Source organism: Astyanax mexicanus, chromosome 13, assembly GCF_023375975.1.
Source record: "Astyanax mexicanus isolate ESR-SI-001 chromosome 13, AstMex3_surface, whole genome shotgun sequence".
NCBI lineage: Eukaryota > Metazoa > Chordata > Actinopteri > Characiformes > Acestrorhamphidae > Astyanax > Astyanax mexicanus.
Genome location: NC_064420.1, coordinates 1,782,545 through 1,854,392, shown reverse-complemented (window position 1 = coordinate 1,854,392; position 71,848 = coordinate 1,782,545). Strand labels below are relative to the sequence as shown.

Sequence of the window (71,848 nt, the reverse complement as noted above, 5' to 3'; positions counted from 1 at the left end):
ACATTTTTTAAATATTAAATATATTGTCATTTCAGTCTGAGTTATATTGGTATACAAATTCAATACCCAGCTTTATTTATTCTATAGCAGGCGTGTTTAAGGTGGATCGTCTCCAATTTATTAACAGGTAATATTTGATCGCCCGAATTCCACATTTAACAAGTGGAGTGAGCTGAACCTTAACAGAATGTCAGTAACAGGATGTGAAATCGCCTCCAGGCCGGAGGTTAGTTTACTCATTAGATTTACCTCAGTAAGGATCCACTCCTGTTCAGGAGAAACTCTGGTGCCACGCCCCTTCAGCTGGCACAGCTCTATCCTCACGTGCTGCGGGTACGGGCTGGCATGCAGACACAGCTGCTTTCCTATGTTGTGCCGGAGTTCCTTGTGTGACGAGTATTCAAAATACTGAAAAAAAGAAAAAACATCATTTAAGATGATTCATGAATTTGTAAATATAGGTGCAGTTATATGGAGAAAGCCATCAGAGCTTAACCCCCCTTTTATCTTTGGGGTCAGTGTTTAAAGTCTAATGGTTGACATTAGTTTATTGATTCATATTTATTGTAATAGTATAGTAGCCAATATTTTCCTATATTTTCTCAGACATCCTTTGAGAAAATGACAGGTTGAATAATCTACTGTTTTTCTCTGAACTCTGTGCTCTGAGTTTCGTCTCCTCACGTTTAATTAAATAGCTGTTTGTCCACTGTTGCGCACCGTAATTACAGTTTGAGTGCGCCACGGTTTCCACGGAGATCCACGTTAAAAACACAACAGTGAGTGGAAATGGAGGAGCTACTGAACGCCGCAATGCAGGCTAGAGTAGAAATGTGAAATATTTTTCACAGACGTTCCCCTATCTTTTTAATTATTTGCTAAATTCTAGCATATTAGATTTATTTTTATATTATATTATATTAAATATATTATATTTGCATACATCAGAACCTTTAACTTTTATATAGTACATAATGATTCTAGTGCGAGTGTATAAAAGTACAGCAGCTTAACAAAAAAAAAAAAAATAATAAAATAATAATAATAATAATATATATATATATATATATATTTAATAATATGGAGTTAAATACCTGGTTTCCTCCCATGTTGTGGCAGGTATACATTATAACTGGTTTTCCTCCGTTGTTGTTCTCCCCCACATCCAGACAGTTCTGAGAGGCTAAATTCTTCAGCTAGATGATGAGAAAACACAAAGTGATGGAAAGATGTTAAAATAAATCTCAATATATACACACACCATTACATATTTTTAAATACAGCTTTGGAAAAAATAAGAGAGCACTTAAAAATGATGAGTTTCTTTGATTTTATCAAATTGAAAACCTCTGGAATATAATCAAGAGGAAGATGGATGATGGATCACAAACCATCAAACCACCAAACTGAACTGAACTGCTTGAAGTTATCCAAAAGCAGTGTGTAAGACTGGTGGAGGAGAAGAACATGATGCCAAGATGCATGAAAAAAAAACTGTGATTAAAAACCAACCAGGGTTATTCCACCAAATACCGGTATTAATTATTTCTGAACTCTTAAAACTTTATGAATATGAACTTGTTTTCTTTGCATTATTTGTGGTCTGAAAGCTCTATCAGTTTCTGTAAATAAATGCTCTAAATGAGAATATTTTTATTTGGAATTTGGGAGAAATGTTGTCTGTAGTTTATAGAATAAAACAACAATGTTCATTTTAATCAAACATAAACCTATAAATAGCAAAATCAGAGAAACTGAATCAGAAACTGTATAATGCAGTCTCCTTTCTTTTTCCTTCCAGTTTTAAGGGTCTCTCTTCACAATTAATCTAATCCAGTTTCACATCAGATGGTTGTCCAGCCCGTGTGGAGCTGGATCAGGTGAGCTGGATCAGGGAGTACCTGAAACCCTGCAGGTCACTCGGTCCCTCAGAACCGGATTAAGAAGCACCGGTAAGATGAAATATGAAGATGAAGTACTCACCGCTCCATACTTAGCAGGTGTAAGATCAGGAACAAAGGCTTCTGGGTAGACGTTCTCCAAATACCAGGAAAAGTTCTTGCAGTGTAAAGTTTCTCTAAGCTTCAGACGGTCAGAGATGTCACCGTAGTTGTTCTGCATGACCAAAAACGAAACGGGCTGGCTTAGAGGAAGCAGAAACTTCGCTAAAGACTATTAAAAGAATCGTAAATGTAATTCACAGCTTGTAAAGTAAAAAAAGGTTAACTTGAATAGCTTAACAGCAACATTGGCTTATTTTCAATGAATAGATATTAAAATAAATCACTATTATGGTAAACTAAAAGGTTTGATTTAAAGTACAAATATTATAAGATTGAATATTGTGAGATTCACCAATGTGAGAATTCTGGGCCGATGCAGTAATCTTATATTATCCTACACATATAGATTATATATCTGCTGATGCTAATATACTAGGGATGTCCCAATCACAAAAATCTAATTTATTTTTGCCCTCAATCCGAACTTTTTGTTGAGTAGCATCACAGCGCTAACGCTCGGAGGAAAGCGCAGCGACTCGGTTCTGATACATCAGCTCACAGATGCAGCCTTGTGCTGATCCTCATCACCCTAGGAGTGATGAGGGGAAAGAGAGAGCACCATCTACTGTACTGTACCCAACCAGAGAGAGCGCAAGGACAATTGTGCTCTTTCGGGGCTCCGGCAGCTGATGGGAAGCTGCATTACCAGGATTCGAACCAGCGATCTCCCGATCATAGTGGCAGGGCTTCAGACCACTGGACCGTTCGGCTGTTATTTGCTTTTATTATTACTAATAAAGAAAGTATAAGTTGTGAATTGTGGAGTTCCACAGGGTTCAGTTGTAGGGCTTGTGAAGTGTAATTTTATCGGATGTGGTGAAAATTAGAAGTAAAAACCTTTTAGATTTTAATCATTAATATTTTTGTGCATGCATTTCATTTTCTGAGGTATTTGACCATTAGGTACATGTACCACAGTTTGAGAACCATCGTTACATAATATTAGATTTTCAGTACAAGAGCTTAATCACTAAAAGTGATCTACCTCTTTGGCCATCTTGGCTGCGTGCTGGTTCCGCCGGTAGTAGATGAGTTTGTAGTCGTCCATCCAAACCTCAGCCAGTCGTACTTGGTTACGAGTGATGACCTCAGTTCCTTTGGGAAAGGTGTGAGGACTCTTAGTGCGGAAGACGTGACCCACCACAGAGCACGGGATGATCTCCAGCTGTCCACCACACTGCCACACCTGAGCACACCCGGTGCATTAGCATTAGCATTAGCAATACTTTGCAACATGTCTTAAAACAGACAATATGTGCAGTAAATTATGCAAAAAAGTAAAATAAAAAAAGATCTCTAACCCTGAAGGACATTTCCACGTTTTCACCTCCCCATATCTCCATCTTGTCATCATATGTTCCAATCGTCTCAAAGTAGGCTTTAGAAATAGAGAAGAGGCCGCCGGCAAATGTTGGAGTTCTGTGAAGAGAAAAAAAATATTTAAAAATGATTTTTCTACAAATAAGACAATATTTCTTATTTTTTATTTTTTACAAATCTGAGTAAAAGAAAAGTTTATTTATTTTTTTTATCCAATAATAACAGTGGGATTTGAGATAAAATTTAACACTAATATTTAGTGGGCGGAGTTTATTAAGCTTAAAAGCAGACATATGAATTTAAATCAGTATTATATATATTTCAATCAAATCTACATATGTTATGAGTAATTCATGAATTTTCATAACAGTTAAAAAAAGTAACAACTTATGATTTCTAGATTAAAAAAAAAATCAGAACAATAGAATTAATTCTATTACCTTCAAAACTAAGAAATTCAAATTGAGGTCAAAAGATAAAACATTGAGTGCATAAATTTAATGTTTTGTATCTAAAAAAATATATATATCCAAAAATTGTAAGATGGCAAAAATGACATTTAGATTCACACTAGTATGATTTTAAATTTGGTAAAAATCAAGTACATTTATTTGTAATACAAAATGAAATTATATTTACATTAGTGGTGTTGATCGCTATAAAAAAATAACAATATTCTGTGGTTAATCCCAATTAAAATAATATATATATTTTTTAATGCTGTGTATTTGGGAGTGTGTGTGTGCCTGACAAACAGACGGTAGTATATATGTATATATGCACGTCTCTGTGTCTATTTGTGTTTGTGTGACTCACTTCACAGGGTAGGTCTCGTCCTTGCGTTTGGCCTGAGCGTAGTCAGGGATGGATTCCCAGCCGAAGGTGAGGCTCCAGTCAAAGTTGCCGCGGTTGTGGGCGCGGGCGGTGGATACCGGCTTGTGAAACTGGAAGCTGTTGAGGTCGATGGTGGTGATATCAGGGCTCACAACAGCCGTGGGCTCTTCCACTATCCGTGCGAGAAGAGGCTCCAGCCAGCCGTGGAAGCACTCGCCTATAGAACAGAATAAAGCCTTATTGTCCTGAAAAACATTTAGTTTTCTTTGGTTTTATTATAAAATAAACAATTAAATAACAAACACATCAGCAGTACAGCACAACATAGAGAAAAGATCACTAAATAACAATACGATAAATAATAAACCTTTTTATTCATCTAATATTTAGGAAAAAACAGGAGGACCAGTGAGTTTTTAGACTTTCTCAGTCACATGACATCATGGCGTTCAGTAGCTCCTCCATTTCCACTCGCTGTTGTGTTTTTTTATGTGGATGTCCAAGGAAACGGAGGCGCGCCCAAAGTGTAATTACGTTGCACGGCAGTGGACAAATATCTATTTTATTAAAGGTGAGGAGATGAAACTCAGAGATGTGCGTCCGGACGGGACTAAAATTACCGGAGGAGCACGGAGTTCAGAGAAAAACATCTGAGAAAACACGTACATGGTAGTTCTGGACAGGAATAAAATATATCATAGAGGATAAAACCCCACATAAAAGAGGAAATTACCTCAAAATTACCCCCTGAGAAACTAATCCCATTCGGATTAGGCCTTACTTTTTACATTTTGCACAGATTTACAGCGGTTACACAGTAGAAGGCTATGTTCACATGGCTATAGTACCAGGCTACAGTGACTCAAATCTGATTTTTGCTCAATGTGGATCAGATTTGATTTTGATTTTCATGGCTGTGTGAACGTGCATTTAAATCACTTTCATAAGTGGTCCAAATTTGAATACGTATCCAATCCACGGACATGCAACATGCTTCTCTCTCATACCCACAAACACATCTCTTGGTGCAGCTGTGCAGCTATAGCTGCAAAAAAAAAAAAAACAAGAAAAAAACAGCAAAAGCAAACCGCCTGGTCTTTTTTCACCTCCTGGACCTGAGCATGAACTTCAGAGCAGCTGTTTACTCTTCACTCCAGCAAAAGATGCTCCACATATGAGCTGCTAACTCATCCATTTCCCTTTATAAAGCTTTATAAAGAGTCTCTCCTCTCTCTAATATGAGGGTTTTTGTTGTTGGTGAAAAAGGAGACGTTTATACAGGTATCAACTTTCAGAATCAGATTCTGTGTTCACATTACACACAGATACACAGATTCACTTACATTTACAGTGAATGTGAATCGTCAAGATACGACAAATCTGATGTGAGCAAAAAATCGGATTTAAGCAATGTTCTAATGATTTAAATGGGGAAAAAGCCACGTCAGGTTGGGTTTGGCTTGGCTGACACGGGATCATTTCTCTGATCACTCGCTCTACAGGTTTTCTTTGTGCTCTGAACTATTTGTGTTGATGATGGGAGGGTTACATTTACACAATTTCAGGACGACACACGTCACAGGGCCACTGCTTAGACAAGACGAGCAGTGTAACAATAACAACTGCACCTTTAACAAGCTGAAACCTGGAATATGTACAAACACTATATGAGAGAAAGGGCAAGTGTTCTGATCAAAGAACAAATATATCTAATAAAATTTTACTGGAGGGAAACCAGCCCATTTCTGTTCAATGTAAATCTGAGCTCTTGCACAACAATGACTGGAAATGGCAAGAGATAAAGGAGGAGGGAACAAAAAAAAAAAACACAAAACAACCAAAAAAAAGGACCCAGAGGAGCTGTTCTATTTTAAAGTGTTATGATACTGTACACGTCTCTACTCTATTCTATTCTCTGCTCTAATTTCTACTCTATTCTCTGTTCTGCCCTTTATCTCTATTTACTAAAAACAGCACAAAGAGAACCGGTTAAAGGTTATCAGTCTGGTTCATTCACAGCGCGCTAGAAGAACAGGTTCTGAAAAAATGTCCCAAATGTCTCCAATGCAAAGATCTTTTGTACTGTAAATACAATGTGAAATTTGAAAATAAGAAATTGCCTTTTAGAAAAGGCATTAAAAAAGGTGCCACATCACGGATTATTACGCAGGAACATTCAGTTTTAAGCTGTTTTATTTTTGGTGAATAAGTAGGAGGTCTGTGATTTTTTTGGGGTGAAAATCATTCAGATGTGGCTTTTTAAGCCTATTTACCACCCTGTAATTTTGCTTTATTTTGAAACAAGCCAATTTCCCCTTTTACTGGGAAATAATGAAAAATTTAATATCTAAAAAGCTTCAGTTGATTCAAAATGCCGAGAATTAATGATGTAAAGACATCACCATCAGCCTTGAATCCTTAAAATTCAGTTTATATATATATATATATATATATATATATATATATTACATATATATTTTATATATATTTATTTATTGAGGAAGTAAAAAATAGGAAAAAAACAACTGCTGCTAAATTTTTAATATTGTTACAGATGGAAGTAGTTCCTTTCCTTCTGCTTTGCATTGCATTATGGGATAATAGTGTCAAGTGTAACCAGAGTCAAAAAAGACCAGTTCTGAATATGTATCATGGATATTTAAAGCCACTCCGCTGAAGTACAGAGTTATACAGGAGTTTCAGTAGAGTATTAGCATTAGCCGCTAAGCTAATAGCTCTAAGCACTAGCTCTTTCACCATTCAGAGGTGAGTATATCAGACTGTAGTCTGTGTGTTTACCGTGTTAAAACAAGCTACGTAGGAGGAACCACTGACTGCATTTACTAGCACTAACTGCAGCTAGCGCTAGTGGTTAGCCACTAATGCTAATGCTGCTGCGCCCAGCCTTAATGTAACTCTGGAAATCTAAGCTTACTGTAAAATAAACGGAAGAGTTTTACTCCTTTACCCAAATAAATACCCAAAACTTTAAAGCTAAAACATGGCGACATCCCTGTTCCTTACTATTGCTTAAATGTGCCTTTTGTTTAAGAAAAAATAATTGGTATACTCGTAATCTTTTATCTGAGTTACAAACTAAGTTAGTATTATAAATTAATATGCAATTGGAAAGCACCGAATAGTTTATCGTATTGTTATATTATTAAAAGTTGCTATCGTATTGACAATCAACAGAAGAACTTTGCAAAAAAAGTTATAAAATTGCACTACTGAACTTTTTGCACTAAACTTTTTTCATATTACACTGCTGTAGATAATCATGTACTTACTCAATAATAATGTCGATAACACATTACTGTTATCATATATGTTATATATTTCCATCCTGGATGTAAATTAAACACGAATTTATATATATATATATATTTTTTTTTCTACTTTTTTTTTAATGTGGTAAACTTTGGCGAGGTGAAAATAAATAATTTAATTGAACAAGAAAACTTGTTTCTTACTGTGCACATGATAATAAACTCTTCTTGAATCTACATCATAATAAAAATATATATATATCGATTATCGCAGAATCACAATATTGTAATATTATCGCTATAGTGAGCAATGTATCGTGTTAATATTGTATCGTTACACGCCCTGTGACCCCTCCCCCATTCTCATCAAACACTGCACATCTACAGCAGTCCTGCTGCTTCTATTTTGGAGTAATCAGTCAGTGTGAAGTGAGACAGGATACGTACAGTGGGCGTCCAGGAAGGTGAGAATCTCGCCCTGGGCGTAGCTGGCACCCAGCAGCCTCGCTGTGATCAGCCCCTTCCTCTCCTTCTGCCGAACCACTTTCACCACCTTCAGCGTCTTCACGTACTCATCCAGCTCCGAGTGCAAATGACCTGCAGAAAAACACACAAGCACAGAAACACGGAGTTAAAAACACCTAAAACTGATCAGAACACACCCCCCAGGAGCTCCATTACACACCACTGAAACCTGCAAATTACACAGGCTTAAAACGGACAGACCATAATAAATAAAAATTTTTAATTTTTTTTGGCCGTTTTTTTTTTTAAGCCACTTAGTCTATTGTACAGCTCTGAAAAAAAAACAGTTTCTCTGATTTTGCTATTTATAGTTATAGCATAGTATTAAATATAAATATAAATATAAGTTCATATTCATAAAGTTTTAAGAGTTCAGAAATAATCAATATTTGGTGGAATAATCCTGGTGGTTTTTAATCGTAGTTTTTTTTATGCATCTTGGCATCATGTTCTCCTCCACCAGTCTTACACACTGCTTTTGGATAACTTTATGCTGCTTCACACTTCTGGTGCAAAAATGCTTTTTTTTTTTTTAACTTTATTTATTTATTTATTTTCTTTCAAGTGCAGTAGTATAAAACATATGCTTACAAAATAATACAGGTATAATATTGGTATAATGTCTTACTCGACAGTCCATGGATTACAAAACAAAACAAACAAACAAACAAAAAACAAAACCACAGTATGTGTATGCTAACAGAAAAAATGTAAAAAAAACTGGACACCATTTTGTCAAAAAAAATTCTGTTTTTAGTTGTAGGTTTGCAGTTATTTCTTCCATTAAATACAACTCCTTAACCCTTCCCTTCCATTGTTGTATTGAGGGGGGCTGTGGCTTTAGCCAGGAGATTGTAATCATTTTCTTAGTGATCAAAAGAAGAATTCTTGCTATTAATATCTGGTTTCTATCTGTTACTTCCTCTGGAATAATTCCTAAAATAAAGCATGATGGTTCTAATGGCAGTTCTATCTTTAAGCATTTGTTTATTTCATTTTGTATATTTTTCCAATATTCTGATAATTTTGGGCAATCCCAAAATATGTGTGTATGGTCTCCTACCAAACCACAGCCCCTCCAACATTTATCTGATGTATCTCCCAACCTTGATGAAATGAGGGGAGTCCTAAAATATCTCATCTTAACTTTCCATTCAAATTCCTTCCAAACTTGACTATGGGTGATTTTATGTCCCTTACTACATGATAATTTCCAGTTTTCATCTGAAATTGTAATGTTCATCTCCAATTCCCATTTTGTTTTAATATCTGTACTATTATCCATCACTGATTGGTGGAAACTTCACACTAGACCTCGAGCAGTTTGGACTGTGTGTCTCTCCACTCTTCCTCCAGACTCTGCTCCCTTAATTTACTTTAAATGAAATGTAAAATTTACTGATGATCAGTGATGGTTTGGAGAGTCATGTCTGTCATCTGCTGGTGTTGATCCACTGTGTTTTATTATCAAGTCTAAAGTCAGTGCAGTTTTGTTTTCCCACAAAATCTTACAGCACTTCATATCTTACAGCTTCCCTCTGCTGAAAACAACTTTTATGCAGATGCAGATTTCATTTTCCAGCAGGATTTGGCACACTGCCCACACTGCCTAAAGAACCAACTGGTCTTAAATAATATAATTTTTTTCTGAGAGACTTATTTTTGGGTTTTCATTCAACAATAAAAGAAATAAACACTTAAAATAGATTACTCTGTGTGCAATACATCTATATAATATATGAGTTTCACATTTTGAACTGAATCACTATATGAGGTAATATAACTGGCAGTCAGTGTAGTCAGTGCTGAGCTGTCCAATGACGATGCATGAACTGAAACTACTGTACTGTACTGAAACTAGAAATATATAAATATATATTTTTTTGATGCACTAGTAGATGTGGCTTAGCAGGATTGGTAGCAGAAGCACACTGATGTCATTTATGATCAAGTTTGCCCTCTTCCCATTTAGAAAAACTATTACTTCTAATTTAAAATAAGAATAAATCTTAAGAACTGCTGCTTTAAGTCTATGCCAGGGGTGTCCAAACTATGGCCCGCGGGCCATTTGAGGCCCTTTCCTTTTTTGGAGCAGCCCGCAAGGTTGCGGCCCGCGAGAGTGCGCATTTCTAGCGCAGAAAAACGGGCCAAAGAATCTAAAAGCAGAGAGGGTGCGCATTTCTAGCGCAGAAAAACGGGCCAAAGAATCTAAAAGCAGAGAGGGTGCGCATTTCTAGCGCAGAAAAACGGGCCAAAGAATCTAAAAGCAGAGAGGGTGCGCATTTCTAGCGCAGAAAAACGGGCCAAAGAGTCTAAAAGCCGAGAGGGTGCGCATTTCTAGCGCAGAAAAACGGGCCAAAGAGTCTAAAAGCAGAGAGGTTGCGCATTTCTAGCGCAGAAAAACGGGCCAAAGAGTCTAAAAGCGGAGAGGGTGCGCATTTCTAGCGCAGAAAAACGGGCCAAAGAGTCTAAAAGCCGAGAGGGTGCGCATTTCTAGCGCAGAAAAACGGGCCAAAGAGTCTAAAAGCAGAGAGGGTGCGCATTTCTAGCGCAGAAAAACGGGCCAAAGAGCCTAAAAGTTGCCGTAATTGAGGAGTTTAATATTAAGAGACAATTTGAAAAATCTTAGTTTACACAACACTGTCAAAGATAAAGATAGTAAGTCAAGTAAAATGGTGTGTAAATGAAATAATCAGGAAAATGTATTATTTAAAGTGGTATATTTCATTATTTGTTTTATTACAGAGTCTGTGGCCCGTGGCTTCAAATATATTTCTCCTTCTGGCCCCCAACAAAAAAAGTTTGGACACCCCTGGTCTATGCAGATGTCTAATCAGTATTCTTTAAGTGGAAGTGAACAAAAATCACTGTAAGTATTAAAATACTTACCTCATGTACCTCATACTGTATCACCTACACCTAAAATATATTATATGGTGCATGAAGAGGAACTCATTTGAGTAAGCACTTTCCACTGCATGCATAAAGCTGCGGTGGTGTGACCAAAACCTCAAACAGACTCAAACACACTCATCTCGTCTCATTCGTCTCTCGCACTTACATGCCTGCTGTGCACAAGGGTTTAGTGTGCAAGGCATTACCAGACAAGGCTTTATCAGAGATCAAACTCACAAGAGCTTAAACTGACTAGTAGTTAAAATAGGGCAATGACTTGAGAACTTATGAGATAAGACATCTTGTGAGAATGCCTCAACTGTAAGAATAAAGAAGAAGAAGAAGAAGAAAAGAAGAAGCTTTCTGTAGTTGCAAAGCACTACCCACGCTGTCGCTTGGTTTATTCACGTACAGACTTCTCTTTTCACAGAATAATATCACCACGTTTTAAATGCGTCATAAAAAAAAAACTCAGTGTTCTATCGTCTACAAATAAAGCCACAGTGTTACAAAAGCCATTTCAAGTCAGTTGCTAATACATCTTCATCTTTAATAACTGAAACATCCATTTAAAAGCTGCATTCTGCTTTTTTCTTCTAATATATATATTGTTTAAATTAGTTAAAAGTAGTTTTAAATGTCAAACATTTTGCAATTTACACCACTTGTAATTCCCACATGTGACACTGTGGATCAAGGAGCCTGCAATGTAGTTAGCTAAGAGGTGTTCTACGAGTGCCATTATCAGCCGGTAATGCACTGTAACCGAAGCTCTCCATGTATTACTCCACCCACATACAGGTAACCTAGCAACGATGCAGCACTTACAAGCCAAACAGCACAAACGCAGCTACAAACAGAGCAGCAATGGAACTATTTTAATAAACAGTATTTATAACCAAACGGATCCTATTTTCTCCTCCTCTTTAACTCAAAATCGTTCAATAAATAGTGATAACGGAACTTGCCATGAGCATGTTTGCATGCTGAGTGTTCAATCTCATTCCACAAGATACTACCTCACAACCTATATGAGTGTGGGTGTTCACAAGCCTTTACCTGATTTACAGATTTACATATTAATATTGCTATTGAAAGCTAGAGCGATTTTACCACCCATTTACCACCTGTTTTTCTGGAGCATAGAAGACATAGAAAACAGGATTTTTGTTTTGTTTGAAGAGATTCTTTGATTTTACCAAATTGATGGATGATCACAAGCAATCAAACCAAGCTGAACTGCTTGAATTGTTGCACCAGGAGTAAAGCAGCATAAGGTTATCCAAAAGCAGTGTGTAAGACTGGTGGAGGAGAACATGATGCCAAGATGCATGAAAAAAAAATGTGATTAAAAACCAACCAGGGTTATTCCACCAAATATTGATTTATGAACTTGTTTTTTTTCTGCATTATATAAGGTCTGAAAGCTCTGCATCTTTTTTTTGTTATTTTAGCCATCACCATTTACTAAATACTCATCATTTAACTACCAGTGTATCATTGAAAAATTACTTTATTTCAGTAATTTAGGTCAAAATGTGAAAATCGTGTTTTTTTGCGTTTATTTTTTTTTTTATTTAATATTTAGAATATTATATAAGACCAATTGGTACTTTTGGCAGTGTGGGCAGGGTGCCAAGTCCTGCTGGAAAATGAAATCCGCATAAGATTTTTTTGGTAAGAGGCTATTCTGAACTTGTATTTGATCTTGGTGCTTCATTTTCATGTTCATTTATTCACTAAACCAACTACAGCCACACTGTACAAACACAGGCGCCGCAGTCTCACACAGTTCTCTGTAACAGTTGTGCTTTGTTTGCGTTCGAGGGCAGAACTGCCCCCAATAAACCGAGGCTGAAGATCCACCTCTGGAGTTCAGGCTGAGCTGATAAAGCTGCACCCACCTGCCGTACTTGCGTCATCCACCAGTATGATTTCCTTCAGCATGGCGGCCGGAGACGTGTGCAGGACGCTGTAGACCGTGCGCAGCAGCGTGGACCAGGCCTCGTTATGGAACACGATGATAACGCTGGTTGTGGGAAGAGGAGGACAGCGCCGGAACTTACGCTCCACACACCTGAAATATAATAAAAACACAATCAATACAGTTAAAATGTAGCCTGGTTTATACATAACATTTCTGAGCTACTACCATGTTTGCAGTTAAAAGTAAAGCACAACCAATATATAACTTATAATATAATGTATATCTATAAAACAGTGCATGTGACAGCCACCATAAAAAAAAAAAATATATATATATATATATATAAATATATATTAAATATATACTTTTCATCCTAACCTACAATACACGTTTTTATTAATTATATATATATATATTATATATATATATATATATATATATATATATATATATATATATATATATATATATATATATATATATATATATATAAAAAATATTACTAAGCCGATCTGGCAAATATTTCAAACCCATACTAAACCGACACATTTATTGTATGCTGGAAAGGACCAAACTTTAAAATAATTTATTTTAAGATCATTATTGTTTATTTTTATCAGTTTCAATAGATCTATTGTTCTATTGTTCAATAGATCTGTTAATTTAAGAGGTGCCAAATAATACAGAGGTCACATTTGTGAATCCCTAACTATAACACTTGCCTTTTAAACATTCAGCTCAACAGACTATTACAAAAAAACGTGAGCACAAAGCTCTGTACTCAAAACTATTAATCTGTAGTAGTAATAATGGCTACTATAACAACAACAACCCTGCTCAAAGAATGCTGACCTTATATATAACCGCCTCAGGCTATTGAGGACACCTGCGAACAATGCTAATAACAGTCCGATTGTTATTTTATTTCCTTTATTTTGCATGTTGCAAGTAAAACAAACAAATGACCAGAGCGCCTTCTAGTAGAAATATATTTACCTATTTCTGAGCAGAACTGCAGTATAAATTCATCAATAAAACCAGATCTTTAAAATTACTAAAATTCAAATACCATCTCACAGTGATGTTCACTCACAATTTTCCGTCATTTATCCAACTAAACAGCACTAAAATCACACCGTTTAAAAAATTAACCCAACTGCATGTTTCATTAAACACTGACTGTATTTCAGATAGGCTTTTAAAAATATACTGCTGATATGATTAGTAAACAATTTTAAGATCCTCTATCCTCAGATTGACACAGGCTGGCAAGAGACAACTAGTTTTAAAGTCTAAAATATATATGTCTCTACTACGTTAGCGTTGGTAGTAAATTGCCCAGCTATGTTTAGCAACCTTACTGAAGCACATTGATTACCTGTTCTGCAGGTAAAAAATAGCCAGCTCTCCTGTTTCCATTGATGTAGCACACTGTTTAAATGCTGTTGTGTTCTATACCTGGCAACCTTGAGTGTGGAAATTGGTTTTAAGTTTTTTGGTGATATACCACAAAGTTAAAGTAAGAAAATACTGGCTTTAGCTCTGCTGGCTCCAGCTGCCACAGCTTAAACTCAGCATGTTTACCTTATATCTTATGATCTATATATCCTGATCATGTTATGAGTTACTACTACTAATACTATGCTCGTTTAAGTGTGGTGCTCAAAGAACACTTCAACGTCCACTACTCAAGTCAGATTTTGATAGAGCACTTGTACTTTTATTCAAGTCTGGGTCTCTAGTACTTTATATACATGTCTGCTAACACCACAGTGCACTTGTACACGTAATTATCCTCACAATCCTGGAAAACTACACCACTCCACTCCACTGATCAAACAATCTCCAAACATCTATTAAACCAGCGGCACAGAGGAGGGAAATGTGTCCCGAGCCTAAAGCAGTTCCTCCTCCTGATCCTGGAGGCCATGCCACTGCTGGAAGCCTGATTAGCAGGTCCTTCAAATCAAAAGCACATTTCAGAACAGTAAATACCGTTATCAGTAGCTGTTTATCTAGCACTCATAGAAAGCTGCTGCTCAATATGTCAATATGATCCTGCTCACCTCAGTTCATGTGTAAATACAGCACACTGGCCCAGGAAACAAATATTATACAGAAGGGTGGGCGCTAACCGGGTGCCAAAAACCACAAACCTACAATTTCTATCCAGATTTTACCAAATTAAAAACCTCTGGAATATAATCAAGAGGAAGATGGATGATCACAAGCCATCAAACCACCAAACTGAACTGCTTGAATAAATTTTTGCACCAGTAGTAAAGCAGCATAAAGTTATCCAAAAGCAGTGTGTAAAACTGGTGGAGGAGGAGAACATGATGCCAAGATGCATGATTAAAAAAACTGTGATTAAAAACGAACCAGGGTTATTCCACCAAATATTTATTTCTGATCTCTTAAATGATCTCTTTATGAATATGAACTTGGACCGCGACCCTGACACGGGTTCGAGCCCGCCTGATTTTTTTTTACTTTCTTCTTGGGTTCACCTGCTTTGAGATCAACTGTTCTGCAATTGGGTTCAACAACCCTCTGGGCTGGAGAGCTACTAGTCTGTAGCAGCACTCCATCCCATTACACTTCATTCTACAAAACAGAACACTTGTTGACCCCTGCACTACTGCAACAAAGTCTAATTTAAATTTTATTATTGCATAGGATATGATATGGCACAACCCCTAACTGAGATATTTAAAAATATAATAAGAATTTTATCAGATTTGTAAAAGAAGTCAATGATCCAGAATGTCATGATACTTATAATACTAATAATAATGCACTGCAAAAATCTATCTATCTATCTATCTATCTATCTATCTATCTATCTATCTATCTATCTATCTATATATATATATATATATATATATATATATATATATTCAGGATTAAAGTAAAATAAATGATACTGGACGGATATAATATAATCTTTAGATATAGTCTCTAGTAGATATATAATGGGGAATGAGAACAGTGTGAATTTTTCTTTCTCTAAAAAAGAGTTTATTGTCATGTGCACAGTAAGAAACAAGTTTCCTCGTACAATGAAATTCTTTCATTGCCCCTCGCCAAGTATGCCGCATAAAGATAAAAATAGAAAATATACAATAAAGAAAGAATAAAAAACAAAATATAAATATTAATTAGTGATAATATATATATATATATATATATATATATATATATATATATATATATATATATATATATAAATTATCACTCTGAGGTGATAATTAGGAGTGGGTGGTATAGCACAATATTTCAGGGTATAATATCGCTAACGATATTCAAAAATGTTGGCGATTATAAATTGCATTATTCAATATGTCAATATTTTATACCTAATTCAATGTGACCTTTGAGCTTGCCCACTAGGGCTGCAACGATTCATCGATATAATCGACAACAGATATAATCATATTTTTATATTCATAAATTAGTACCTGTTACATTAGCAATAGCTCACATTAATTCTGTTATTTGTTTGTTGTTTGTTGTTTGTTTGTACTGAGCGGGTCAACCCGAGTAGGATGGGTTCCTCTGACTGAGTCTTGGTTCCTTCCAAGGTTTTCCCTCTTAAAGGGAGTTTTTTCTTGCCACTGTGTCACCATAAAAAAATGGCATCTCTGTGGTGCTGCTCATAAAGAGGAGTGGACCTGTTTTTCCTGTAAAGCTGCTTTGTGACTACTTTTGTTGTAAAAAGCGCTATAGAAATGAAACCAAAATAATAATTTGTTGCAGCCCTAATGCCTAAAGCATTGTGATGACAACACTAAAACAGAGCATTGTGCAGCCATTGTGAAATGGTCTAATGGAATCTAATGAGCTGAAATTAAGTGAAATTGTAAAGTGTACTCACTCTGGAGGCCGTGTGTCTTCGCCGAGGCTGCGGTGCAGGGAGATCCGGTCACTGGCGAACTGGTTGAAGCAGTGTCGGGTCATGCCCTCCTCCTTCTCTTTCGTTTCATCCGGGGAGAGATTGTCTTTCTGGAAGCCTCTGCCCTCAGCCCCTTGGCTACCCGGGTCCTCCGGGGGTCTGTCTATCCAGGGTTCGAGATCAGCCTGGGTGTAGAAGCCTGGTGGACACTGCTGATTGACGGTAGGCTGCTGCTCATCCGACGGGGGCTGCGGTGCTCTGATCTGGACGGCCAAGTTGTTGACAGCCCCGCGGACCATCTCCAGCATCCGCTCCTTCCTGCTGGAGAGGTCCTGCAGCCAGGGCTCCTGAGCTCCGCTACCCACGTCCTTCTGCAGCATCACCAGCGCCAGCATGAAGAGCGCGCCACCCAGGACCACCAGCTTCAGCGGGGAGATGCGACGCCTCAGACGCATCCTCACAGACGAGCCACAGCTTCTAAAAGCTGGAAAAACAGAAGAATTTAAGTCAGGCATGAAGTGAAGTAAAGTAAAGTGAACACTCCTCCTCCAGATCACAGAAGAAGAGCAATGAAGCACCTGAGAGCAAACAGCTCGCCACACCTGATATGGCTGGCCGCCACCCAGCAGGTACGACGTGGCAACAGGTGGTTACAGGACCTGGCCAGAGCTCCCTCTGTGTCCCACTGTGTTTAATGAGCAGAGAAAAAAATAAAAAAACACCACACACTTTGCATAAGCTCACCACAAGCGGCTGCAGGCACTGTTTCACACGTGTTTAGCAGGAAGCTGGATACAACAAATAAACAATGCAGCGTTTACAGTCAACCTGAGATGAGAACAGAGAACGAGAACCAGAACCAAGAACAATACTCTTAGGGCTGGACCATTCCAACTTTAGAACTACTGATGCTGCAGCTATTTTAATCAGTTCAGTGGCTTAGTGATAATGATAGTAGTGAACATCATAGTGATGGTGATAACATCAGCACTATAAAGGAACAGATCTTTAATCTCTAATTTGAATCAGATATTGGCCCTGATATTAACAAAAATATATGGATCAGGTATCAATTAATTCCAGGCCAATCCATGAGAGAGATCAATGAATTGAAAAAGCCAAAAATCCACACTTGTTTCAGAAATTAAATCCCAGTTTTAATCTCAGCGGAGATATCTAGTGCATACTAAGGATTGGGAATCAGAGGGCATCTCACGATACAATATAAATTATGAGTTTCTTTGATTTTACCAAATTGAAAACCTCTGGAATATAACCAAGAGGAAGGTGGATGATCACAAGCCATCAAACCAAACTGAGCTTGGCTGCTTGAATTTTTGCACCAGGAGTAAAGCAGCATAAAGTTATCCAAAAGCAGTGTGTAAGACTGGTGGAGGAGGAGAACATGATGCCAAGATGCAAAACAAAGATAATAAATGACATGTCTTTTTATGGACTACTGTCAACTAAACTACTGATGCATTTTATTTATTTTAATACACTTTAAAAAGTTTCATTCTTTTTTTAATTTTGACAAAAAATATCAGTATTTCTTTAAGTAAATCCTAGCGCATTCATTCTCTCTCACATTGTGAGGTACAAGATTTATTAATTTAACAATAGTATCAAAGCTGAAGATCTCGTGAACTCAGAATAAACCTCCCAGGCTACAAGACAGGTTCACCTGCCCGTGACGCAAGGTGACGTAAAACATAACAATGAAAGGCGTAGTGAACCACATTCCAGCCTTACCATCCTCAAATAGTTCCTTCAATATCAGAGCTACAGATCTAGAACCTTATTCTGACTAGATACACGCTTCACTTAAAAAAACAGCACTTTCTTGTTCCCATTATTATTAATTATTTACAAATAATGATTTTTGAGAAATCTTATTTTATTGGGATACCATGTAATTCTTTTGAGACTCTATCTTACTTTTTTTTTTTTTAGAAATTTTATTTTTGTTGAGATGTTGAGGTGTGATTTAAGTTAACTTAAAAACATACTTTTCCCTCCATCTTGTTATTATGAGATATTTTCACATTATTTTTGGAGATGCTTTCTCATTCTTTTGAGATATTCTTTTTTTTGCGATGCTCTCTCATTATTTTAAGAAACTATCTAATTTTTTTGAATATCTTATTTTTGGGGATGCTCTCTCATTTTTTTAAATAATATCTTATTTTTTGAGATACTGTCTTATTTTTTTTAAAGGATATCTTGTTTTTGGAGATGCTCGTTTAATATGTTGAGATACTATCTTATTATTTTGAGATATTACATTTTTTGTGATGCTCTGTCATTATTCTGAGATTTGATCTTATTTTGCGTTATTTTAATTTTGGAGATGCTCTTTTTTATTATTTTGAGATTGACCTGTAGATCTGATATTATTATTAGTAAATGTTCCCGACATGTAGAAAGAAGATCTCTGTAATGATATCTGATGTTTTTTAGTGGAAACTACGCTCTACAGTGATCTGTCACTGGAACTTTTTCAAACCTTTCACCAATAAATACTGACTTAAAATGTGTTTAGCTGGTTTGATGTGAAGTTAAAACTAGTTTCTACAGCTGTGGTGAAATTATAAAACTCTGGAAGTTTAAATTGATCATGTTTTGGTGGTGAAAAGGTGGTGAAATGTTGTGAAATAATGGTGAGAATCTGAGATCAGTGTTTAATCTGCTTCTTTAACTTCCTCAACACTGAGAACAGCAGCAGCAGCAGCCTGGTAAAAACTGAGAGCCTCGAACAGGAAACTCGACTCAATAAAACGATAACGTTACAAGGAAGTTTTTAAAGGCAGTCTAGGATCGGAATAACTACGTGTTTTTTCTAAGAGACAAAACTAAGCTTGATATTTGAGTATTTTTTTAGTAATAGGCTGATTCGCTTAGAATGAGTTTAATTATATAAGTAAAAGTAAAACAACACACTAACTAAACACTAACAGGTTTCTGAGTGGAAAATAAAAACAGTGTTAGGTTGGTGGAGCTGCTGTGGGCGTTTAACGTTCAATAACTCGAAACTAAAGAGGAAAAACATGATAAAAACAGTCTAAAACGACAGATAAACACATAAACTCGAATTAAACACAGAATACAGTAGATAACTGTAGCTAAAACTGTTATAAAGTCGAAGAGAAAGTGCTGATAGAGCTCAGTCTCCTCCGGGCTGATTGCGGTACCTGTAGCGTTACCGTCGTCCCCCCGTGGCTCCTCAGACACACAGCGGCCGCGGCTCGTCGCCTCCCCGGCGGGGTGATTCCCTCAGGGCTGCGGGAGAGGAGCTGGAGGTGTATGAGGTGTATCTGTAGTTTATGGGGTGGATGAAGCTCCGCGGTGAGGGATAATCAGTAAGAGAGCCGCGGACTCGCGCCCCGCTTCCCTTTGAACGCAACAGGTGCCATTCAGCCCAGCCAACAGCCGGATTCCCCCGGGTCCTAAATCCGCCCTGTATCCACCACTACAATAACCAATATTAACCCGGAGTTTCATGGCAACTCTTAATAAAGTTAATACAATAAACTTCGAGAATAAAGTCCTAATATTACGACTTTATTCTCATAATGTAATGACTTCTCACAAATAAAAACAGCTGACTTTTAGAATAAAGTCGTAATTAATATTAAAACTTTAATATCGTAAATAAAAACAGTTAAAAAAAACTTTTAAAATAAAGACGTAATATTATGGCTTTATTCTCGTAAATAAAAACAATTAACTTTGGAAATAAAGTCGTAATATTATGGCTTTATTCTCGTAAATAAAACAAGTTGACTTTGAAAATAAAGTTGTATTACGGCTTTATTCTCGTAAATAAAACAAGTTAACTTTGAAAATAAAGAGTAATATTATGGCTTTATTCTCGTAAATAAAACAAGTTGACTTTGAAAATAAAGTCGTAATATTACGGCTTTATTCTCGTAAATAAAAACAGTTAACTTTGAAAATAAAGTCGTAATAATTTTATGACTTCATTCTTGTAGTATTAGGACTTTAATCTCGTAAATAAAAAGCAGTTGACTTCGAAAATGTCGTAATATTGTGAGATTAAATACTTTACTTTCGTAGTATTACAACTTTAATCTCACAAATAAAAACAGCTGACGTTTGAGAACAAACTTGAAATATTACAACATTAAAGACATTAAAGACATTAAAGATATTAAAGATATTACGACATTAATCTCATAAATAAAACCCGTTAACTTCGAAAATAAAGTCAAAATATTACAACTTCACTCTCGTAATATTATGACTTTAATCTCACAAATAATTTACAACAGTTAACTCTTCGAAAATAAAGTCATAATATTACAACTTCATTCTCATAAATAAAAACAGCTGACTTCAAGAATAAAGTCATAATATTACGAGATTAAAGACTTTAATCTCGTAATATTACAACTTTAATTTTGTAAATAAAAACAGCTGATTTAGGAAAAAAGTCATAATATTACGAGATTAATGACTTAAAGTCAACTGTTTTTGTTTACGAGATTGGTCATAACATTACGAGGAAATATTAAAATTATTAAAATTATTCTGAATGTAATCTCATATTTTGATTTTATTCTCGTAATACTTCATTGTGCTATCTCACTATAATGGAATACTACGTTGTTCATTTGAGATGATTTTTCATATTTTGAGATAATAAGTTATCATTTTTGGGATGCTATCTCATTATTTATTGAGAAATTGATTCCCAAAGCAAAAAAATATACATATAGCTCATCTTATAAATAGATGTTTCCAATAAGACATGAAGGCAGCACGTGCCCATGCTCTGATGTGTCTTAAATACGGCAGCTGACTTTACTACATCCTGTGTTGGTTGGTGTACTCTATTTTAATATGCCCCTAATGAAAGCCATAAGACTAATGCTAATTTCCGTTTTTATCACGCCTTCACCAACATCAACTTAATTAAAGTTCTAGAGAGGGTGCAATAAGTTTACAAGCCTTACCTCCATACATATGAATAATAGATGGAAAAGCAATTAAATACCGTCTCCAGTATCGGCGTCTTGAAACCGAATACAGATTTATTCAGAAACTGAGAAAAGCCCGCCAGACGGCAGGTCTGCGATATCAGCTTACAGCTGGATGGTGAGATTCCAGATTGCAGACCTCTGATAGGCATCAAACTGCACTGTGTGGAACAACAACTTCAGGCATGGAGTTATAAACATGGGCAGTGACAATGCTGTGCATATGTTTTGGACAATTAGGCCTCAAAATACCCAAATTAAGTGGATTTTTTGAGTGCGATCACTAAAACAAATCCATACAGTAGCATGTATGGGCCGCATAAAAAAATATAAAAACAGTTAACTTTTTTATATAGTCGTACATAGAGAATAAAGTCATAATATTACGAGAATAAAGTTGTAATATTTTGAGATTAACTCTAACTTTCTAATCAATTAAAAAGCCTGTCCCAAATAAGCTTACCTGGTTGTGATATATGACCTGGCAAAAGTAGAAAAGTAGGAAAGTAGCAGCTCTGCATCTGTCTTGTAGTCCTTCTGGGGTCGAAGCCTTCTCTATCTGTCCAACTAAGTACTGCTAACATATACTCCTGTTTTATTCTTTTAGTTTTTTTAGTCTTTGGTCATTGAGCTTTCTTTAACTTTACATGTTCCTCTCATATCTGATGACACATCCTGATCAGTTTTTCAATTACTGTTAAAAAATATATATAATCCTGAATGGTTCTTTAACGGTCTTTCCAACAGCGTAAGATTTATTGCCAATAAGTATTGTTACAAGAAAGAAGTGCCAAATCTATCAAACACAAATTTGCTTAATTTCTGTGCTTTGTTGTACAAAATAAAAACAGTTAACTTTGAGTCATGTATAGAAAATAAAGTCGCAATATTACGAGAATGTAGTCATAGTATTTTGAGATTAAAGTCGTAATATTATAAGCATTAAGTTTTACTAATATTGCAAGAATAAAGTGTTAATATTATGAGAAATGTTTTCTATTGAGTTGCAGATAAACAGGTCACCAAAACGACAGACGAAAAGTTTAACCACACAAACACCAGACCCACAGAGCTGTTTGAGAATCAGCAAAAGATGAACTCTCTCAGCTGATTACACGTTTCCACTTTTCAAATTGTTAAAGGTGTGGAATATGGAGCTAGACTAGTGTTTATTTCTCCATTAAAACTCTCAGGTAAACTTGGGAACTCAAAACATTACAATTTTCTAGTTTAAAAAGCATCAAATCTACCCTGAGATATAATAATACAGTATAAATTATTATTGTAACCCTCCCAAAAAACTTTATCCATGATTTAGTCACAGAATATTGTTGTGATTATTACAGGTTTTTTTTAATGGATCAGCACCAATAATACAAATCTAACACTGATTCTTTCATTAACTTTTAATTACTATTATCAAAAGCTCAGTCTTAAGAAAAAAAATGTGTGATTAATTGATTGTCACCAATTAATTCAAAAGTAAAAGTAAAAATTAAAAGTAAAAATCCTGGAATCCTGCAGTGCATTTTCTGATGCTTGGCACCTTTTCCTGCATGCTCACACACAATAGGCAGCACATTCAGATGAATTCTAATCCCTGTAGTATCCAAAAAAAAGAGATAAGAATTAAAATATGAAAGACAAGCATGAAGACAAAAAGCCAGACTTTTGAGACGGCCTTGAGTGGGTCCTCTTCCATCTCCAGGCAACTGTATGATAGACACAACAACCACTCAACCACTATATATAAGATATTCTCCAGTGGAGAGAAACTCAGACTGTATGTTTCTGAATCAGTTTCTCTGATTTTGCTATTTATAGGTTTATGTTTGAGTAAAATGAACATTGTTGTTTTATTCTATAAACTACAGACAACATTAGACGTGATTTTTCTCAGTTTTTAAAGAAAGTTAATGAAGATGTTTCTCGTGTGACAGTGACACAGAGGCAGCTTAGCTTGAATAGCCCCGAGTGGCGCCTTAAGAAGCTCGAGGGATGGGTTACACCTGTGATAATCAGTTATTATCAGTTATTATTAGTGTTATAATGACTTTCTCAAGGCAACGCTGTTCTCTGATGACGAAAGAAAAAGAGTTTAAACAGACCTAAACAGACTTTCAGAGGTTCAGAAAGCATTATAGAGTATTTTAAAGCCTAATTTAAAGGATCATTTAATCATCAGTGAAAGGGTTCATCTAAAATGATTCTTAATTATATGAAATTATGTAGATAAAACATATCGTCGCTGTCCTATGAAAAACATTTATCTCCATTTTTGTCGATTTTTAGTTTACTACATAATTTGAACAGACAAACACTCCCTTACATTGTGCCAAAATTTCTTGAAGAACGGACCAATAGAAACTCTTCAAAATGACCTGAAATAAATTCTTTTTACATTGACTTCCATTAAAAGTTTACAAAGTTTTTTCTCTCTCCTGTAAAGTTGCTGTTTTGGAGATAAGTGATTTTTTATTGGACAGCGACGATATGATCATCCATTATTAGTGCATCTTACACAATTTAAATATTGTTAAATTTTGTTTTTTTGTTTAATAATTTAATTCACAAAGCTAAACTGTCATGTTTTAATATTTTTAATAAATAAAAAAAAATTGAATATCAAGTTACTTTATTTCAGTAATTCATATCAAAATGTTATATATTATATAGATGTATTAAACACAGAGTGATCTATTTTAAGTGTTTATTTCTTTCATTGTTGATGATTATGAAGCTTACAGCCAATGAAAACCCAGAAAATTAGAATATTATAGTATGTCATCTGCTGGTGTTGGTCCACTGTGTTATCTTACAGCACTTCATATCTTACAGCTTCCCTCTGCTGACTTTTAACTTTTATGGAGATGCGGATTTCATTTTCCAGCAGGACTTGGCACACTGTCCACACTGATAAATAAAGTACCAATTGGTCTTAAATAATATTAACATTTTCTGAGACACTTATTTATTTGAGGTTTTTCATTGGCTGTAAGCTTCATAATCATCAACAATAAATAAAGAAATAAATGCTTATGTGTGTTTAATAAATCTATATAATATATGAGTTTCACATTTTTTTCAACTGAATTACTGAAATAAAGCAACTTTTCAATGATAAAAAAACTTTTTTGAGATGCTTTAGTACACATGTCCAGTGTTTCAGCTCTACAGCCAATGCTTTGCTGTGGAAACACGTCTAATTAAGGTGTTAAATTCTTATGCTGATGATGTTTACTGAGGCAGTTCTGTATTGGGTAATCCAGCAGAGGATAAAAAGCTGGTAAACCTGCTCTTTAAGTTTTGGACGGAGCTGTTTTTGATCCTAAATGCCTCAAGTTCACAATAATAGAGTTGACTAGAGGCCTGGGTGTTCACTAAGTGACGTGGCAGAAATTATGTTTAGTGACAATGTCACGTTAAATACTATTAACTATCAATATATTGTGCATTTAGTGTTTACAGCATAATTTAATACAAATTTCATACAAACACTGTGTAACAATATACATTGCAGAAAATATAGCACAGTAATTGATTGTGGTGACGGACAGTTCTGGTGGAAACAGGAGAGTTGAGGTGCACATTGAATTCTGCGTGATTTGATCAGCCGTGGTTTTATGTTTTTTATTGGATACAATCCGGGTTAGCACTCGAACATCCCTTTCAGACAGCTTCCTCTTACAGCGTCCACAGTTAATCCTGTTGGATGTGTTTGGTCCTTCTTGGTGGTATGCTGGCTGACATTACCCTGGATACCGTGGCTCTTGATGCATCACAAAGACTTGCTGTCTTGGTCACAGATGCTCCAGCAAGACGTGCACCAACAATTTGTCCTCTTTTGTCTTTTGAACTCTGGTATGTGTCCCATAATGTTGTGTTAATATTTGGAGTAAAACTGTGCTCTTACTCTGCTAATTAAAGCTTCACACTCTGCTCTTACTGCTGCAATAATGTGCAATTAATGAAGATTGAACACCAGGCTGCTCCAATTTAGCCATGAAACCTAAAATCCCACACTAAAGTGATTTCAGGTGTTTCAGTTTCATTGTTCAACTTCTGTATATTGTGATCAAACAAATCAGCATTCATTAACGACTTCATAACACAAGCCTCAAGTCTGCGTAGGAATAATGGATGCCAATGTATGACTTGGAAGCAAGTTACCTGTCTGCTTTTAATGTTTTATGAAGTCCTTATGTAGGGACCTTAAACTGAAGTATTAAGTTTTAATGAGAGGCTAAGATTGCAGTGAGTCGCTCGCGTACACTTTCCAATAACTGTTAGCGTACAGGAGAAGTCCTGACAGACTCAAATCCACCTTAACACACCTTAACACAGTCAGAAAAACTAATAAATAGGAAAAAAACTTGTATATATACATCTATACTTTAAAATGATCTGATTTTGCTATTTATAGGTTTATGTTTGAGTAAAATTAACATTTTGGTTTTATTCCATAAACTACAGACAACATTTCTCCCAAATTCCAAAAAAAAAAAAATTCATTAATTAGCAGAAAATTAGAAATAGCAAAAATAACAAAGAAAGATGCAGAGCTTTCAGACCTCAAATAGTGCAAAGAAAAAACAACAACGGTTCTGCTCTGAACAGTTTAGTGGCAGGAAGCTGTACTGATAATCTAACAGAAGCTACAGAAGAGTCTCAAGAAGCAAAATACCTGTTGTTCTGTACATTCAACGGCAGCCGTTGCCTTTTTATTTAAGATATAAAACAAATACAGGGGTACAAACATGACCGAACTGAAAGCGCAGTCCGAACACAGAGCTTAGTTCTTCATTTTAGCATTTTCATAACCGGGTCTCTTTAGTCCTTTAAAAACGTGGAGCTTTCCTGCGCCGGGGATGTCGAAGCTGTAGTCTGTTGTGACGTATGGAAGCTCCGTTTCAACTCCAGGCTAAAAGAAAGAGGATGCAAAAAAAAGAAATGCAAAGAGGTTACGAATATGTACATTATTAAAAAATAAAATCCACTTATTCTTTTTATTTGTAAAATACAATGTCTCTCTCCTGGGGTGGACTTTTTACTTTCTGGGCCTGGACTACTCACCTCTGTGTGTAACTAAAGAGTTAAAAAAGGATCTCCGGTGGATTTTGCATTTTAAAAATTAATTTGATTAATCGAGTTATCAGATAAAACATGCACGATGCTGCCACCACCATGTTTCACAGTGAGGATTTTTTTAAAACCATGTATCATTTTTCATTCCACTTCATTTTTGTGTGCTGGTTTGTGTTGTTCTATTACTTAAACTTAAAATCTAACAATAAAATACATTTAAGATAAGTTTAAATGGCAGTAAGGAAAAAAAAACAACAACAACAACTGTAATGTACATAATAATGATAAACCATGCATTAAGAGTAACATAACTAAAACAGGGTCATGGAATTGCACCCAATTCCCAAAAACCTGCTGTATGAACTGGTTATACTGGTTTTTACCTGCACAGTAAGGAGCATTTTCGGCAGCGTGACCTCGCCGAGCAGCAGGCAGTTCACCTGTCTCAGGGCTGCTGGGGATACCGGGGTAACCAGGAAGTAAAGCCCTCTGGCCATGTCGATCCCTCTGATCACACCTTTAAAAGGGGAAAGAAATCAGAATTCATGGTTCTATCAATGGAGGCAAGCCTTCCTGGCCTAGATGCAGCAAAACAGGCCCAAACCTTGATACTACCACCACCATGTTTCACAGATTGCGTAAGGTTCTTATGCTATAATGCAGCGTTTTCCTTTCTCCTAACATAATGCTTCTTATTTAAACTGAAAAGTAATTTAGAGCTCATATCACTGTTCTTTTTGGATCCTTTCATGTTACACTTCCACAAACGTGTGTTGTGAAGAGCAGACTTTGATAAATCCCTCTTTTTTTTAACAAAACATGCTCTGCCCACTCACACCTGAAAGTCATTCCATTAATAGAAAACACCTGACTTTAATTTCCCCTTCGAATTAATTGCTAATCCTAGAGGTTAACACATTTTATGCAATATTGGATCATTTTACAATAACCAAGTATAATATTTTTGTATCATTTGCTTTACTGGGTTCTCTTTATCTACTTTCAGAAAACTTAAAGAAAAATGGACAATTCTATAGAAAACTGTAAATTCAGTTTAATAATCGAATGAATAATGAATCCAATGCCGTTTTTATGATGCTGATATTAACCTACCAAATCCTACACACTGGCAGATGGGTATTTGAGAGAGCAGCACAGGTCCTGCTCTTCCTGAAACCTTTTCTCCCAGGCAGCAGAGAGCCACTAGACTGGCGTTGGCTGCGTATAAGATGTGGTTTGGCGCGACCTCACAGTGCGTGACTCCTAGAGCTACAGCAGAGTGAGGAACCTGCAGGAAACACAGAACAAATGAAGCACAGAGTGAAGAGGAAGATAATAAAGCATGGTACACGCTGGGGCAAAAGAGAAGAGCTGGAAGAGAGCTTATTATATTTTACACAACTTTTCAACTATTTATTAACGAAAGACTGTATTTCAGCTCAGACTGGGATTAAGCTTAGTCTTGGGACTGAACAGCAGTCTGAATGAAGATTTCTTAGAGATGAAACAATTTTTTTTTGGTCTAGAACTAGGCTTAATCCGTGTCTGGAAATCCCAACCAGTGTTATGCATCTTCTCCTGGACTTTGAGAACCAAACTGTTCAAAACTAGGGATGTCCCGATCACGTTTTTGCCCACAAGTCTGCCGATAACCAATCCGATACAGCAATGCAATAAAATAATAATAAAAAAATAATTATTATTTTCTTATACATCAGACATTCAGATCCTTTGAAAATAACATAATTGTCCCTGATTTCCAATCACATGATCAGAGATATACCTATTCCAAACAAAACAAACATCACTGTACATTTGCACTGTAAGGCAACTTAAAATCCTTTAATTTTCCCAAAAATCCACAATGTGCCTTTATTCTATGTATTAATTCTATCAGTCAGGTATTCAGGAGCAGTAAAGCCACTCTGCTGAAGTACAGAGTTATACAGGAGTTTCATTGAAAAGAAACTCTGCTGGAGCAGTATTAGCATTAGCCGCTAACCTCAGCACTAAGCGCTAGCTCTTTTACCATTCAGAAACGAGTATACTGGACTGTAAGTGGGATGAACCGCTAGCTGATAGCATCCTGGCTTACTGGACCACCCATGGTTCCTCAGTGTAGCGTTGTCGGGCAGCGTTTAGTAGAGCTATACACTGCTAACCACAGCTAGCGCCGGTGCTAACTGTGCTGTTATAAATAATATGCTAACTGTGCTAAAATATTGGAAATCTGAGCTTACTGTAAATAAATGGAAGTTCTTTACTCACCAATAAACGGTTTTCTGCTGAATTAGAAGAGAAACATGGTTCCTTACTATTGTTGCTTAAAATGCACTTTATTACGGTACGCCTTATAGTCAGTAAAATATGGTACTATGAACATTAACAGACAAATTATGCTGTTAATACCAACTAGAGCATAATAAACAGAGCTAAGCCTCTCTGCACATTAAACCCCTCTATAAAAACACACATGCAAACTACTCTGAAACACCAGCTATGCTCAAATCCAGGTACAGTAGAATGTACCTGATAAGGGGTGAAGCAGTGAAGAGGGCGAATGGGACCTGGTTCTGGAGACTGCAGCTGACTGAAATACCCCAGCAGTGCCAGGTCTCGAAGCTCGTTGCTACGCTGGTGACGCCTGCAGGAAACATATGGCAAGGGGTTATGATGTGTCTGTAGCCATATATATTATATAAATGTATTACACACAGATTGATGTATTTTAAACGTTTATTTCTTTTATTGTTGTTGTCATCCAATCTCCAAACCATCACTAAAATTTACTGATGATCAGTGATGGTTTGGAGAGTCATGTCTGTCATCTGCTGGTGTTGATCCACTGTGTTTTATTATCAAGTCTAAAGTCAGTGCAGTGTTTTGTTTTTCCACAAAATCTTACAGCACTTCACATCTTACAGCTTCCCTCTGCTGAAAACAACTTTAATGGAGATGAGGATTTCATTTTCCAGCAGGATTTGGCACACTGCCCACACTGCTAAAAGTACCAATTGGTCTTATATAATAATCAAATTTTCTGAGACACTGATTTTTGGGTTTTCATTGTCTGTAAGCCATAAAAAAAAAGAAAAAAAAAAGAAAAAAAATGAAATAAAGTAACTTTTCAATGATATTTACATTTTTTGAGATGCACCTGTAACTATATTACAGTTTATATAAATATATATATCACAGCTTACATGTTACCAGCAGTACCGGCTTCTTCGAATTCTGAATGGATGCTGAGAAGCACGTGACTCCTGGAAGTGAGGTGATTGGCTGGCTCCATTGCAAGTGTTGGTTGGGCCGGGGGATGCGTCTGCCAGCCCTGGGCGGATCGGAGGAACTCGGGGGTGAGACTGTGGCACTGCAGTGTGTCCCCATAGCTCAACTGCACGATATGAGTGACGGAGAAGAAGCGGATGAGGTCCACCAACACCTGGAAGCCAAGACCTACGAAAAAATACACTGTGTTACAGTGCAGCTGAGCTTTATAATTAAAAAAAAAAATAAAATAAATAAAATCTCTCCTGTTTTGGCACGTGGTTTAGAAATAATAATACATTTAAAATAATAATTGCTGGAACTTAGTATTAAGCACTTTTTTAGTATTCTACATCTATTTAAATTAAAATATTACATAATAATAATTACATGCTTATGGACTTCATGTTTCAAATCTGTGTTGGAGATGATAAATTCTTCATATCTGACTGTCTTTGCCTGTGTGTAGTATCTTCCTGGAAAAGTATTACTGAATATTTATCTAAAATTACAAATGCTAATAGACCTTTTTTTCCAAGACTCATGATTTTAGGTGACACCTTTTAATGTAAACTTAAAAGCTAAAATGATTTTATCTTCTGCATTAAAAGGCAAGAAAACGGTTTTACTTTCATGGAAAGAGCCATAGTTGCCTTTTTTAACTGTATGAAGAAAATATTTACTATATTTTCTGGACTATAAGGAGCACCTTAAATCCTTTACTTTTCCAAAAATCATCAGTGTGCCTTATAATCTGAAAAATACGGTAATAGAAAAACTCGTGTCCTTTAATTTTTTTACCCCAAAATATAAATTCTACTATATAATTTGGGACAATGCAGTAGAATATTTAAAGCTCACCTTCCGCGAAAATCCGATTTTTCTTGTTTTTTGTGGAATACAGTAGGTCTCTCCGAGTTGAATGTGTACACCTGCACATTAAACTGTTTTGCAGCCCCCATTGTCTGCAGGAGCTAAGCAAAGAAATCCCCCCTCCCCCCCTCCGAAAAACGGGTGAATTTTGAATCATCTTTCTGCCTACGTAGGCAGAAACTCACAGACCAGCCCACCTTGGCTCGAGAAACTCCCAGAGGCGGAGCTGAAGCGACGCAACATCACCGCTCATCAGTTAGGAGGTGGGAGGCAGTGAGCGGCAGAGCGGCGGAGGGGCGTCGCAGTGCTCCTAGCCAATCAGAGGAGAGATATTTGCATGCTGTTTGCATGTATGAATATTCATGAGCAAAGCTGGAATCCGGTCATTTTGGACACACCCCTAAAACAGTCCATTAAAAAAGAGCTATACAGAGACACCTGAGCACTTTTTTTTTTTACAAAAACGGCTCACATGTCATTCATTCATACTAGAGACCACAACTAGACATTTTAAAATGAAAGAAAAAACGACGGAAGGTGAGCTTTAAATTTGACTGACTTGTAGCTATGTAATATTTCATATAGTTCTGGACTGATTGTTTAATTTAATGTATATAATCTATTAGTGCTTATAACACTGGTGCTTATTCTCTTTAGTGCTCTACCAACAAATGTTTGTTTGTTTGTAGAGATTAATTAATGTGCTATTTTTCAGTACATTGCAATTACTTTGAAACAAACAAACAAAAAAGCTGCTGATGATGATGATCTTCTACGGGATTACGTTCTAACAGCATCATGATTTTTAGTGAAACAAAGTTCATACTGGGTTTGCACCGTGCAAATCAGAATTAAGCATGTGCACTATTACTGATTATAGTTAAATAAGAGAAAGGAGTCAAGAAGAAACACAAACTTTGAAAATGGAAAGTCCCATTCACCTGACACCCACTATTTTCTACAAATAGGACTGCTCTAACACAGTGCCTGACCTTTCACCCAGCCCATGGTGTTGATGACGATGGGGTTTTCTCCACCGTAGTGCCTCCACAGGGTTTTAAGGGAGTCCAGGTATCGGTCCAGGTCGACTTGGCAATCAGTCTGTCCGTAGAACACCATGTGATCCGGCTCTCGCTGGTGTGTGAAGGGAGGGCCTGAGACAAAACAAAGCAAAGCAGTATTAGTATTAATACTAGTGGATTTAGCATTTTTTTAAACAGAATTAACAGGACTTTTAGGTGAGAAATGATGGTACAAACCGAGCAGTGGCTCCGTCACTGTGCTTAAAGACAGACATCCGGGAGGAGTGAACTCAGTCTGGCCAAGATCACACTCCAAATACTCCACACTCGCAGTGCTGCACAAACACATAACAACATTTATTGAGTTAATATGATTTAACAAACTTTTTTTTAAGCTTTTAGATTACATTATTACATTAGACAACAAATTATTTAAATGGACTGCATTAGTAGCATGTATTTATTAACATTCTGTGCTGAACCATGCTTAAAAGAGGAGCTCAGCTTATTTAAAACTCTATATAACTTTATACTTAAGCTTAAAACTAAGCACCTAAAATTGTTTTTATACAAACTACTTAAATAGTACATTCACCTGTAAAATATAAAGATATCTATCAATGTCTTTACATGTTTAAAAGGGTAGAACAGAACCAAACAGAGACCTTTTGGTTTTGTAAATCGCTAAATTGTGCACATATTTATATATTATATATAGATTTGGACCAAAGTAGTGTTAGGAGTCTTGCCCAAGGACTCTTATTGGTGTAGCAAAGCATTTAGTCACCCAGAATAGGAATTGAACCCCAGCCTCCCACATTGTAGCTCACTAATAGGCAGCAGTGTTATCCGCTGCACCACACCAATCAACCACAATCACAGAATACGATTTTTTTATGTATTAGAGTTGCTCTAGCCAGGTATCCACTAAAAAATAATACACAAATTATAATAGGATAATCATTTTGCCACTATATTACCAAGTTTTCTAATGATAATGCTGAAAGGCCAAAATCAACTAAAATTGTGCTGAAAAGGAGGAGTTCATCTCATTTTAAACTTTATAAGTACTTGTTTAGCGAATTCTAGGCCCCTATTCAAACTTTTACAAGTTTACATTTACACGGACATTAAATTAATACATGAATTAATATAGTTATCACAGGATATCCAGGTTTTGCATCATATATTCTAATAATAACGCTGCATTCACAAGGTGTGTACCAAACAGTCAAAAAGATGCTAATAAAACAGACACTGGTTCTTATTTCAATTTGGGGCAAATAAAAGTGCCAACAACAATTTGAACTCATTTTCATTCAGTCTGTAAGGCTGAAATCACAAAGGAGGTGATTCAGACTATAATTATTGCGAATTGAATCATGTCTGAATGTAATGTTGGGTAAACTCCTGAGTATATTTTGTAAATCAGGCTGTATAAAATAGTGTTACTCACTGGTTGAGCAAGCTGTTGATGAGATGTCGGTTGAAGGTTGATTTTCCAGAGTTTTTGGCGCCACAAACAAGAATAATGGGACATCGGTCAAAGTCTCCTGAAAACAAGTAACAAGATTACTTTAATGAATTACGAGTAGCATCACATCGCTAAAGCTTGGAGGAAAGCGCAGCAGCGACTCAGTTTCGATACATCAGCTCAGTTACAGCTCAGATACAATTATGCTCTCTCAGGGCTCTGGCAGCTGATGGCAAGCTGCATGACCGGGATTCGAACCAGCGAACTCCCAATCATAGTGGCAGCGCTTTAAACTGCTGGACCACTCAATGCCCAGACTCAATCACTTTTAACAAGAATGGAAATTAATAATAAATGTCATCCTGCACAGTAACTTTTAGAGAAAAATAAAAATGAAGTGTAAGGCATATTTAGGTCTTTACCTTCCCAGGCACTGATCAGGCTGCTGAGAGCCTCTCTGTAGCTGGGTGATGCGACCAGGCCTCGGCTGCAGGGGCCGTGCAGAGGCGTGACGCCAACGGCCGAGAGAGCAGGGTCTTGAACCGCGGCCTGAGAGCGCAACTCTTTCTGCAGGATATATGCAGAGAGACACACAGTTTCATAGACAAGCAGCAAAGACATGAGCTTTTTAATTGTTGATTCATAAATAGTCTATATCAGGGTTTCTTAACCTAAGGGTCGAGACCTCCCAGGGGATCGTGACATACCTCCAGAGGGGTCACATTTTCTCAGGTAAAGTTGCAACGAATCAGATTTGGGCACCAAACTGTGTTTTTATTTAATGATTCAAACTAAATAATTCTCAGGATTGATTCTGGGTACTGCACGTTTTCACTAGTTGCCTTTTTACTGATTTAAACTGACTCATTCGCTTTTCTACTCAACTCTTCGATTTCAATCTCGATTGAGTAATATGGAGTGTTTAAAAATAAAAAATAAAAAAGCAAGAAAATATGATAAAATGTACTTGGAATATGGATTCACGCAGACAAGCAAAGGAGAGGATGCACGACCACAGTGTGCGGTTTATGGTAAAAAAACGCTCTCAGTCCAAGTTCAATTGGCTTGAAAAAAAATCCTCCCTTTTGGATTAACATTTCACTGTGAATCTGGATTTTTTTGCACAAAACAAACACAAATACAAAGCTTATCTCAACGTAGAAGATGATTTGTGTCTTTTTCTGAGCCCTACCACAGGGTTCATACACTTTTTTTAACCAATCTATTATTTTTAGTACTTTTCCATGCCTTTAAGGCACATTTTACCATACAATTTTTAAAACAGTGCACACAAAAAAGCAGAAATCAAGGCTGATGTGTGAGATAATGTAGTTCCTTCTCTGCAGTCTCAGAATTAAATAACTTTAATGAAGTGTTTTTCAACATATGGACTTATGGCCCTCTGGTGGACCATGATGGCACTGCTATGGAGCAAAAGTAAAAAGTAAATTTAAATTCTATTTCAATTTCCATATTTTTAAAGCCGTAATGATGAATGGAACAATATAAAATGGTACAAAATGACGAAGCATTTTCTCTTAGGAAATTGTTTTTTCTACATTATGGTCAGACAGCTCACTAACCGAGTTGATATCAAAGAGCTGGTCGAGTTCACTGAAGCTGGTGAGGAATCGTGTGAGGGGCGTGTCCAGCGGCTGCAGCAGAACTACACACGAGCCGCAGTCCACAGCACCCAGGAGCCTCTTCCGTGGTTCTGTAACACGATAGGATATACCAACATCACACACCGACCTGCAGTCTGCAGCATTGTTTTACTATAATTTTGATCCTGGTGGCCTAGAGCCACTCTCAGTAAGCACTCACCTGAGGACAGGTACTTGCGAATGATGGCCTTGGCCTCCAGGCGGCCCTCTTTCTTGTTCTTGGTGGACACTGAGCAGTCCTCTAAGGCCGTGATGGTGAGAGGGCAGTGAGACGGGGGCGAGAACAGCGGGTAGGGCTGCTGGCCTTGCTCTATAGTGAAGCCCAGAACCTCCACTCGACCACTGAGACACGTGAGCAAACACCTCCCTCGAAAACACAGCGACTGCAGAATCACAGAGAGGAAGACTGAGGACACGGACAGCAGGACAAGCAATATTTATATAGGTTTAAAAAAATAAATAAATAAAAAATAAATAAATAAAAAATATATAATATATATGGCAGAGTAGCCCATTGCAGGTCTTGAAGATCTACCAATCTGGAGAATAGGCCAATCATTACAATTAATGATGATGTTTTTAATATATTATACAATTTACTGACATCACCCTAAACTTTACAGGCCTCAGTATTGCCCATCGTTAGGTCTGTCACACTGAATATTCAATTATTGCTTGATATAATCAGCCCAGAAATAATGTGTGTGTGTGATACACCATAGTCATTTTACAATAATTTTATACATTGATGTAATGATTAATTAATAAAGCAAAATAACCAATATACATACCAAAATACATACAAATATTAATATTCTGACTTAATAATTAGATAATTTTGTTTTTGAGCATAACAACATTGTTTTTGCACTTAGTGTGAGCATATGGTTAAACATCAGTGCAACAGTAAAATTTAGGATGTCCATTTGGAATACATGAAGTATATAGATGTGCCATTTTAATGTAATTTTATACACTTTTGTAATGATAGTATAACAACATAACAATGCAATTACACCCCTTAATAAAAGCAAAATAAGCAATATTAATACATACAGAGATTAATATTCAGACAATGGTAAATTAATTCTTTTAAATAGCCTAAATAAATAAAATATAAATAAAATGTATTGATTTTTTTATTTTAGATATAATGTGCAACGTTGAGGTCAGCAATAATAATTACTGAGGTCACGTCCATATATTAAACAGTTAAGCGACACTGCAATTATCATGATAATCCGACCCTTTATTTATTAATTGTTTATTAATCATTTTTAATTCTCTATTATATTTCAAAGCCTGAATATTCCTAATGATCACTCTTTAACAGGGTGTAGTTGAATAATTGGTCTCAAATTGGTCGCAAAAATTGCAAATATGTCTGGGAGAGTATATTATTTATATATTATAATTAATGTGGTGTCCAATAAAATAATAGCAACAATAAATAAATAAAAAAAAAAAACATTTATCGTGATGGACCTAATGAATATAGGTCCTTATGGTAAAACACTTTAATCTTACCTGGCCTTGCTGTAGGGCTAAGACTGTGTGGTTCTGGACGTGGTCGTGTTGGGCGTGGTACTTGGGTACCTCCTCATTCTCCACTGGCTCTGGAGCTGCTGATGTTGAATTCTTCCGACCTCCTCTTCCTCCTTTCTCCGTACCGTTCTGAAGAACACTCTTGGCGTATGATCTCCACTCCTGAGAGTCCTCTGATTCGCTGCAGTTCTCCACCTCCATCCCACCGTTAGTGTGTCCGTGAGGGACGGTCGCAGGAGCGGAGACCTTTTCCTTTTTTCTGACCTGTTCCTCAGCGGTCATAGAGACAGTCTTGGGAAACGCTTTCTGTAACCGTTTCAGCTTAAACTTCTGCTTGTTGCCCAGCAGATGCTCCAGCTTGGCTGTTGCAGGGCTTTGGCTGAGGTGAGAGGGGTCGTAATTACGCATCTTTTTGTTGTGAACACGCCATTTGTTCCTCGGAAGGTGTTTACTGGCGCTTTGCTGCTCATTTTTGGTACGAGTTTTTTTATGAACCTTCATTGCTGCTGCTGATGCACTGAATTACCTGGAGAGAAAAAAAGAAAATATTAACATAATATAGACAAGACATTGGGTTAGAATGGCAATAGCAGCAGTGAACTGTAACTAAGTAAACAGAACTGGTTACTATACTTAATTATTGTTTTGTGTTGATTTAAATTGAGCTATTTCTGGTTTGTGATCATAAAAACATGATGTTTTTTGCACCCAGTATGAGCATATGGTTAAACATCAGTGTAACAGTGGAAAATTATGGACGTTAAGGTGTCTATGCCTACATGAAAATATAGAATTTATACATTATATAAAGAAAAACGCATTAGTGAATTCGTGTTTGAAGTAACTTTTATTTAACGTTAAACTTAAACTTGTCAACCTACCGATTTACCTAACAGACGTTGTTTTATTTAGTAGTAGTTATATAGAATAAAACAACAATGTTTATTTTAATCAAACATTTTTCTATAAATAGCAAAATCTGTGAAACTGATTCAGAAACTGAAGTGCTCTCAATTTTTATCCACAGCTGTAACTGTTAGCTAAGCTAGCTAGCTATCTGACTATTTGACAGTGTAAGCTAGCTAACCTACCCTAGCTAGGTAACGTTAACTAGCTAAATAACTAGTATTTCAACTGTTTTAGCTCATTTTATGCGAATTAACACTTATAAAACAGAAGTTTTAGTTAAGTCCAGCTTAGACTGACAACATAACCCAATTTAACACACAGTAAATAACTGCTTAATATTAGCAGCTCCTTAACATTAGCATTAGCCGCCTGGAGCACAGCATGCTATCTAGCTAGGTTAGCTAACTAGCCGTGCTGTTTTCTCGCCTTTTTATATAAAGCCTCCTCCTCCGCTTACTAAATAACTATTTAATGTACCTATAAAACCTCAAATAAACATTATATATAAATATTAATTTAATTCAGCCCGGCTGTGATCAGAATTAAAAGCTAGCTAGCAAACTCGGTTAGCTTACCTACAAATAAACGGCTTCACTCCATGTGAGGAGCACAATCTCGAGTTACCGACTCACCGAGTTAACTGTTATCGCTCATAACGGACCTTCATGCTTCTCTCTGTTGGAGAATTTCTATAAATAAGCTGCTCTAATGCTGCACTTTAAACCACAGCCTGGATCAACACACTGTTACAGAACCAACATAATAAAACAATGCAGCTAGCGGCTAGCTAACGCTAACAGCGGTATCCGACTCAGCAACGAATCGAATCTCTGGAATCGGTTCCTTCAAATCAATCAGTCGAATCAGAGTCGGAAATGAATCGATGTGAGGTAAAGAATACTGAAGAAAATAATCATACTAATCATACACAATTTTATGGCGCTTTAAATCAATATTATTGTATTAAAATGAAATCAAATCGTTCCCTCAATTTAATAATTGTATTAATTAATAATTTTCTTTCTAAATTATGTATGTAACATCCTGTTTTCCTTAGTGGTTTAACTATGCGACATTAATGGATAGTTAAAATTGAAATAAATTTAATAAATCGTGTATTTAAGTGTTTTCGAGAGAATGATAATAAAGCTGACCTGAATTGTGTGAATCAAAGAATCACTGAATCTAACGTTTGATTCATTGAAACGGACCGCTCAAAGGAACCGATTCGGCTGAAGCTGAATCACAGAACGTGATGGACAACTAGAAGGTAACACGCAACAAAGTCTATTTTATTAGACTACAATAAACTAATTAAACAACTTACTTCGTAGTGCTCCTTCTAAATCAGTTTATTTGTTTAAATAAAACGTTTATTTTAAAATTTGATGTAAAAACATGCGTGTTTGTATAATTTCTTAACGATACAGTAAAATAAAACCCAGCGCACAGCTTTGCTCGGCCAACCGTGTTGTAGTTCCAGCGGTAGAGGAGCGCGTCATTTCCTGCTTCTTTCCGACATGGCCTGTTGTTGATGAGAAGGTAATATAAAGCATTTGGGGAGGATGAGATTAATATAAATGTTCTATAGGCTGCAGTTTAATGTGGTGAGGCTGGGCTGTGTGGAGACTCAGTGAGGGATCAGTGGAGGCCGGCGGGAGAAGGTGAGTTCAGCGCTGTGTTACAGAAGCCGCTTTAGGGAGCGTCACTAAAATACACACACTGCGGTGAACGTCGAGCCTTTACAGCAGATTCAGTTCATGATTCAAAACATGATGAAGATGAAGATGATGATGATGAAGCTGAGAGTGACTGAGCTGTTAGATTCAGAAACCAGTGTGTGTTAAAAGTAGAGTTGGTACATTTTTAGAGAATAGGACATAATGTGACCGTTTTACATTTTAATATATATATATATATATATATATATATATATATATATATATATATATTAAGCATGGTGTTAGAAATAAGCCCCTAAACACAACGACCTCCCTCACTATCCCTTCCTTCCTCTCTATCAGATCACAGCGTGGGTTTGTGTTGATCTGCGGTAATGCTCGCCGATATAGAGCATGTACAGTATACCGATATTGACGATATATAAAAAAATTAAATAATGCTGTTTTCGGCCTGTAATGCACAGAACAGACGACTCTAATATTCTATTATAAAATCTATATATTATATTGATCTATATATCTATAGAATGTATATATTTAAACATAAAATCGAAATGTATTTAATAGTTTTCTTTATTTCCACAATATTTCACATTGACCTTATCAATCAGATTAAATTAATAAAAATTAACTGCTACTTTGCCTCAATGGCTACTACTGTACTACAGTCCAAATATATATATACAGTTCACATAGTACTTTAACAGTAAAAATCTGCCAATACTTACCTTAAAATATCTTTAAATGAAATCAACTTATATACAGTATTATAATTGCAACAAATATTGTGCACCTGAAATGGTTTGGCATAACTAACTTTCCAAATTTGACAGATTCCGTGAAATTCATAATTTATAACAAATGTACGTTTGCAAAAAAACAAAAAAAAAAACAAAAACAAATAATTCAGTATTTAGCTTTTAACCAAATGTTTAATTTTGATCTTTTTTTTTTTTTTGTTTGATTTTTTTTTTTTTTGTGTGTACGCCTAATAAACTTTTATCAATATCACCCATCCCTCATGTGAAGAGTTTTCTTACTTTCTTTCTTCCTTCCTTTCAGTTCAGATGGAGTTAACTGTTAATGGGAGCACCCACACCCAGTGGGTTCTGTCCCAACTCAACCAGCAGAGGCAACTGGGTAAGTTCTGTGATGTGATGCTCAGCACCCCGAATGGTCAAGTGTTCCTGGCCCACAGGAACGTCCTGGCGTGTTTTAGCCAGCTGTTCCATGACTCTATCTCAATCACCTCCACCACCACAACCACCAACACCTCCGCAGCTACACCATGCATGGAGGTCAGCCTTCCTCCAGAGTGCACGGAGGACGGCCTGGAGCTGCTGCTGAGCTTCTTCTACACTGGAGATCTGCAGCTGAACGCTGAGAATGAGGAAAAGGTTCGAGGAGCCGCCAGCGGACTGTCTGTACCTGATTCCCTCATTCCTGGAGGAGGGGCTCCTGGTGTTAAGGCCCCTGAGGGTCCCTGGAGGGTCTGTTCTGGGGACGCTGATGCTGAAGATACCAAGCTGGATCTGAGCTCCAGTGGACACTCCAAGTCTCGACAGAGGGTGAAGAACAAAGTTGAAACCCCAGGAATATCAGAACCTGATGATTTCCCGAGCATCATTTCCACCACGACCACTCGATCTGGCAGGAAGGTGAAGGGCCCGAGCAGACTGGTGGGGCAGAGCCTGACGCCCGGGCTTCAGAAGACCGTGCACAGGAGGAGGGTACCTGCTCCTGAGGAAAAGGCAGAGGATGCTGTATCTGTTACTACTGAAGAAAACCAGAGCAGTTCTCAAATCTCAAATGAAGTTGAGGTAATTCATTCATAAATGATGTTTGGTAACTTTTTATCATGTAATATAACGACAATTGATTTTTTCTTTTGTTCTAAAAGAATTTGAATGTTTTCCAGGTTCAGGTAAAAATGTAGCACACGGTAGTGGTGGGCAATATGGCCCTAAAATAATATTAGAATATTCCAGAGTATTTTTGCAATAATAATAATCTAATACAATAGAGCGTCCTCTGTTGTATTATGTAAAGTTAGTTTTTGCTTAATTTTAACTAATTTTTGTTGTACTAATCTTATCTTATTTTGATACTTAATTTCTTATCAACTAAACCAAGTTTTATTCTAATTATTATTATATTATATTTTTTATTTACTGTTATTTTAAAGTAATAATTATTATTTTCTTTTTCATGTCAATCCCTATTTTTATGAAAATAAGGGTTGCTCTCAATGTACTTTTGAGTCAAAATAAAGGTTGATTAATTGATTGATTGATTGATTGATTGGCAATATGACAAAACTTTGAATAAAAAAAAAATCAAGAATACACTACTGAATTTGATTTGGCGATATTATTGCACATGAAATGATATAGCACACACCTAATTGAGATTTTTACCAGATTGTAACAGAAATCAATGATCCAAAATAATTCTCATGATACTAAAAAAGGCACTCCACATATGCAGGACTGAAATAAAACAAATTATACTTTTTTTTGCAACTGTTTCCATGGCTGAGTTTGCTAAAAGCATCCTGAAAGAAGCTTCTAAAAATATATCATTGATAAAGTGCCTCAAGTGAATTCAATGCAGTAGATGTGGTTAATGCATTATGAAAATGTTTATTAATAACTTCATAAGATCTTCAGAAGAGTATATTGTTTTTTCCTGTGAGTGCAGGAGGCTCCTGGTGTCCGTCAGAATGACGACCCTGAGGAAGACGCTGATGACGGTCTGGACATTTTCCCCGAGGACACAGATGAAGAGTATGTGCCTCACGATTCGCCCGACACGCCTGTAAACACTCAGAGAGTAAAAACTCCACGTAAAGGCAGAGCCACTAATAAAGAGAACGGAGAGGAGCAGTGGAAGGGGGTGAAGAAGGGCTCGGTGCAGTGCCCGACCTGCCACAAAACATTCCTCAGCAAATACTACCTAAAGGTGCACAACAGACGACACACCGGAGAGAAGCCCTTCAGCTGCTCTAAATGCGGGAAATGCTACTACAGAAAAGAGAACTTACAGGAGCACGAGGCCAGAAACTGCCTGAGCAGAATAGATACGGTAATTTATTATTAATTTTAATCATAACTTCATCTGTAACATATATAATATGTACAGACTTTTACACTAAAGGAGAAAAAGCACTTATGTTTCTGTATATCAGGCCAAAACAGCTCATTTATGTTGAGTTAGGATTGGCACAGGCAGGGGGCGCTCTCTGAATTTGAGTCATACTCTAAAAACAGGTGAAAGCTGTTGGTCTATTAGCTTGTTAGCAGTTAGCTTTCTAGCGGTTAGTCTTTTAGCGGTTAGCTTCTTAGTGGTTGGCTTGTGGCAGTTTGTTCTCTCTTGGTTAGCTTGTTAGCAGTTAGTCTTCTAGCGGTTAGCATGTTAAAAGTTAGTTGTTTATCTTTTAGTGGTTAGCTTGTTAGTGGTTGGTTTGTGGCGGCTTGTTTTCTCTTGGTTAGCTTGTTAGCAGTTAGTCTTTTATCGGTTAGCTTGTTAACAGTTAGCGGTCAGTCTTCTAGCAGTTAGGCTGTCAGCAGTTAGCCTTTTAGCAGTTAGCTTTCTAGCAGTTAGTCTTCTAGTGGTAAGTTTGTATTTGTTAGCCTGATAGCAGTTAGCTTGTATCAGTTAGTTTATTATTGTTAGCCTTCTAGTGGTTAAATTGTATTGGTTAGCCTGTTAGCGGTGAGCTTTTTAATGATTAGCCTGTTAGCAGTTAGTCATTAGTCTGTTGGCTGTTAGCTGGTGAGTGGTTATCTTGTTAGCTGTTAACTTGTTAGTGTTTAGCCTGTTAGCAGTTAGCTGGTGAGTGGTTATGTTGTTAGCTGTTAAGCCTGTTAAAGATTAGCTTGTGAGTGTTTATCTTGTTAGCAGTTAGTTTGTAAGTGGTTATTTTGTTATATTGGTTAGCCTGTTAGCAGTTAGCCTTCTCGCTAACATTAACTAACTAAAGTGAACTGACTGTAACTGTGTGTTTTTGTGTGATGTAGGTGTTTTCCTGTACAGTGTGCTCTATGACCTTTAAGAAGAGACAGGAGCTGCGTCTGCACATGGTCTCACATACTGGAGAAATGCCAAATAAGGTAATTTTTTGACTCGTAGAAGATCCATAGTACATAGTACAGCATTTCCAACAGAATATGATCCTCTGGAGCAGCTACACATTTAGAGCTTTTATTTGCAGAAAATGAGAAATGGCTGAAATAACAAAAAAGACACAGAGCTTTCAGAAATCAATATTTGGTGGAATAACCCTGTTTTTTAATCATTGTTTTCATGCATATTGGCATCATGTTCTCCTCCACCAGTCTTACACACTGCTTTTGGATAACTTTATGCCAATCCCAGTATGTGTATAATACTAGTACATTATTCCAGTAGTTTGTGTTATGTGCTAATGTTACAGTACCCCTTTATCCCCGATTGTAGTGCACTTCATGCCCTGAGCAGTTCATGCAGAAGAAAGATCTCCGGACCCACATGATCAAAATCCACGGAGCTCCTAAACCCCATGCGGTAAGAACAGAGATCTGAACTAAATGTTGAAATGTGAATCTGGAACAGATCTGCGATTTTCCTTATTCTGTTAATATAACAGTAGTTATGAAGGATCGCTTGCGTATCGGTATTGAAATTTTAAAAAGTCTATTTTTTTTTGTTCCAGCAGCAGCAGTAGTAGCTATATTCTGTAATTTATTTAAAGACATATTTGAAGATGAACAGATGAACTGTCTGAACTAATTAACTAATTGTTAAATGATCTGCGTCTCCTCCAGTGTCCTCTCTGCCCCAAGTGCTTCCTGTCGCGCACAGAGCTGCGTCTCCACGAGGCGAGCAAACACCGCGGCGAGAAGCTGTTCGTGTGTGAGGAGTGCGGTCACCGAGCGTCCAGCCGAAACGGCCTGCAGATGCACATTAAAGCCATTCACAGGTCAGCAGCAGTTCATTATAATGACTTACAGGGATCTGTATTTTGTAAGAGGACTGGGGGTCACCCCAGTTTAATTGTATAATAATTATACAAATAATAATCACTAGTTTTTAGTTTCTTGTTTTTACGCCTATTATCCATTTTTCAGCTTTTCATAACTGCTGAAGTTTCATATTTTGTCGGCTGCAGGAATGACGAACCTGTCTGTCTGGCTTCTGACAGTAACTAGTCGTAGGCAGTGCCCTCTTGAGGGGGATTCTGATAACAGTGTTTCTGTACTTTCCTGAACTGAATTTAAAGACTGTGTTTCTCTCTGTTCTCTCTGTTCAGGAATGAGCGTCCGTTCGTGTGTGAGTTCTGCAACCACGCCTTTAGCCAGAAAGCTAATCTCAACATGCACCTCCGCACACACACAGGAGAGAAACCCTTCCAGTGTCACCTCTGTGGAAAGACCTTCCGTACTCAAGGTAACGACCACTTTAACCCGCATGCTGTGCCTCAACAGCGTAAATATATATTAAATATAAATTAAATAGATTTAAAACAATTTGTTATGGCTGTATGCACGCAATGTAGGAATGTACCTGATCATGTGATCAGAAATTCGGGCAGATGACATCAAAGGATTCTAATCAGGTGGAAAAGATTCAGATCACTGACTTATCCAGACTTCATGAGTTATATAAAAATAGGAAATCTAAAATCTATAATCTAGGCAGGGAGAATCGATAGGATTTTGGCTCTTGCTCATAATTATTCATACATGCGAACATATCGCCTCTGATTGGCTAAAAGCATTGCGATGCCAGGAGGCAGAGAGATGGACAACAGTTAGAAACATTTTAAAATAAATAATTTTTTACACTAATAACAGTATTTGTAATGCTAAGTGCAGTTCAGCCACCTTCAGATCTAGTCTTAGAGTCTCTGTTAAAAAAAAAACGGCAAATCCACCGGAGATCCTATTTAAACCTATAGATACTCATACACAGAGGTGGGTAGTCCAGGTCCTGAAAATAAAAATCCACCCCGTTGAACAAGAAAAAGTGTATTTTAGTGGAAGGACACCTTTAACCACTCCCAAATCTTTTGTGTGTGTGTGTGTGTGAGCAGCGAGTCTAGATAAACACCACCGTACACACACAGGCGAGCGGCCGTACAGCTGTGAGTTCTGTGAGCAGCGCTTCACTGAGAAAGGGCCTCTGCTGCGTCACATCGCCAGCAAACACCAGGAGGGACGACCACACGTCTGCCAGATCTGCAACAAGTCCTTCAAAGGTGAGAAAACACATTGATACACACACACACACACACACACTGCAGAGAGCCTGGATGAGCGAGGGTCTCATCATACGACAAACACACCTGGTTTGGGATATTCAGGGATGAAGAAACCCTTGTAAAAGAAAAGTATATTTTTAAAAGTATACCCAACATGTAAAAGTACTTAATTTTAGCAATAAAATTATTACATACTTAAATACAAAGTAAATTTACTATTTTAAAACAACTTACAGCAACTTTTTTATTTATTTATTTCAATTGTAATTAAGCTATATTATTTAAACACAACATAAAAGCATAAATACCATAGATTATGAAATATCATCGTTCTGATCTTTTCTTCTTTTTCTCTTTGGTATGTGGTTTAATTTTTAGCCGTCGAGCAGCTACGAGTTCACGTACGGAGACATGAAGGCATGAGGAAGTTCGAGTGCAGAGAATGTGGCTACAAGTTCACCAGACAGGTACGGTGTCGGCAGAGACATGTTTGGGCGGGGCACTTGGTGATGTATGGGTTTAGGGGCGGAGAGTCATGTCTGTCATCTGCTGGTGTTGATCCACTGTGTTTTATTATCAAGTCTAAAGTCAGTGCAGTTTTGTTACAGCACTGACAAAATCTTACAGCACTTCATATCTTACAGCTTCCCTCTGCTGCTGACAACTTTTATAGAGATGCAGATTTCATTTTCCAGCAGGACTTGGCACACTGCCCACACTGCTTACCAAAAGTACTAATTGTGTTATATAATATTCTAATTTTCTGAAACACTGATTTTTGGGTTTTCATTGGCTGTAATCCATAATCATCAACAATAAAATAAATAAACGCTTTAAATAGATCACTCTGTTTAATACATCTATATAATATATGAGTTTCACCTTATGAACGGACTCAAAGAAATAAAGTAACTTTTCAATGATATCCAATTTTATTAGATGCACTAGTAGCTGTTTTTATTAGTTCCACTTACCTTTCCGGCCTTTTTTGAAATTCACTGCTGCCAACAAGTTTTAACTGAGTTTTGAATTTAAGTTTTTAAATTTTTTTGCACAAACAAATAAAAAAACATCAAATAAAGCCTCTACCTTAATTATATATTTAAAAAATCTATTATAATGAAAATAACATCAACAAACGAATTACATTACAGGAAATCCAACTAGAAACACACAAAAAAAAACAGTAAATACATGTTATACATGAAGTCAGTGCAGTTATATGTTAAACATGAAATGTTTAACATGCATTCTATGATCTTATATGCTTTATGTGAATGAAATATGGGTCTAGGAAATTTACAAATCATTGCATTCTGTTTTTAATTTACATTTATTTAGATTTCACACAGATCCCGTATATTTCTGTTCTGTCCTCTTCTGTAGGCTCACCTGCGGCGACACATGCAGATCCACAACCGCGTGGAGAACTATAACCCCCGCCAGCGACGGCTCCGTAACCTGGTTATAAACGACGAGACGACGCCCGTCGAGCCCATTGACTTTACCGAGTCCACAGAGTCCAAGAAAGAGGCTGTAGCTGCTGTGCAGGACGGAGCAGCAGCTGGAGACACGGAGCTCCAGCCAGAGGCTCTGGTTCTAACACAGGGAGAAGCATCTCTCCAGGAGCCTACAGGACCTGAGGGAGACCAGGGCGTGGTTACAGACACAGAGACTGCAGAGTCAAGTGCAGAGCAGCCAGACTTCAGGGAGATGAAGCACGAGGAGACTGTGGACGAGCAGGACAGGTTCACGGTGGAGGACGTGATCGAGCACACGGTGCTGGTGAGCGACGCTTTCCCCATCCAATCAGATCTGGAGGTGGAGCTTCAGGGAACTGGGAGTGATGGGAAGACCTGAGGAAGAGGAGAATGAGCTAATAATGGGATGGTGTAACGCTTAAATATACTAGTGCATCTCAAAAAATATATATTAATTTCAGTAATTCAGTTCAAAAATGTCAAATGTTATATATTATATAGATGTGTTAAACACAGAGTTATCTATTTTAGTGTTTATTTCTTTTATTTATGATGATTATGGATTACAGCCAATGAAAAAAAAAAAAAAAATCAGTGTCTCAGAAAATTATAATATGATTATAATTTTTATATAATTCCTGCTGGAAAATGAAATCCGCATTTCTATAAAAGTTGTTCTCAGCAGAGGGAAGCTGTAAGATATGAAGTTCTGTAAGATTTTGTGGGAAACAAAACACTGCACTGACTTTAGACTTGATAAAAAAAAACACAGTGGATCAACACCAGCAGATGACAGACATGACTCTCCAAACCATCATGTGATGTGGATTTCATTTTCCAGCAGGACTTGGCACACTGCCCACACTGCCAAAAGTACCAATTGGTCTTATAATATTCTAATTTTCTGAGACACTGACTTCTGGGTTTTCATTGGCTGTAAGTCATAATTTAAACATTTAAAATACATACTCCATGTGTGATACATCTATATAATATACTGTATAATTTCACATTTTGTACTGAATTACTGAAAAAAAGTAACTTTTCAATGATATTCTAATTTTTTGAGATGCACTAGTATAACCTTTTAATCCAATGATTACCAACTTGGATGAACTTCCTTTCAACTATGGCTGAAGAACATTTCTATGCTATATGTATTTAATTATTTGCTGTAAATACTGGCATTAGAGAAATGAAGAAAAACAGCATGTCTTTACATGAATATATGCATTAATATGTATAAAGTGAGCTGATTATCACTTATCAGCAATGGAAAAAATGCAACAGAAAAAAAATGGCTGCCTTTAGAGGCGTACATGTGTATCGATCGGGTGTAGGGCTGCACAACATATCACTGTTATGTTTTTCTGCATATTTAATATTATTTATATGTTTTATTGGACCATTTGAACCAGCCTTGATTCCAAATGTAAATAAACACCTCAAAGAACATGAACAAAAAATGTTTAAATATGGTCTTTTTTTTATATTATTTATATTATTTTATATTAATTGATCAGCTGTCTTGTTAAATTTGGTGTTTTGGGTTAAATTCTCAATTCTCTCATATTGGCTACCGAATATTAAACATGGCACCTCATAGCAAAGAACTCTCTGAGGATGTGAGAAACAGAAAGATGGCCTAGGCTATATAAAAATTGTTAACGCTCTAAAACTAAGCTAAAAGCACGATGGACAAGGTCATAAAACACTTTTCCAGGACGGATTTCACTCAGAACAGGCCTTTCTAAGATTAAGTCCATGTCTTCAGCATAATATTCAGAAATTTGCTTTAAAAAATATAGATATAATAAGTGCTGCCAGTATTGCTGCAGAGGTTGAACTAAGAAGAAGTGGGAGGTCAGCCTGCATTAAGCTACACATTGTACTGTAATTCTGTGTGCATTTATTTATGCAATTTCTTAAACATTTATTGTAGGTTTATGGCATTTTGCTGAGTTAAACAGGTATGAATCTTGATAAACAGAATTGTTTATAAACATCAAATTTTTAGGTTTTTAGACAGCCGTAGAATAAGGGTACATTAATTATTAGACATTAATTATTACTATTTAAAACTAATGTCTCAATTTATTAGTATTTATAACATTCTTAAGCATTAAAATAAAGTAATGTTTATTAATATATTAACTAGTGTTCATTAATAATTTTATTACTGCCTTAACTGATGTTACAACAGGTAATATTCAGTAAATAACAGTAAAAATAACAAATAAAAACACATTCCTGCCTGCAGTTTATTGTTTGATCACACATCACTACACAAACCAAATCACAAGGCCCAAATAATAAAAATGATTTTCGGCCACAAAAAGCATGAAAACATGAAAACATTCCGTATGAAAAAAAAAAAGAGTAACAAAAACTACATCAAGTACCGTTTGAGTATAATTAATATAGATAATTATAAAAATCAGCCAAACAAAAAAAAAACACGCTACTCGAGGAGATAATGCATTACTACTTCCAGTTATTAAACAGCTTAAAATATACATAAAAATAAAATACAACAGCTTTTAAAGTTTTTGTTTGACTTAAAAAAAGTGAAGAAAAAAAAAGAAAAGAAAAAGAACACAGGCTGGTCTTAATCTAGAGTTTCACACTTTTACTAAAATAAACATTCTCTACACATTCATAAATAATCTTAACTTACTATCAAAATAGGAAAAAGATTATGATTCAATGATTTAATGAGTTCACAGAACAATGTGGATACTTCATGCATAAGAAACCAGTCTGATTGCTTGATTGCTGATTGATTTGTTTTGTAAATGACAACTAATCCACAGAAATCAAGAATATTTACCATATTTTTTTGGACAATAAGGTGCACTTAAAATCTTTAATTTTCTCAAAAATCATCAGAGCTCCTTATAATCCGCTGCTCCTTATGTATGAATTCTACCAGTCAGGTATTAAGGAGCAGTAAAGACACTCTGCTGAATTATACAGGAGTTTTAGTGAAGTTTCTCCAGCACTAAGGCTAGGTGCAGCAGCATTAACATAAGCCGCTAACTGTGTTAGGCACTAGCTCTTTCAGAGCCATTCAGAGGTGAGTATGTAAGACTCACCTCTCTGTGTCTGTGTGTTTGCTGTGTTAAAACAAGCTACACGGGTTGAACTGCTAGCTGATAGCACCCTGGGTTACCATAACACTAAGGGTTCCTCACTGTAGCGCTGCGGTTAGCGGCTAATGCTAATGCTGCTGCACCCAGCCTTAATGCTGGAGACACTTAACTTAAAACTCCCCCTTAGACTAAATATTGGAAATCTAAGCTTACTGTAAATAAAAGGAAACATTTTACTTATCCAAATAAACAGTTTTCAGGAGAGAAATCTGTGTAGATCAACATCCAGCACTCGTTTAACTTAAAAATATATATATTTTTAAAGAAATACATTTTTTGTTCACTTAGGTGCTTCCCCATTAGAAGGGAATCATGGGGACACTCTTCCTTTACTTTATTGTTGGCATCTTTAGTAGTTTTGCTTAATGTGCCTTATAATTCGGTGCACCTTATATTCTGAGAAATACGGTATCTGTCTTTTGATACGTAGAGACAGTTTCCTTCTGAACTGTTTAAACATATAAATCCCAGCACTTTCCCTCAGCAGTGATGATATCTGAACCCGGCTAAACATCTGAACTGAGCAGGAGCATCCCTTCACTTTCTGGAATGTACAGGGTGATGTATGGGGGCGGTCCTAAATGTGTGAATTAAGAAATTAATTACTATAAATGTATTGGTTAATTAGCCAGACAATTGATTAAATAGGAAATTTGCCATATTTGGCATGAAGCACATCTATGAAATGATCAAATAGAAAAATATTCAAAATATTACTAATTAAATTCCACGTTTGAAGGTTTATCTAAATGTGTAAAATTCAGAACAAAAACAGTAAATGTGTATTAAAATGTATATTAAACATTACAAGGGCCTCCAAACCTTGGCATAAAATTGCATTCAATGCAATTTTTATACTTTCTTTTGATAATTAGCACTGCTTTTAGCTCACAAACAGCTTATTTTTCAAATTTAGGACTGAGATATCATTTACTTATAATCCAATACCAAACTGTGTTTGTGCCCCTTTTCCATTAGATTACTCCTTTTTCTTTCTATTTGTTTCCCTGCAATCGTTACTTAATTAAATATAATTATAGGGGAAAAGAAGAATTATATTTAGAAAAGGAAAATTTCTATGAACTTCTATAGTGTTTATCTTAAGAATCTTTGTAAGAGTCCACAAGGGGGAGCTATTAGTATGACTGATGCTAACTGTTAGCAGACCACTGTCTGCCAGTATAAACTAAAGTATAAACTTTACTTTATTATCCTTCACCTCCATTCAGGTCATCAGTGTCCAAAGCATGGATCGTCTGTAGGCACTATTTAATATAACCAGTCTCTCCTTATCTTCTTCAGAGTTCCTCACAGCCAGCGTCAGTCACAACTGCATGCAAACACACACATTTACAAACACACACACTGGGCTGTGATAGCGCAAGTTTACAGAAGCAAACAAAATGATCTGTTCACCTGTCTGCAGGTAATCTCTCTCTCTCTCTCTCTGTCTCTTCGTTCCTCTTCTCCACTCGCACTCCAGCTGAGGTGAATTAAGGTGTGTTAAAGTGCCTAAAGTACCTAACGTTACACATCACTGTCACATTGAGGGACACGCCCCCTTGGCGGGAGCAGCGTGAGCGGGCAGGGTCAGCGCGCCGGGTTCACCTGCTGGTTGTGGTTGAGCTGGTTGTTGCGGTTGTTGTGAAGGGCCTGGTTGCGGTGGTGCCGGTGGTGCAGGTGGATGTCGTTGGCCTCCGGCAGGTCGATGGGCTCGAAGCTGCTGGAGACGAGGGGCATGAACTGCCGGAAGATGCTGACGCTGCCGTGCCAGAAGGTGGGCTGGGGGAGGCGGCCGGCCGGGCTCCACGTGCGGGTGGAGGGGTCGTACGCCTCCACCACGTCCGAGAGCTCGAAGGTGTTGTCGTAGCCTCCAGACACGTAGAGACGTCCACCGAGGGCGGACACGCTGCCTCCCACGTGCACCTAAAAAAAAAACACATTCATATTTTACAATAAAACACTAAATATTTAAAGTGGCAGTCTGTATTATTGAGTTTAGAAAGTATTGAAAGTAGAAGCATTTCTGAGTGGAGAAGAATATGGATAAAATATTGTGCTTAATTGGTACCAATTTTCTGAAACCACCATCCCTGCTAAGCCTAAATAATATATTAATTCTAAAAACTGCGGTGTCTGATCGCTTTACGCGGGAGTTCTTCTGTCCATGTCACACGTACAGCCTCTAAAAGAGGATCTGGCTCAGTTTTACTGAACTTGAGCGACTGTGGGGACAATGGGGACTTCAGAAGAGGAAACTCAGAGCTCAGTAGATCATTCACTCATAGTAAAACCAAAGAAACGAAGGAGTGAAGTTACTGAGGTTTCATAAACACTAAAATAAACATGAAAAAAAATATCTAAATTACATACAATTAGTGAAAATTAGGTCTTTTAATTTGCCTCTTTCTTATAAACTTTTTCTATGGCTCGTTTATTATAGTCTATTCTGATTAAAAACAGGTCTCAATTAAAAGTTTTGTGCATTATAATGGACACAGGGTCTGAAAGGGTTAATAAATAAAACAGGTTTTTGTATTTACTCATCTTCGTCTGATTCTATAGTGTGTTTGATAATCTGAAAAATGAAAGCATGACAAAAAATCTTAATTGTTTAAATTAATGATTAATTAATAGAGAAATCTAAGTCATTCCAAAAGCCTTCAAAAGTATCAGCAGAACACTTATATATTTGTAAATATTCCCCATGTAAAACATTTATGCAACCTTAGTCTTAGCTGTGAGTGAATGTGTTGGTGGTGGAGAGAAGTCCAATCTCTTACTTGGTTCATTGGATTAATTTTATCCCATTCGTTCTTCTGTGGATTGTAGACGTCAACTTCTGCTGAGTCGTCCCTGAAACACATTCCCAAATCCACGATAAGCGACGATAAGCACACTGATGCTTAACACAAAGATAAATGAATATGTTTTTATATGAATTTTCTACACCACACCCCCTCCCTTTACCTCACGAAGTAGATGAACCCGTTGAGAGTGATGGATTTGGGGGCGAAGGACCAGGGGGGCAGCTGTCCGCAGTTGACGAGGCTCCAGCGGTTGGACTCGCTGTCGTAGCACTGGATGGCCATGGTGTCCTCGTCGGTCAGGGAGCCGATGGCGTAGAGCCGTCCGCCGCAGGCCGTGGTGGAGCAGTTGTCCATGGAGTGCAGCATCGGTGGCAGAGCCTCCCAGCAGTCCAGAGTGTGGTCGTACCGCTCTGTGCTGTCCGACGCCACAACGTACAGCTGACCCTTCAGCACGCAGGAGCTGTGGTACTCACGTGGCTTCAGCATGGGCGACGCCTCCGTCCACTCGTTAACACTGGAGTTATAGCGCCAAACGCCGTCGTAGAGCCGGGAGCCGTCAGAACCGCCTGCAGCGAGGAGGCAGGAGGAGGTCAGAGGGGAAAATAAGTACATGTATATTTCATATATTGAATATACTAGTGCATCTAAAAAAATATAATATAATTTACTATAAGTTACTTTATTTCAGTGATATATAAGTTTCACATTTAGTGAAACTCATATATTAAATAGATGTATTAAACACAGAGTGAGTATTTGAAGCGTTTAAGGCTTACAGCCAATGAAAACCCAAATATTTGTGTCTTAAAAAATTAAAATATTATATTTTAGACCAATTGGCAGTGTGGCCAGTGTGCCATATCCTGCTGGAAAATGAAATCCTTGCTGACTTCAATTATTTCTGACTGACGGCAGTATGATCAAAAATGTACATCACGGTATCTTTTAAGATTCTGACAACTTCACAGTATTTTTTATTATTACTCTTTTTTTCTGCATGACTGAGCTTTAATATAGGTTTGTAACTTACTGTACGGTTAGGAGTACATACTATATCAAACATTAAGGCTTTAAATTAAGGCTTTGTATTACTATATTTAAGTAGGGCTATAGTTACTGCTTTTGAAGCTTTTTTTGCACCTCGTATCCTGAGTTTTGGGGATTTTTGTCACTTGTGCTGAATAAAAGATTCTATACTCAGAACTGATTCTGGGCTCATCTTGGGGGGGGGGGGGGGGAATTGAAACTTTACTCTGAGCTGTGGATTGATTGTGCAATTCCATACATCTCTTTCTGAGTAAATAATTGTTGTTTGCTGTTGTTTTTCCACTTTAATTGAATAAAAACACTTATATTGCAAGAAACAGCAACAGGAGCTCCTCAGATAAAGTTCTTCCATTTATTTACAGTGCTGTTCTCTTTTTTTTTCTCCACGTAGGACACAGCAAGATGAGCGTTTGACTTCACAGAGCTGAGCTTACGTCATTCCAGTATGTTAGCCATGCAAAAGTTTGGGCACCCCTGGTCAAATATGATTTAACCTACAGAGACCTTTATATATTGTAGTCTTTCTCCCCTCAGTACAGAGGTAATTTTACCTCCCTGAGTAAAAGAGTAAAAGTCAACTATTAAATCACCCCGTCACACTGATTTGCATTTATAGAACAGCATGCGAACACTGCTAGTGCTATCTCTCTGCTAATGATCTGTTCCTACCGCCGATGTCTCCTGACACACAGGCGTGACGTGTGAAGGCGTGGGATGTTTGTCCGGTGGAAACACTGTCCGGTCCTGAGGACCATCATTAATTGTGTTTCTCTGGCAGAACACAGCGTCCTCATCACCTCTCTCCCGTTCAGCCACAGAGCCTGGGGTTTATTTATACTCACGCTGGCTGCCATTTCATTAAACACAGCCTGGAGAGCAGAGGAGCTCTACAGCCAAGATACCAGATAATCCAGGAAGGGTCACAGCATTCAGAGAGCCTTATTTCCCCATTAGATATGAGGTCAGAGGGACAATCAGAACACATGGATATGCCACAGGTCATGAAACTGTGAATAGTGCCTTGTTCCATCACTTTTGGCATGTCCTAATGGGAGCTAGAGAACACTGCACCAACCTGCTAGATCAAAATCTCTTTCTTGCTCTTGCTCGCTTGCTCTGTGTCTTTGTCTCTCTCTCTCTCTTTCATTTGCTCACTCTCTCTTTCTGTCTGTCCCCCTCTCTTGCTCTGTCTGTCCATCTCCATGTCTTTCTCTTTGTCTTCCTGTCGTGCTCTCTTTTTCTCTTGCGCTATCTGTCTTTCTCTTGCTCTGTCACACTCGGTCTCTCGCTCTCCCTCTCTTACTCATTCTCTTTCTGTCTGTCTCTCACTCATGCTCTATAGCTCTTTCTCTTGCTTTGTCTCTTTCTCACTCTGAATCTCAATTTGTTTGTCTGTCTGTCCGCTGTCTGTCTGTCTGTATGTATCTTGCTCTCTCTCCCTCGTAAACACAGTGATCTCTCTGGGAGCTGAATTTACCTGTGACGTAAATATCGTTGCCCAGCGCCGCGATGCTGTATCCTCCTCCAAGGTGGTCGGGGAACTCGGCCAGGTACCTCCACTGGCCGGTCTGAGGGTTAAAACAGTCCACAGTGACGAGCTCATCACAGTCCTGATCACAGCCGCCAATCACCACCAGGATCTCCGCCAGGCCGGTGGACGGTCGCGGGCGCATGCGGTGGCAGGGCCGGTCGTGCCGGTCGTATTCGCAGGACTGGAAGCTTCGGGCTTCGCTGACCAGCCGCAAACACGCCGGCGACAGGTAGACCAGCGGGTCACTCTCGACGTGAGCCAGGAGGAAGAAGCGGCGCATGAAGGGCAGGCGGACCTGCTGCAGCAGCTCGGGCCAGTAGTGCAGCCTCCTCTGCAAATCGGCTTTAACCCAGCGCACTGCGATCTGATACGCCGTCTCCTCCTTATCCACACACAGCCCGTCGTCAGAGACGAACTCCAGCAACCGCTTCCACGGCAGCCTCTCGAAATCCATGCCCTTCGCCAATTCCACAATGTTCTTCAGCACGAAGCGCCGGGCGCTCGCCGCCAGTTCCCGGCAGGCGTACGCCTCGGCGAAGTCCTGGATCTCCAGGCAGTTGGAGACGTCCAGCCTCTGCTCCAGGAAGGCGCAGCAGGCCTCTTTAACGGAGGGGAACTGGAAGAGGTCGGCGGTTTTCAGCAGAAGGTCCACGTTGTCGTGCGTGACCGTGACGCGCCCCGTGTAGCAGAAGTCCACCAACAGTCCGAGCAGCTCGGCTGACACCTCGTGCAGCACCACGCGGTCCATGGCGCTCTCCCGCAGCGTCCCCGCGAACATGGCGCGGAAGTAGGTGCTGGCAGCGGCGAGCACGGTGCGGTGGCAGTGGAACTCCTTGCCCTCGGCACAGAGAGTCACGTCGAAGAACTTGCGCTCAGCACGCAGCTCGTGGATCCCTCGCAGGAGGTTGATGGCGTGCGCCGTGTCAAAGAACGGCAGCATGGAGGACTGCGTCTGCAGGGCCGGCTTCTCCATGACAAAGCCTTTACTGATCAATATCTGTCTCTTTACGCTGCTGTGATCAAAACACTCGATTCATCTGTAACAAGAAGTAAAACAATGCACAAATATTAGCAATGCTAATCCATTAGCTACAATTTAAATCAAAACTGTGTGTCAAAATTTTATAATACATAATAAAAGACAACAAAGAATTGACAAATATATATTTTAAAGATAATCTGACAGAAAAATAAGAAAATGGAACCAAAATATAAATAAATAACAATAACATGATTGTATATGATTATGGTTGTATATGATTATTTCTTGTTACAGAATTTTTCCATCTTATTTTAAATTAGAGACACACCAAGTAGAAGAAATAAATAAAAAAAGGAAAAAACAGAATCAATTTATAATACATATAATAAAAAAGTCAATAAAGAATAAACAATAATTCTTAAAGATAATCTGTCAGAAATTTTGATATTAGAAAGACAGCAAGTAGAAGCAGTATAGAATAAAAAAAAGAATGGGAACAGAAAAATAAGAAAGACATTTAAATTCATATTACTATTATAAAGAAAGTAATGCTCTAGTTTACTCTGTTACTGGTTCTAATCATCTGGAAAGCTTATAAAAACCTGAGCCCCCAAACTAAATACTAGTATTTCTAATACTTAGAAATAAATCTCTATTGTCAAAATATTCAAATTTAGAATTATTGTCACCAAAAAACTATCACAAGTCAATCAATATATACATAAAGAAAAGAGATAATAAAGAATAGACAAATAGTATTTTTTAAATATAACAATATAAATAAATGTATTATGGTTGAGAATAAGTAGAACATTTCCATCTAATTTTATATTAGAAAGACACCAAGTAGAAGAAATAAAATGAAAAAAGAAAAGAAAGAAAGAAATTGAAATACTATTAATATTATGAAGAAAGTAATGCTTTTGGTTACTCTGTTACTGGTCCTAATCTTCTGGAAAGCAGTCATTACCCAAAACTAAACAGACTAAAACTACTAGAAAACTAGTAAATTACACAGCAAAACTGGCAATAAAATGAGAAAAATAAAAGAATAGAAATTATAACAACAGTTTATGTATAATAGTTTCATATATGTAAAATTTGATATATATTAGAACAAGCACTAAAACAAAAAATAAATAAAGTAAAGAAAGAGCAGTAGAAGAAACGAAATAGAAAGTTAGATTTGCTCTGCTCTATTATATAAAAGAAAGAAATACTCTGTGTTACTCTGATACTGGAACCAAATAATCTGTACTAATCATCCATTACCAAAAAAACAATAAACATTTAATCAGGAAACTCACTGAAACTGTTTATTTTAACAGCAAATGATCAGAAAAACAGCAAACCTACCCGAGCTGCCTTTCCAGGCGTCTCTATCTACTGAAACCACAGAGCTGAGGAGTCTGAGTCAGAAGCTTCTAGACTGAGATTTCACACTGTTATGATGAAGCCATGTGTCCGTTACTCTCTACAGAAACGCTGCCCGACTCGTCTCCTGATCTATAAATACATCTACAGTGTCCATTTCTACAGGAGGGGGTGGGGAAGTACTCCTCACACTGCAGCCGCTTCACTGGGGATTACTGAAAATCCCCTTCACCCCCCCAAACACCACCTCCTCCTCCTGTACACCATCACACCCCCGGAGTAACGCCTCAAACTCCACCAGAGACTCAAACGCTGAGTAAACAATTACAACTACCCCCAAATCAGAGCAAGAACAGCACCACAGAGACTGCAGAAACTTCTACCAGGCCCAGGAAGCGTCCACAGGATCCACAGACTGTTGGAACTCTGAGAGACTTCAGGCAAAAAAGTCTGATTAGCATGTACAGAAAACCTAATGATGTAATAAACCAGGTCTGATTACTGTCAAACTTATAGAATCAAGAAATCACTTAGACAGAACCTTTCTGACAACATGTAGATTACAAAGTCATTTCTAAAGCTTTGGGACTCTTTAAACCATAGAGAAAATATGTAATAGTGATGAAACTTCCCAGGAGTGACTGGACTAACAAACTTGCTCCAAAAGGGCATGGACAACTTATCCAGGAGGTCACAAAGGAACCCAAAACAACATTTAAAGAACTGCAGGATCTCACTCGCCTCAGTTAAAGTCAGTTTTCACTGTTTACCAACAAATATCTTTATGATCTCCAGGACTCCAGGGAAAATATTCAATATAAACATCAGTTTGTGAGCTTAAGTGAAGGTGTACATGGGTTCTGCAGCAGGACAATGACCCAAGTGGTCAAAGTCTGATTGAGATGCTTAAACAGACCAATCTTGCTTGAACGTCCTCCAATCTGTCTAAATTAAAATGATTCTGTTAAGAAGAATGGACCAAAATTCCTCCACAGAGATGAGAAAGTTTTTATTTTTTAATTTAAAAAATGTAATTATTATAAAAAAGCGAAATCTTGGATGTGTTCTTTTTCTACTGCATTTCTAAAGTAGCAGATTGGGATATGATATCGGAAGATACTCAAAAGACAAAGAGAGAAACAGAAAACAAAACAAGAAAGTTATCCTATCTGATCAGCAGAGCTGGAAAAATGGATACTGGTTGTTGGATAACTGTTGGATCAGTGTATTTATACATGTACATGTGAGTTTATAGTCAAAACTAGCTGCAAAACAAGCTAAAAATCGTCTGTGACCAAAACAAACCCCAAATCCAACAACTAGATGCCAGTGAGCCTCGTCCACATTCCACACAGAGGTCCAACTATGTGGCCAGTAGAGCTCTGAAAGATAGATCACCAGCAGGGAGAGAGAGAGAGATGGAGAAACGGAGAGAGAGAGCGAGGGAAACAGGGGCCCCTCTGGGTCAGAACTCAGCACAGCCGAGGTTCTGCAGGTTTCTGAGAAAAAACAGCTCAGTGTCCTGCATTATGCAGTGCAGCAGGATGTGGGGATAATGACATTTCCGTGAACAGGGATATACGGCCTCGGAAAACTGGACCCTTTTACAGCTTCTGATCCGCTGACAGACATTCTCCATATTGCAGTGCCTTTAATACACTTTAATATACTGCTCACTTGTGGTTCTGTTCTGGATGGCACTGCTAAAAACTGGACTTTTGTTATAAGTCTTCATTCTGACATGTTTTAACCAGCAATTAATATCAATAAGTATCTATTTTCTGGTCTAGTTTCATACATAAGACGCACCGAATTATAAGGTACATTATGTGATACTAGTAAGGAACAGTGTTGCCGCCATGTTTCCCTTCTATTTCAGCAGGTCTTGCCACTGTAAGTTAAGTGAACAAAACTTTTAAAGTGGGTGTTAATCTACACAGATTTCAACCCTGAAAATCTACCGTTTATTTGGGCGAATAAAGCGCTTCTGTTCATTTACAGTAAGCTTACATTTCAGGTTAGCGATTAATGCCGTACGACAGCGCTACACTGAGGAATCCTGTCTCTGCAGCTCCTCCAGAGTGACCATGGGCCTCCTCCCTGCTTCTATTTAATGCTCTGCTAGCCTGGGATATAAGTTCAAGGGGTATTAAAATTATATTGTATTAAATTATTGTATTATTGTATTTTATTGTATTAAAAGGCACTATCATTTTTACTGACTCCACCCAAAGGCTTAGTCAAATTTGATAAAGCCTAAAAAATGTGAGGGGTAGTTTGGGAGAGGCTCTGGGTGATGTATGGGTTTAGAGAGGGTGGGGCGGGAGGGAGAGCTGATTGGCTAAGCTGCAGCAGCAGCATGTCTGCGATAGCGGTGAGATGGTTTCTAATATTATTATTAATATTATGCAGTGCTTTTTCAAGAAAAGGTAAAAATCAGATAATGATACAGCCAAAAAGCCTCTGAAAGCCCCTTTTATTTTTTGGTAGCCCCTTCAAAAAACTCCATTGTGGACCCTCAGTTTGAGAGCAGCCCCTATAAAAAGACAATCTGCAGCTCAGTGCCTGCATGCCTGATGAAGCAACCCTCGTGTTCCCTTTATACCTGAGGGTCATTAGAAAGGCTAAATGCCAATGTGCTCACTGCCAGTCTGTTTACCACCTTATTATAGCAGCCAGAATGCGATCCCTTCACTGGCACAGAGGGCCGGAGAGAATAAGAGCTGGTTGCCACTTCATTAGTTCCAGTATAAGCAGTGAGTAATACTTATCTTATAACAAAATGACAAATAATTACATCTTCAGTACTGAATACTGAATCCTGTAGGATTCAGCCTAAATTAAGATGCTACAAACCACAGGAAACACCTCTGTGTTACATACCTGAGTGCCTGTGTCAGAAGTCTGATCCGTAGCTGAGCTGTTTACATGACTACTCCTCTATAAATGATTATTACCAGGCTAAATACGTCGCTTTAATTGCTGGGGTTACTGAAAGTGTATTTTTATGCTGAGGTTGAGTCATATGAGGGGAAGAAGGGATTTGAGTTACTCTGTTAAAACCCAAGATGAGTTTTCATGTGACATGATTTTATATTTTATCATGCTTTATTTCCATAATATTAAGCTTAAAACATCAGACAGGTGAAGCTTACCTATTTGGAATGCCATTTAGAATCGTACGCAATGATATCATCAAACGATTAACATAATAAAAGCCTAGTTAATGAGCACACAGATTTGTCAGCATAATGATTCATTTTTATTCTGTATTTTATGTAATTTAAATATTGTGTGTATGTTTCCTGTAGAACATCAACCTGCCCAGGAATAGCAGCTTTATAGCCATTTAAGCTAAATCTGGCATATTTACATTATAAAATAATGATGTTGATTAATGTGTATTTGTCTCTGTTATTTAAATAAATAAATATCAAATATCAAAAGTAGGGCAAACTAATGAAACTAAACTAAAGTGAGCTGAGCTACAGTGATGCTAAAGCTCAGTGTATTTATCCAGGAACAGATTATGGATATTTGGTTGTTAAAGGACCAATAAGGATGATATTTTCAGTAGTAAATGATGAGTTAATCAGGATGTATTATCAAATCAAGAAAACATGCTGAGTTAAAGCACTGGTAGCTTTTGTCAGCAGTGCCATTTCTAGCAATTGCTAGCAACTAGCTAGCTATTTAGCTGTTTGTTTATTTATTTATTTATTTATCTGTCGTGTAACATACAGTCAATATAACGCTAGATACAGGTTTTAGAACTTCAAGGTTTGTATTTTATAAAAGCAGGCTTGGCTTAGACTAACGCAGCTAGAAGTGCATAAAGCTAGGTTAGCTAAGTATGGATAAAGTTCACATAAAGCTGGTTTATAATGTGCAAACAATAAAAAAAACACTCTTAACGTATACATTAGCTGATTAACTTAGAGTATGACTCTTCGTTGCTTGCCATGGTAGAAGTTACTGAACTCGTATTTTAGCCTCCTCAACTTGGCAACCAGAGTGAGCTTCATGTCTGTGGTGTTTTTTAAAATTGGACTGCCGTAGCTATTTTGCACATTTGCTCTCATTCTCAATCCTACTAAATGCTCCTTTAACTCCAGACAGCTCAGAAAAACAGGACATTTGGCTTCAGCTTCTCCACAAACGTCTGAGATGTTTAATCTTTCCCTCATACTACAGTAACTAAACATGATCAACAACTACAAACTCTCTGACCAAGCCCGGCCGAGACGCTGCCAGCAGTCCTCCGCTGCACCTGGCTGGGAAACATCACATCACAGCAGCTCCGGCCGTTAGCCTGCATACCAGCTGCTCAGGGCCTGGAGCAAACCTTCAGCGTCCTCAAATCCAGGACTCTCCACAGCCGAGCGCTGGTTTGCCATAAAAAGGCAGCCAGCGGAAGCCCACATTCCCCATGCAGGGTCCAGCAGGAGCTCTCCACGGTGAGAACAGTAATCAAGACGAGAGGATTAGATCAGACTTTCTGTGGAACATGGCAGGGTCACACACTTTTAAAAGGTGGCATATGCAATAAAGGAGCTATAGGATGATTTCCAACTTAAAAATGATGATTTTCTTTGATTTTTTCAAATTGAAAAGCTCTAGAAAAATAATCAAGAGGAAGATGGATGATCACAAGCCACCAAACCACCAAACTGAACTGCTTAAATAATTTTTGCACCCGGAGTAAAGCAGCATAAAAAAGTTATCCAAAAGCAGTGTGTAAGACTGGTGGTGGAGAACATTATGCCACGATGCATTAAAAAAAACTGTCATTAAAAAACAGGGTTTTTCCACCAAATATTTATTTCTGAACTCTTAAAACTTTATGAATATAAACTTTCAAGTTTATTTGCATTTTTTGAGGTCTGAAAGCTCTGCATCGTTTTTGTTATTTCAGCCATTTCTAATTTACTGTAAATAAATGCTCTAAATGACAATATTTTTATTTGGAATTTGGGAGGAATGTTGTCTGTAGTTTATAGAATAAAACAACAATGTTAATTTTACTCAAACATAAACCTATAAATATAGAATCAGAAAAACTGATTCAGAAACTGAAGTGGTCCCTTACTTTTTTCCAGAGCTGTATATTTTAATTATACTAAAAAATTGTTTAACAAACAAATACTTAAATCTACTAGTTTGGAAAAAGTTATGTAAAAAAAGCTTAATTTAATGCGTTTATGTTGTATGTAAATATAACTAACTTTAACTTAATTACCTACTATAAAATATATATATATATATATATATATATATATATATATATATATATATATATATATATATATATATATATATATATAATAAATTAAATATACTCAAGTTGCCATAAGTTATTCCAAAATAGTAAAGTTACATTCAGTATGTATTTAGGTATGCGATAATTTAAAATGCTTTAAGTATTTACTTTTTAATGTTAAGTATACTTAAGTATACCTTCATGTTAAAATATATACATACATGCCGTAAACAGGGCTTTATTAGCCAGCTAACTTTAGATATTTTATCATATTAATCCCAGAGAAGACCCGGGCGGTCCGGGTGAGCCCGCCGGTGTGTGTGAGGGCAGTGGCGGACACGGGGGGACCGGAGGGCGGCCGCTGGGCAGCGCAGGGTCCGCTAACGGTGTAGCTGCTCCTCCGCCTCAAGGAGAAAAACAACACGCAGGAGGAAAAGAGACCCTAAACCCGAGTTTAAACCCCGCTCACATACCTGCTAAACCCCCGCCCGGATCCTCAGCTCAGCCCGCGGCGCTGTTCCAGGCTCTATTCCCCCGCAGATCCCCCGGTTCCTCCGTTTCTGTGGGTAAAATAAACTTCAGCTCCGGCCTCCTCCTCCTTCACCTCAGCGCCATGACTCCTCTCAGCCGCTGCGCTCTGATTGGCTGCTGCGCTTTACGGCGTGACGTGAGGACAGCTCGTGATATCGCGAGAACAAAAGTTTTGCAGTTATTTATTATATAGTTTTACATTTGTTTTTATATATTTAGAATATACAGATCTGGAAAAAAATAAGAGACCATATTTTTTTCCATTTCTGAATCAGTTTCTCTGATTGTGCTATGTAAAGGTTTATGTTTGAGTAAAATGTGGTTAACATTGTTGTTTTATTCTATAAACTACAGACAACAATTTCTCCCAAAGTCCAAATAAAAATATTGTCATTTATTTGCAGAAAATGAGAAATGGCTGAAATAACAAAAACTATGCAGAGCTTCATATTCATAAAGTTTTAAGAGTTCAGAAATCAATATTTGGTGGAATTGTTTTTTAATCACAGTTTTAATCATGCATCTTGGCATCATGTTCTCCTCCACCAGTCTTACACACTGCTTTTGGATATCTTTATGCTGATTTACTCCTGGTGAAAAAATTCAAGCAGTTCATTTTGGTGGTTTGATGGTTTGTGATCATCCATCTTCCTCTTGATTATATTCCAGAGGTTTTCAATTTGGTAAAATCAAGGAAAAACATCGTCATTAAGTAGTCTCTTAATTTTGTTCCAGAGCTTGTTACACACACATACCACCACACACAAATATATATATAAATGTAAATTTTTTCTGCATATATAGTATATATAAAATCCTCTTAAAGGCCAATATGTTTTATATATATTTATGTGTATTTCTATGACCCCATTATTTAAACCAGAGGATTGCTTTATAATAAACCATAGTTTTATATTAATTAAATAATATATTTATAAATACATTTCCAACAGCAAAAACATTACAGATATGTGTACTATTTTTATTACATATATACAAATTTGATCTTTATCCTAAAGAATAATATAATTTTTAAGCTGCTTGCAATATTATGCACTGAAACGCATTTATAACGTTATAAAATATATAGTATTGTATTGTGTCTCCCTCTAGAGGTTATTTAATGCAATGCAGTCTGTGGTGATAAATACAAATACAGGAGTAGGAACATGAAAGATGATAATCAGATGATAAATCTCTCATACTGTACATGTTTACACACAATTTATTTTAATACATTTAAGTTATGCTTTGGGTGTACAAGTAGTTTACTAATATGGGCAATATGGGCAAAAAAAACTTAGATGTAAACCAGTGATTTACTCTAAATTTACTACTTGTACACTTTTAAGTTATATAAGTAGTTTACATTTAAAGAGACATTTAAAGAGATTTTTAATCACAGTCTTACACACTGCTTTTGGATAACTTTATGCTGCTTTACTCCTGGTGCAAAAAATTCAAGCAGTTCAGTTTGGTGGTTTGAGGGTTTGTGATCATCCTCCTTCCTCTTGATTATATTCCAGAGGTTTCCAGATTTTTTCCCAGAGCTGTATATGTTGCTGTAAAATCAGATTTCCACATGGAACCAGTGAACTGGGAGAAAACCAGTGTGTGCTTCTGCACAGGCAACATATTTTGCTCAGATGGTTCTGGACTCATGATCCATGATGACCTCTTCAACCCCCTGCAGGACTAAAGCGGTTGTGTCCAGTCAGACTCAGATTATAAAAGGACAGAAGCTAACGTGTGTGCTGACTGAGGCAGCGCTGATTATTCCACTCGGGCTGCTCTGGCTTCGGAAACGGCTGCATACATCTTCGACTTCATTCAACTCGACACGGGAACATTTGGCTGAGAATTACCAATCAGTGTGTCTGAGCCCTGAAACCATGCAGAAATGTGAATTTCCTTACCAGTGGTGTTCGCCCGGGTGTGATTTTATCACGCAGAGAGCTTATTACAACAGATGCTTCCTGAATCTGTTGTGGATGTGTCTGGAATAGACAGAGAATATGTGGGAGGTGGACCAGCGTGCATCACCAAGCTCCAATGGAAGGCTTTGTGTTATTCCTTCTTCCTACAGTTCGTATTATAAAACATTTTCGGCCAATTTTGGCGTATCCCAGACCAGCCTTCACGATCAAGTGAATAATGCATTTTATTTTGTAATGTGTTCTATAGTGTTAGCCTGGCACTAACATAGTAGTAGAAATCCCATAGTGTTCATGTATCAATAGCCTGAAGATGCTAGGAATGCAACGGCACCTTCTTCAACATGTTTGCTGTGTTTTTACAATGGCACTTCTCACTTCTTTCTTTTAACAATGGTTTCCTCTTGTCGCTCTTCCGTAAAGGCCAGATTTGTGGAGATCGTGACTTTTAGTCGTCCTGTGGACAGATTCTCCTGATCCACCTGAGCTGTGGATCTCTGCAGCTCCTCCAGAGTGACCATGGGCCTCTTGCCTGCTTCTCTGACCAGTGCTCTCCTTGCTCAATCTGTCAGTTTGGATGGACCATGAGGCCTTCACAGAACAGCTGTATTAATACTGACACTAAATTACAGTGATTTTGAAGGCTGTTGATTGCAATGGATTTTATATAGGGGTTTCAAAGTGAATACTGGCTGAATACTTTTGCACGTCATACTTATATATAATTTACGGGCATCAGGCACCCCTTATTAAAATGCAGGTGACTCCCGGAACTTTCATGACAGGTGGGCTCTCTATGAATATCCTTATCTGGGGGATAGAAATTATTATTATTATTCATTTTGGCCTCTTTTACAGATCATTAAGTTCAGTAAAAGGACAAGGAGCCCTATGGTACACCCTGTGCAAGACACGTCACAATGCTCATTGCTATCTTATACCCTGTCAACAGTCTATTTTCACGCCTTGCACCCGTGCCATTAAAATACGGTCTTAGCGAGTTTAGGAATAAATCTACACTGATAGGCGGGGTGGGACGGAAAAATTACAGGTGCGCAACTGACTGCAAAAAACCCTGACAGCAATCAACAGTCAGCCGCCCAATCCTATCGTAGCTATGCAGGTTCTTACACACATTATACACACATTATAAACAGAATAAAGAATAAAATAACATTGCTGTTCCCTTAAATGAGCTGCTGGTGTATCTTCACAGCTGAAGATAAAGTCAGAGCTCAATTGCCTTCTAAAGAGAATGACAACTGATTGACACACTGATTGACACACTGATGGTTTATTTCACGCTATGTTTAACCAAAATTAACCACACAAATGATTAATTAAGAGAATTAGTAAACTCCTTTTGCGCATTTCGAGCTGCAAAAGACATATATTTGGTGATCTCAAGATACGAAGGACACACCAACACACCCTAAATCCAGCAGCTGGATGCGTAATTGACCTGTACGCTATAGATCACTAAAATAGGGCCCAAAGTGGTTCACTATTCATCAAAATCTCTGAAGCATCTGCCGTGCCTTTTCCTCACAGCAGCAGCAGGAAGATGATGATGGCTGGACCCCTGGATCTCACCGCATCACCGTGCATTTCTCCCCTGCTGCTCAACAAACAAAACAATCCAGGCTAATATTTGTCCGGCTGAAATCTCAGCCCGGAGGTAAACTCCGTATCGGGATTGGGTCAGAACATTTTTGCATGTGTTTATGAAGCACGTTCTCTGTTCTTCCCTTCGTTCCCCCTCCTCTCTCTATTTATATCCGTCTCTGGAGCAGAACTACAGGGTTTCATGCTTTGCTGCTTTCTGATTTGTTGTGAGATTTGCTCGGTTCCCTGGTGTTGGAAAATAATCTTTTCTCTTATGATGGAACCAGAGAACCGGAAATAACTTCCACAATGACTAATTACATGGGTTTGTGGAGGAGTTAACAGAAAAAAGGGCTGCTGTAGAAGCTGAGAAACTGTTTTAACAAGATCACAAACCGATATCTCACAGATAAGAGTGTGTATAACCTACTTCAACCTTTTTAATAACAATTTAACCCTTTCAGACCTGAAAAATCGAATACAGTACCATTCTAAATGTTATCATTTAATATTTTACTTTTTTATGTCCATTGCATTGAAAGCCTGTGTTTAACATTGTAACTTACATAACTGATATTGACCTTTTTCCTTCACAAATCATGATTAAACCATAAAATTAAGCGGATAAAAAAAGTGTTCTTAGATAAAATGATTTTAAAAAAGCCCTTACATTTTCTTCTTGGCTAGAGTGCTGCCTACATTGGTTTGTAAATGTCTTAATCCATGTTAATCAGTGTTAATCAGGGTTTGAAAGGGTTAAAAAGCAAGATGTTGTGTATTTCTCCCCAAAATAATCACAGGGCAATGACCAGATCACATGCACTGCTCTGTAAATGAATGAAAACACACATGCACATGAATTAACAAAAAATATATATTTTTAAATTAGTATCAGTATAATAAATATATGAGATCTTGAGAGGGGTAAGACAATTAACAATTGAAAAGAATTAAAGAAAAGTAGTATTCAAAATAATAATAATAATAATAAAAAACTAACTGGCATGTAACAAGACAGTAAAAAAATACAAATGAACACTAATGAAATTATAATAATAATAATAATTATAAAATAATAATAATAAATGCTATTTTTTGAAAGTATATCAATAGTACTGATCAATAAGGTAATCATCATACATATGTGTATGTATTAACTCAACAACAAATGCAATTTTCTCAACATAAAATATACAAATCAGCTAATTGTCCAAATATGTCCAAATGTATGTTTGATATATGTTTGTATGAGATACTAAAATACAATTTGATCTAGCTTGAAAAGCAAACGAATATAGTGAAATGATTTGGACCAATTTAATGACAGTTAAATAACATTAATCTGTATTAAAATAATATATTAAAGCACACATTTGTTGTTGCAATAAAATATATAGTAGCTGGTTACCAATTCAAACTAAATGTTAAATACTGTTATAGTTCATCTTTCAGGTGTAGAGAGGACTAAATAAAATACATAAAATAACCCCTTTCTGACACTTTGTAAAATATGACTGAAAAAGAGCAGCTGACGGCAAGCTGCATGACCGGGATTCGAACCAGCTTATTCATTTCCCTAGGTTATGTAAACTTTAAAATTATATATACAATTCTGACTGATTTAAAACAATACTGTAGGCATATAGAGATAATTTATTTAATTTATGTTTATTTGAAATGAAAAATCAGCCTGTAAACTTACTATTGTTTTTGCTTTTTGCCATTTTTTATTGTGAAGATGGGTTTAATAAAAACGAATCTGTGTTTTATTAAAAAGCCTTTCTTAACTTTTTTGAATTTTAAATTAAATTTTAAGTTACCCAGCAAAAGTTTAAATGAAATAATAATAATAAAAAAAAATCCAACACGGATACTCCCACATCCAAAAAGAAAAAAGCCTGAAAATAAAATCTAAAGACAGGGGAATAAATAGACAATAAGAAAAGGGATCAATAACAGCAGGAAAACATGAACACAAGCCAAACCTTACAAAGACCAAAACAAACCCAGCAGCACACCTGAGGCCGAGCTGAGACTGAGGAACACCTGGGGAAAAAAACTAAAGAAAAGGACGAAAAAAAGACAAAGAAACACAGATCAACACTAACAGGAGGCAGATGGACCCTCAGTAATCCAATCACAACAGGATTTCTGCAGATATCTGATTATTTGTGTAGTCATGTAAACAGCGTACTCCAATTTCTTAGGTTAGATTTCTTAGATTACGGCCTAAAAATCTGATTAAGAAATCTGATAAATTCTGGGCTGGATTACATTTAATCTGATTACTCTTGGTTTATTGCACTTACTTTTTATTTTATTACACTGCAAACAGTCTAAAGGGTCAGAAAAACAGGTCTGGAACATGTGTTTCAGGTGTTAATTAATCTCATCATTTCTGCAAACACGTGTTCAGGTGAAAGAGGGACAGAGTTCAGGTAGTGAGAATAGATGAGTTTCTCTGTGGGATCTGAGTCACTGATTCAGTAAAAGAGAGAAACTGAATAAGAGCTGCTGCAGTAACACACAGCTCTCAGCAGGTGGAAGTGTTATTCATTCTTCATTTATATAAAAATGAGAAAAACAAGAGAAATAGAGCCTGAGAGAGAGAGAGAGAGAGAGAAACAAAGATACAAAGAAAAACATAGAAAGAGAAACTATGAAAGAGAAATGGAGAGAAAAAGAAACAGAAAAAGAGAAACAGCGAGAAACAGTGAGAGACAGAAACAGAGATAAAGAAATGAAAAGAGAGAGATAGACAGAAACAGAAAGTGAAACATAGTGCAAACAGAGAGAGAGAGAGAGAGATACACAGAAAGAAACAGAGATACAAAGAAAAACATAGAGAGAGAAACCATGAAGGACAAATAGAGAGAGAAAAAGAAACAGAGAAAGAGAAACAGTGAGAGATAGACAGAAACAGAGAGAAACACAGTGAGAGATAGACAGAAATAAAAATAGAAAAAGAAACAGAGAGAGAGAAACAGCGTGAAACAGTGAGAGATAGACAGAACAGAAAGACATACAGAGAGAAACAGTGAGAGATAGAAACAAAGAGAGAGAAACAAAAAGAGAGATAGACAGAAACAGACATGGACAGATACACAGAGAGAGAAACAGTATAAGAGATAGACAGAAACAGAGATAGACAGATACACAGAGAGAGAAACAGAAAGAAACAGTGAGAGAAACATAGTGAGAGATAGACAAATAAAAATAGAGAAATAAAATGAGAGAGAGACAGACAGAAACAGAGATAGACAGATACACAGAGAGAGAAACAGAAAGAAACAGTGAGAGATAGACAGAACAGAAAGACATACAGAGAGAAACAGTGAGAGATAGAAACAAAGAGAGAGAAACAAAAAGAGAGATAGACAGAAACAGACATGGACAGATACAGAGAGAGAAACAGTAAGAGATAGACAGAAACAGAGATAGACAGATACACAGAGAGAGAAACAGAAAGAAACAGTGAGAGAAACATAGTGAGAGATAGACAAATAAAAATAGAGAAATAAAATGAGAGAGAGACAGACAGAAACAGAGATAGAGAAATGAAAAGAGAGATAGACAGAAACAGAAAGACCAACAAGTGAAACAGTGAGAAATAGACAGAAACAGAGAGAGAATCAGTGAGATATGGTTGATATTGTTATTGCTTTGTAATAATTTGTTTTTTATATTGGTAATATTGTTGACTGTCATGTTGTGGGAACACATTACTCACCGTAATGTTCGCGTCCGTCAGGCCGCTATTATTGCTTCATATCTGTAGTTGAAATTGACGAGCACTACATCATCAGAGCGGAGCTGTCGCCCGGCGCAGATGAACGGCGCAGGTAGACAGGTTTCATTTCTGAAATGCTTTTGCTGTGTTTTCTCAGGGTCTGATGGCGTGCGCCGCCACCGCCGCTGCGTAAAATGAGTGTTGATTATATTTTCATTTCCAGCGTGCGCCCGCGTGAGTCCTGATTCACGCTGCACGTCCTGCAGGGCGTGACTGTTAATCACGCAGATTAATGAAAGCAGTGGGAAGGCGTGAGGACCTGTCGTGTTTACTGGGGGGTGATGGAGACGGGGGAAAGGGCTGTAACTGACGGGGTCGACACACCAGACCACCGGACCACCGGGTCTCCAGACCCTCCACTGAACACACTCCCACAAACCCAGCGGCGCAGACGGAGTGTCAATTATTGATACAGCTGTTAAAGCAGCGTGTGGATGGGAATGTCAATACAGGCCTCATCAAACTGGGTGCAGTGTGTGTGTGTGTGTGTGTGTGAGTGTGTGAAGAGACATTCAATAGAATCCAGGGTCTCAGAATGTTGAGCTGTATCATTATCTGTGTATGGCTGAACAATGAGAGTTGAGTTCAGGCCACTGACACTAAATGAACCTCAAACACTGTTGAGTCACTGCTGAAAATTGGCTGCGTTTCCTCTGCAGGTTTAGGGAAGCTGCAACATCTGATGACTCAAAGCCACTTTGCTCAAATACGATTTTTTGTTCAGATCAGATTTGTCTATCTTGACGGTTCACATTCACAAATGTAAGTGATCTGTATCTATGTGTGATGCGTGTGAGAGAGAGAGAGAAACAGAGAGACAGACAGAAAGAGATTTGAGATTTAAAAATTATCTTTATTTAA

General features: G+C 37.3%; 4 protein-coding genes across 15 annotated transcripts in view; 1 reads left to right on the top strand and 3 right to left on the bottom strand.

The window, feature by feature from the left end:
* The window catches only part of galnt6 (UDP-N-acetyl-alpha-D-galactosamine:polypeptide N-acetylgalactosaminyltransferase 6 (GalNAc-T6)), a 21,957-nt gene extending 1,815 nt beyond the window's left edge, over positions 1-20,142 (bottom strand). The window contains exons 1-11 of one of the 4 annotated variants that reach the window (XM_022677107.2): positions 19,920-20,142; positions 17,307-17,413; positions 16,711-17,212; positions 12,811-12,983; positions 7,934-8,083; positions 4,200-4,434; positions 3,365-3,482; positions 3,049-3,249; positions 1,984-2,115; positions 1,095-1,196; positions 250-408 (exon numbers count right to left, since the gene is read on the bottom strand). In XM_022677107.2, the coding sequence (XP_022532828.2) occupies positions 250-408; positions 1,095-1,196; positions 1,984-2,115; positions 3,049-3,249; positions 3,365-3,482; positions 4,200-4,434; positions 7,934-8,083; positions 12,811-12,983; positions 16,711-17,183 (1,743 nt within the window). In that variant the 5' untranslated portion in view covers positions 17,184-17,212; positions 17,307-17,413; positions 19,920-20,142. The other 3 variants (XM_022677105.2, XM_022677104.2, XM_022677103.2) reach the window with 3 other exon arrangements.
* A 6,273-nt stretch (positions 20,143-26,415) lies between these two features.
* nol9 (nucleolar protein 9) lies at positions 26,416-38,401 on the bottom strand. Of its 5 annotated transcripts, none has more exons than XM_049462694.1 (13): positions 38,143-38,401; positions 36,641-37,184; positions 35,274-35,496; positions 35,033-35,163; positions 33,872-34,016; positions 33,432-33,525; positions 32,213-32,310; positions 31,946-32,107; positions 30,017-30,269; positions 29,343-29,457; positions 27,927-28,101; positions 27,197-27,330; positions 26,416-26,649 (listed from the first exon to the last, which is right to left on the bottom strand). In XM_049462694.1, exons 2-13 carry the CDS (start codon positions 37,157-37,159, stop codon positions 26,521-26,523), a joined length of 2,178 nt encoding a protein of 725 aa, XP_049318651.1. In that variant the 5' UTR covers positions 37,160-37,184; positions 38,143-38,401; the 3' UTR covers positions 26,416-26,520. The 5 variants fall into 5 exon arrangements, with proteins under 5 accessions (XP_049318651.1, XP_022532819.2, XP_049318650.1 ...); XM_022677098.2 differs by having other exon boundaries at positions 33,432-33,528; positions 38,147-38,401; XM_049462693.1 differs by having other exon boundaries at positions 33,432-33,528; positions 38,192-38,401.
* A 358-nt stretch (positions 38,402-38,759) lies between these two features.
* On the top strand, positions 38,760-48,228 carry zbtb48 (zinc finger and BTB domain containing 48). 3 transcript variants are annotated; one of them, XM_022677096.2, is made up of 10 exons: positions 38,760-38,837; positions 40,312-41,069; positions 41,950-42,333; positions 43,269-43,361; positions 43,708-43,794; positions 44,055-44,209; positions 44,540-44,676; positions 45,323-45,487; positions 45,869-45,957; positions 46,877-48,228. In XM_022677096.2, the coding sequence occupies exons 2-10, from the start codon at positions 40,317-40,319 to the stop codon at positions 47,348-47,350; spliced, it is 2,337 nt and encodes a 778-aa protein (XP_022532817.2). In that variant the 5' UTR covers positions 38,760-38,837; positions 40,312-40,316; the 3' UTR covers positions 47,351-48,228. The 3 variants fall into 3 exon arrangements, with proteins under 3 accessions (XP_022532817.2, XP_049318649.1, XP_022532816.2); XM_049462692.1 differs by lacking the exon at positions 38,760-38,837 and adding an exon at positions 39,003-39,109; XM_022677095.2 differs by lacking the exon at positions 38,760-38,837 and adding an exon at positions 39,098-39,231.
* klhl21 (kelch-like family member 21) lies at positions 46,851-63,777 on the bottom strand. 3 transcript variants are annotated; one of them, XM_022677101.2, is made up of 6 exons: positions 63,601-63,777; positions 55,458-56,548; positions 53,094-53,499; positions 52,907-52,979; positions 51,732-52,049; positions 46,851-47,346 (listed from the first exon to the last, which is right to left on the bottom strand). In XM_022677101.2, exons 2-6 carry the CDS (start codon positions 56,482-56,484, stop codon positions 47,320-47,322), a joined length of 1,851 nt encoding a protein of 616 aa, XP_022532822.2. In that variant the 5' UTR covers positions 56,485-56,548; positions 63,601-63,777; the 3' UTR covers positions 46,851-47,319. The 3 variants fall into 3 exon arrangements, with proteins under 3 accessions (XP_022532822.2, XP_022532823.2, XP_049318652.1); XM_022677102.2 differs by lacking the exon at positions 63,601-63,777 and adding an exon at positions 57,850-58,104; XM_049462695.1 differs by lacking the exon at positions 46,851-47,346 and having other exon boundaries at positions 49,215-52,049; positions 63,601-63,776.
* Between the last annotated feature and the right edge of the window lie 8,071 nt (positions 63,778-71,848).

Excerpts from the sequence above, each read along its gene's own strand:
- nol9 (XM_022677098.2), bottom strand. The coding sequence starts at position 37,159 with ATGAAGGTTCATAAAAAAACTCGTACCAAAAATGAGCAGCAAAGCGCC. Across the intron at positions 30,270-31,945 it reads CACCATGGGCTGGGTGAAAG|GTCTTGGCTTCCAGGTGTTG; the intron begins GTCAGGCACTGT and ends ATTTTTTCGTAG. Across the intron at positions 27,331-27,926 it reads CTGCCAGTGTGTAGGATTTG|GTGTGATCAGAGGGATCGAC; the intron begins GTAGGTTAATAT and ends CCCCTTTTAAAG.
- zbtb48 (XM_022677096.2), top strand. The coding sequence starts at position 40,317 with ATGGAGTTAACTGTTAATGGGAGCACCCACACCCAGTGGGTTCTGTCC. Across the intron at positions 43,795-44,054 it reads GAGCTCCTAAACCCCATGCG|TGTCCTCTCTGCCCCAAGTG; the intron begins GTAAGAACAGAG and ends CGTCTCCTCCAG. Across the intron at positions 44,210-44,539 it reads CACATTAAAGCCATTCACAG|GAATGAGCGTCCGTTCGTGT; the intron begins GTCAGCAGCAGT and ends CTCTCTGTTCAG.
- klhl21 (XM_022677101.2), bottom strand. The coding sequence starts at position 56,484 with ATGGAGAAGCCGGCCCTGCAGACGCAGTCCTCCATGCTGCCGTTCTTT. Across the intron at positions 53,500-55,457 it reads CAACGATATTTACGTCACAG|GCGGTTCTGACGGCTCCCGG; the intron begins GTAAATTCAGCT and ends TCCTCGCTGCAG. Across the intron at positions 47,347-51,731 it reads AGCTCAACCACAACCAGCAG|GTCTTCCCATCACTCCCAGT; the intron begins GTGAACCCGGCG and ends CCTCTTCCTCAG.